Below are 72,089 nucleotides of genomic sequence, written 5' to 3'. Positions count from 1 at the left end.
CAATATTTTTTATCATTATTGATAGACTAAAGTAAAATTTGAAAAATTATAGAGGGATTAAATTGATATTTGAATTGTTGAAATAAAAAAAATAAAAATAAAAGTGTGTGTTGAAATTTAAAAAAATAAAAAAAATGTAATATTAATATCATATAAAGATAAAGTTGGAGAAAAAATTGGTGTTCTTCCTAGGTGGTTACTACCATGTCCTCACCCTTAATAAAATAGAATATATTAAATGTGAGATCCTTAAAATAACTACCACAGAGGACACTAAAATATTTAATTACATAATTACTCTTCTTAGCTTACTAAAAATCTCTTCAATTCATTTCATAGTTTACATAGAAAAAATCTAAACAAAACTTTCATTTTAAATCAAACAACTCGTCTCAATTGAAAATAATTTCGTGTTAATTGTTTAGTATTATTTGATCAAATTAAAAATAATAATAACACATACAACATGTGTGTATTTTTTACTGGTTAATAATAAATACAGAAATATATTTATCAAATAATATTTCAAATTTTTGGAGCGAAGAGTGCGATGTATATTCACACCACACCACCATAATTCTACATCTCGATAAAATTTAATTGAATATGAAAAGTATGGTGATATGATTGGTCTCTATGCTAAACCATATTAATAAGTATCAAACTCTAAAAAAATAATTATTTTATCTTATCATGTGATTGTGTCAAACCCCACATGGACGACTAAATCCAATAATGAATTAAATTATGAATTTATATGCAAAAGTTAGTTTGAAGTTTTTCAAGTATCAATGACGAAGGGAATCAAGACTAGCCTCTCATCAAGGTTTTAAGAATTTTAGGACAACATATGTTTATTATACAATTTTTATTTTAAAACTAAGATATGTTATTTAATTTTTAAAAGTATACGGAAGAGAAATATTTTAAAAGACCAAATTTTATGTTTTATCAGCCAGCTTGTGGCTTATTTAATAATTATGGTTCAGGTCAAATTTTTTTCCCTATCTAATTTTTCACATTGCAGATGCCTCTCTCCCTTTTTCCGCTAGGTTTTCAAAAATTTCACCCATAGATTAGGAAGATTTTGCATGTGGTTCGTTCGTTTGAAAGTTAGAATCACATTATCAGAATCTGAATTATTTCCTACTAACGATCGAAGACAAGTTTTATTCAATCATTTGAAAGAACTATCCAAACAATATTAAATATTTTGATATTGATGTGTGTATCTCCTCCTTATGTCTATCCTCATCATTTCTATGCAAAATCCTTCTATGAGGCATCTCTGTACACGCCGTCCAAACAACATAACCAACATGCATTTAATGTTTTACATGCAATATGCAACTAGCATTTATATCATGTATCATAAAAGTATTTAAAAAAAATTTAGCATATAAAATATAAAGCAATAAAAACTCATATACTTGATGCGTGACTTCTCGAGCTTCTCGGAGTGACAGTACACATGTAGAGGCCTCGGATATTCGTATGTGAAAATTTGCGGAATTATTTAAAATTTTTCTTTAAAAGTAAATAACTTGCCTCATTCATAAAATAAACTGATAAAAAGGTCTAAATGTTCAAAGTAGCAGCGGAAGTAAAATGTATTCAAAACAACAACTTAAAATGATTCAACAAAATAAAAACTGAGTTTAGAATAAAAATAATAAGTGCTGAAAATGAGGTCCTCGGGTTCCTACTACTGCCGACCCAAGATGGCTCACTGGTTCCCGCCCTCGGTCCCGACCTCATCAGTACCTACAACAATCAAGTCTAGTGAGTCTAAAGGCTCATCATGCATATATCATGGATAACAAGTAAAAATATCGTAAAATCTGGCGTAATGTAAAATATCATATCATAGAGCGTAACGTGAAAAGTCGTGCCATGAATAATTATAAATACGTGCATAACTGAAAATCGTAACTGAAATATTTGCTCCATAGAGCCCTGTCATGAAATAGCATATCATAATTTTTTGTTGAGAATATGTTCTACGCAAGTGGCCCATAACATGAACTGAATCGTCTGATCAGACTAAACCACAGTATACTGGGTGGTAGAGATCATCACAGCCCTTGGACTGGATATCTGTACCCATACATGAACATGAACCGGTCAGTAGCCACCGGATGAAGTAATAATCCCATAAGCTGCAATCTCATGAGTGTGAAGTGGCCACAAGACATATCGCATATATCTCAAAAATAAACTTTTATATTTATGCACGTAATATAATTGAATTCTTGAGTTATTTTACCAATTGGGTTGGATCGTTCCCAGGCTCGCTGCGACCTAATTCTAACGTGAAAGACATGCAAATAACTTAAGTTGACCACCGCTTCAAAATCGAACTAAAAACGAAACTATTAAGCCCAACAAACTTAATATTTAACCATGACTCCGTACCAACCCGAACCAACATCGAACCATCATTTAGTCATGATTAAAATACACCTAAAATACTGGAAAATAATTACCAAGGGCAGTAATACACGAAAATTGTGCATGGAGGCCAAAATCATGAAACGCTCTTTCGAGAGTCACTTTGGCACATCGCACCGTAAATTATCGTACGACCTCTAAACTTAACCAAATCACAAACGGCCAAAAACATGACCTTCCTAACTCAATAAGGCACTGTCCAGTCCAAGACCATAAGCTAAAAGCCAACCAAGAACTCAAACGAGCATCTGGACCGAAGCACAAAGTTGCTGTCAAGAAAATCACAGCAGCAGCGGTTGCGCTTCCTTGCGTCGTTTGCAAGGCTAATGGCCATTTGGGCATGAACCACCGACCACAGCCTCTTACCAACATCCTAAGGTACGGTTTGAACCATGGCTAAGAGCCCTAGGCCAACCACAAATCCAGCAAACACCTACGACAATACAAGCTTCACCCGAGAACACACACATGGCACGCGTGGAGGTGTTGCTTGTTTTGCTGTCAAATGAAGGATCCAATGGCTATAAGGTTAACCATGGTCCATGCTAGACATGCTAAGGTGTTGCATGAGTCATGGCTAAGGGCTAGAAGCCAATCACAACCCACTTGACACCATAAATTTGAAACTCAACACACACAACCAAAACCTGAAAATGAATACCGATGGGGCGTTGTTCTTGTTCTATTTTTTTAAAACCGATGGGAACGTGAACCAAGCCATGAAAGGGCATCTTGGTCACATCCTAGGCATGTCAAGGAAGGGTTCCAACCATGGTTACAGGCCCAAAAGCCAACCAAGATTCGAACCTCCCTGTACAAACCGAAAACCAGAATTTCGAGACACCAAAATGCACCATGGACGAGTTGCTGTCCATTCGTGTTGCTGGGGGGGGGGGGGGGTGGGAGGGCTTTAACCAATGTACAAATCCCTTCCTAACACACCCTATATCATGCCTATAAGCAGCCTTGAGCCCCTGGAAATCGAGCCAACCCTGAAACCACAAAAACATCAAAACCGTGAGAGCATAGGTGGAAACCGAAAAATTCTGCACCATATTTTCGAAAATTCCTTGACATGATTTCGGTTTTGCTTCAAAATTTAAGAACAAATATGGTTTAAAAATATGTATATGTCTTGATTGAAGAGCAAGGGATAATATAAACATGCCTTGGATTTGTTTGAAACGAAAACAAATCAATACGACGACGCGGCGCGGCGGAGACGGAGTCCTCTTTTCTTACTTGTTTTTCTCTCTTATTTTCTCTCAAGCACCTCACGATTTTCCTCTCTGAAAATGCTCTGGAATTTCAAGAATGGTGAGGGAGAAAATGTCTAGGAAATGAATGGGAAGGTTGCAAAATAGATGGGAGATTAAATGGCAAGATCAAATCTTTTCTATCCTAGAGTTTGAGAGATAAGAAAGTTGCTATGATATCAAAGGATTTGAGGGATAATTGAGGGGTGAATGGCCGATTATTAGTCTAGGTGCAAGGTAGAAATATTGCTTATTTATTAATTATTGAAGATTAAATGGTGAGGGAATTATCTCCAAGAAAAGATTAAGGAAAAAATCAAAATGGTGAGTTGCCAAATACATATAAAATCTTTTATGAGGTGGCCGAATTTTGCTTGGTCATGGAGGAAAAATATTGCTTAAATAATGTATTTTAAATCTTTAGAGTTTTATCTACCCATTAAATATTTTAGTGAATTAATAAATTAATTATTGAACCTAAAAGAATTTATTTACTACTTATCTCAAATTAATTAAATACATCCTTTAAACATCCTTTTACATTAAAATAACTTATTATTTATCTTAAATAAATTCTAGGAATGTTTTCTTAGTATTAAATTTTGCTTTCGTACTCCAACTCCAGTCCGGCCTCACCTATTTAACTGAAAAGATAAAACTGTACTCATGCGACTTAAAATAAATAATCAAAACTAAATAACTTTAAAATGCCTAAAAAATAAAGAAATCATTTTTAATTTAAATACTAGAAATTATGCATGGCTTATACGTAGTCTGGTTTAACGGGTTCTACAACTCTCCCCCCCCTTAAAAGAAATTTCGTCCTCGAAATTAAAACTTACCGAATAACTCGGGATATCGACTCCTCATCTCTGGTTCAGACTCCCACGAAGCTTCCTCCTCTGAATGATTAAGCCCTTTGACTTTCACTCGCTTAACCAGCTTGTTCCGAAGCTTCTTCTCCTGTCTGTCTAAGATCTGCACTGGTCTTTCTTCATAAGACAGGTTTGGAGTGAGCTGCAACGGCTCAAAGTTCAAGACATACGAAGGATTTGCCATATACTTCCTCAGCATAGAGACGTGGAACACATTGTGTACTCCGGCCAGATTCGGCGGAAGAGCAACACGATAAGCTAGCGTCCCAACCCTGTCGAGGATCTCAAAGGGTCCGATGAATCTCGGACTGAGCTTTCCTTTCTTCCCGAACCGCATGACACCTTTCATAGGTGCTACCTTCACAAAAACATGGTCGCCCACGGCAAACTCTAGATCTCTCCTCCTCTGATCCGCATAGCTCTTCTGTCGGCTCTGAGCAGTCCTCATCCTATCACGGATTTTGACTACTACATCGGCAGCCTGCTGAATAATCTCTGGACCCAACTCTGCTCTTTCCCCTACTTCATCCCTGTGAATAGGTGATCTGCACTTATGACCATACAGTGCTTCATACGGAGCCATACCTATAGACGACTAAAACTGTTGTTATATGTGAACTCTACCAATGACAAGTTCGACTCCCAACTCCCTGAGAAGTTGATGACACAAGCACGGAGAAGATCTTCCAAAATCTGGATAACTCTCTCTGACTGCCCATCTGTCTGAGGGTGGAAAGCTGTGCTAAACAACAACTTCGTACCCACTGCTGAATGCAGACTCTTCCAAAATGCGGAAGTGAATCTAGGATCTCTGTCCAACACTATAGAAACGGAAATACCGTGAAGTCTGACTATCTCTCGGATATACAACTCTGCATACTGAATCATGGTGAAAGTGGTCTTGATAGGCAAGAAGTGTGCTGATTTGGTAAGACGATCGACAATCACCCAGATAGCATTTGATCCTCTGACTGACTTCGGCAAACCGGTCACGAAGTCCATGGTTAGGGATGTAAATGAATCAAACCGTTTGCGAGCTATTCGAAGCTCGGCTCGATAAAAAGCTCATTTGAGTTTGTTTGTTAATCATATCAAACCAAGCCCAAGCTCGATTTTGAGCTCGAAAATTTAATCAAACCAAGCTCAAGCCTATGAGCTCGCAAACATGTTTGATAATAGGCTCGCGAGCTCGGCTCGTTTAGGTGGCTCGTACTCGAGCTCCAGCGCGGCTCGTTTTGGTGGCTCGCAAACAAGATTTTGGAATATTCAATAATATACTGACTTATGTTTTTTTTAGCTCTTATTGTGTCGTTTTGGTTATTTATGAATGAATTTATATTTTTATGTCTGATTTAAAATTAGTTTATAGATATATTTAATTTTTAACAAGCTCAATTCAAACTCAAACTCGAGCTCAATTCTATGCTTATCGAGCTCGAAAACGAGACGAGCTCAAGCCAGGCTTGTTAAACATGATAAACGAGCTATTAATGAATCAAGCTCGAGTCTGGCTTGATTAACATTCTAAACGAGCTTTTAACGAGCCGAGCTCGAGCTTTTCTCGAGCTCGGTAATTTCAATACAAACCGAGCTCGAGCCTGATAATAGAAGCTCGAATCGAGCTCGAGCTCGAACTCGAGCCTGATAATAGAAGCTCGAATCGAGCTCGAGCTCGAACTCGAGCCTCAAACAATCTTAAACAAACCAAGCTCAAGCCTGATACTGTTTGGTTTGGTTTGGATCGTTTACATCCCTATCCATGATAATATTCTCCCACTTCCACTCGGGAATAGGAAGAGGCTTGAGTGTATCTGTTGGTCTCTGATGCTCCGCTTTCACTAGCTGACACGTCAGACACTCGGATACAAAATATCTGATATCCTTCTTCATTCCGGGCCACCAATACAACAACTGCAGATCTTTGTACATCTTCGTACTCCCAGGATAAATAGAGTACGGCGACATGTGGGCCTCGGATAAAATATCTGCTCGAATAGAATCACTGCTAGGAACCCACATTTTGTCTCGATATCTCACAATGTCGTCGCTAACTGTATACAAGATACTGCCCTTGGCCTCATCTCTCTGCTTCCACTTTGTCAACTGCTCATCTGCTGACTGCCCACTGCGAATACGGTCTAGAAGGGAAGACTGAATCGTCAAAGTAGATAGACGGGGAACTCTACCTCGAGGATATGTCTCTAGATCAAACCTCTGCATCTCAGACTGAAGAGGCCTCGAAATCGCCAAATGAGCCATCACTGCGACTTTCCTGCTCAGTGTTGCCCGGTTGGTAGCTAATGTCACAGTCATAGTCCTTCACTAGCTCCAACCAACGCCTCTGACGCATATTCAGCTCTTTCTACGTAAAGAAGTACTTGAGGCTCTTATGGTCGGTAAAGATCTGGCACTTCTCTCCGTACAAATAATGCTTCCAGATCTTCAAGGCAAAAGCTACGGCTGCCAACTCTAGATCGTGGGTAGGGTAATTCTTCTCATGGGTCTTCAACTAACGAGAAGAATACGCTATCACCTCCCCTTGCTGCATCAACACTGCGCCTAGACCGAGCTTCGAAGCATCGGTATACAAAACAAAGTCTCCGGGCCCTGACGGCATGGCCAAAACTGGCGCTGGTATAAGAGCTTGCTTCAAAGTATCGAAGCTCTTCTGACAATCATCGCTCCACACAAATTTAACATTCTTCTTTGTCAACGACGTGAGTGGAACTGCGATAGAGGAGAATCCCTGAATAAACTTCCGATAATATCCTGCTAGCCCAAGGAAACTACGGATTTCTGATGCATTCTGCGGCACAACCCAATCTCTGACTACTGCGACTTTCGCTGGGTCTACCTCGATACCGCTGCTAGAAATGATGTGGCCTAAGAACGCCACCTTCTCTAACCAGAACTCGCACTTACTGAACTTTGCGAATAACTTATGCTTCTGTAGGGTCTGCAAAACTGCGGTCAGATGTCTGCTGTGATACTCTTGATTCTTTGAGTAGACGAGAATGTCGTCTATGAATACTATCACAAACTGATCAAGATACGGCTGAAATACGCGACTCATGAGATCCATGAAGATCGCTGGCGCATTCGTCAAACCGAACAACATCACAAAGAACTCGAAATGGCCATAACGAGTCCTAAAAGCAGTCTTGAGAACATCGGCGTCTTTCACCCTCAACTGGTGATAACCCGAACGCAGATCGATCTTAGAGAATACTGAAGCTCCCTGTAACTGATCAAATAGATCTTCAATCCTCGGAAATGGGTATTTGTTCTTCACTGTAACCCTGTTCAACTCCGTAATCAATGCAAAGCCTCATCGTACCATCCTTCTTCTTCACAAACAATACTGGCGCGCCCCATGGTGAAAAACTCGGGCGAATGAACTCCTCGTCAAGAAGTTCCTGAATCTGCATTTTAAGTTCTGCCATCTTTGTCGGTGCTAATCGGTACGATGCTTTTGAGATCGGAGCCGTACCTGGCATAAGCTCAATAGAAAACTCCACCTCTCGCTCGGGTGGCATACCAGAGACGTAATCAGGATATACGTCTAGAAAATCCCTAACAATTGGGACATCGGAGGCTGACTGACTGGGTGCCTCGGGAACGGATATAAAAGTTGCCAAAAATGCTCGACACCCTCTATGCATGAGCTTCCTAGCCTGGACACAAGATATCAAACCTATAAAAAATGCTCCATCCCAGGCGGTCGGACTAGAACAGATCTCCGCTGGAAGTCGATCAAAACTCTATTCCTTAATAGCCAGTCTATCCCCAGGATAATGTCAAACTCTGGCATCGACAAAACGATAAGATCCGCATAAACAAGATTGCCATGAAGCTCGAGGTCTATGTCTCGAATCAAATTAGTAGCTGCCATCTCCTCTCCCGAAGGCAGCACTACTGAATAGGCTATATCTAGCCCAATGGTCTTGACCTTGAGAAAATTAGCAAAGGCCTCCGAGATGAATGAATGAGTAGCCCCTAAATCTATCAATGATTTCGTAGCTGAACCCGCTATAAAAATTCTCCCTGAAAGATTGGAACGTCAAGCTGAACCCAATAGTCACAAGAACTAACCTATAGACATGCGAAGGTCAAAGTTCTTCTAACCTATATTCTCGAAAGTAACACTGATTAGAGCATGCAATCCTATCATCAATTCTATGTTCAAAATCTTGACCCAAATCCCCGAAACAATAACTTTCAAATATAAACTTAAAGCTTTAAAATACTTGTCATGAGCATGGTCTCCGGGTTCATCTCCGCTGCATGGAGAGCAAAGACTCTGCCTTGGGTAGGCAGACTGCCCTGCGGGCATTGCTGCAGCAAGTGGTCTGGACTACCACACTTGTAACACTTCCCTGAACCATACATACACTCTCCAGCATGGCGGCGTGTGCACCTAGGGCAGACTGGGTGCTCAAAAGTCCTCGGGACTACGCGTCCCCGCTGCTGCTGCTGTCCTCTGTTCCTGGGTGGGCCGTGGAAAGGCCTCTTATTATGTGGCTGCTGCTGAGGAGGAGGGCGGTGTGGCACTTGGACTGGTCGCTTGCCCTGGCGGTCTCTTTCTATATCCTGCTGATCCTGCTCTGCAGCTAGAGCTCTGGAGACAGCGACATCATACTTAGTAGGGCCAGCCACCCTAACATCATGGCGCAAGATCGGCCATAGACCATCCAGAAAGTGTCTCAGCTTTGCTCCGGCATCGTTGGCAATCAGGGGCACAAAATGACAACCCCTCTCAAACTTACGAATGAACTCCGTAACCGTCATATCTCCCTGTCTCAGGTCATGAACTCCCTGGTCAACCTGGCACGCACCTCTTCAGTAAAATATTTCGAGTAGAATACCTCGGTGAAGCGCGTCCAGCTCAGAGTAGCCAAGTTCAGGGCTACGGATGCTCCTTCCCACCATAAGCGGGCATCTCCTCCAAATAGATAGGTCGCACACTGACCCTATCCTCGTCTCTAAGCTCCATGAACTCGAAGATAACCTCGAGGAACTTAATCCAGCCCTCGGCAATCATAGGATCTGAAGTCCCTGAGAACTCCTTCGGTCTCATCTTTATGAACCGCTCATAGGTAGCCTCAGGCCCTGCCGGCCTGGTTGCCACAGCATTGTTCCCCGCAAACTGTGCGAAGAATTGAGTCATCCCAGCTAACATCTGGGCATTCATGTCCGGTGGAGGTGGAGGTGGTAAATCTCTCTCCTGCCTCTGATTCTCACCGTCCTCCTGGCGAGGCTCATCATCTCTCGTGCGCTCAAGAATGCGTCTGGTAGGCATACTGTTCCATACATAACCCATACGTAACTAACATGCATAATCTCTATTATTTCTTTAAATTTAAATAAATACTGCGTAATCAAAAGCTGAACGTAAAATATTTCATGAAAACATGCTGTTAAAATATTTCATGCTTTAAAAGAAATTCGTAAACGTAAAACTTACAGACCAAAGACGTGACTTTGTGAGCTTCTCGAGGTCAGTAGTAGTACAACCCTTTACAGAACACAGGCTCTGATACCAACTGTAGAGGCCTCGGATATTCGTATTTGAAAATTTGAGGAATTATTTAAAATTTTTCTTTAAAAGTAAATAACTTGCCTCATTCATAAATTAAACTGATAAAAAGGTCTAAATGTTCAAAGTAGCAGCGGAAGTAAAATGTATTCAAAACAACAACTTAAAATGATTCAACAAAATAAAAACTGAGTTTAGAATAAAAATAATAAGTGCTGAAAATGAGGTCCTCGGGTTCCTACTACTGCCGACCCAAGATGGCTCACTGGTTCCCGCCCTCGGTCCCGACCTCATCAGTATCTACAACAATCAAGTCTAGTGAGTCTAAAGGCTCAGCATGCATATATCATGGATAACAAGTAAAAATATCGTAAAATCTGGCGTAATGTAAAATATCATATCATAGAGCGTAACGTGAAAAGTCGTGCCATGAATAATTATAAATACGTGCATAACTGAAAATCGTAACTGAAATGTTTGCTCCATAGAGCCCTGTCATGAAATAACATATCATAATTTTCTGTTGAGAATATGTTCTACGCAAGTGGCCCATAACATGAACTGAATCGTCTGATCAGACTAAACCACAGTATACTGGGTGGTAGAGATCATCACAGCCCTTGGACTGGATATCTGTACCCATACATGAACATGAACCGGTCAGTAGCCACCGGATGAAGTAATAATCCCATAAGCTGCAATCTCATGAGTGTGAAGTGGCCACAAGACATATCGCATATATCTCAAAAATAAACTTTTATATTTATGCACGTAATATAATTGAATTCTTGAGTTATTTTACCAATTGGGTTGGATCGTTCCCAGGCTCGCTGCGACCTAATTCTAACGTGAAAGACATGCAAATAACTTAAGTTGACCACCGCTTCAAAATCGAACTAAAAACGAAACTATTAAGCCCAACAAACTTAATATTTAACCATGACTCCGTACCAACCCGAACCAACATCGAACCATCATTTAGTCATGATTAAAATACACCTAAAATACTGGAAAATAATTACCAAGGGCTGTAATACACGAAAATTGTGCATGGAGGCCAAAATCATGAAACGCTCTTTCGAGATTCACTTTGGCACATCGCACCGTAAATTATCGTACGACCTCTAAACTTAAGAAAATAACAAACAGCCAAAAACATGACCTTCCTAACTCAATAAGGCACTGTCCAGTCCAAGGCCATAGGCTAAAAGCCAACCAAGAACTCAAACGAGCCTCTGGACCGAAGCACAAAGTTGCTGTCAAGAAAATCACAGCAGCAGCGGTTGCGCTTCCTTGCGTCGGTTGCAAGGCTAATGGCCATTGGGGTTTGAACCACCGACCAGAGCCTCTTACCAACATCCTAAGGTATGGTTTGAACCATGGCTAAGGGCCCTAGGCCAAGTACAATTCCAGCCAACACCTACGACAATACAAGCTTCACCCGAGAACACACACATGGCATGCGTGGGGGTGCTGCTTTTTTTGCTGTCAAATGAAGGATCCAATGGCTATGAGGTTAACCATGGTCCATGCTAGACATGCTAAGGTGTTTCATGAGTCATGGCTAAGGGCTAGAAGCCAACCACAACCCACTTGACACCATAAATTCGAAACTCAACACACACAACCAAAACCTGAAAATGAATACCGATGGGGCGTTGTTCTTGTTTTATTTTTTTAAAACCGATGGGAACGTGAACCAAGCCATGAAAGGGCATCTTGGTCACGTCCTAGGCATGTCAAGGAAGGGTTCCAACCATGGTTACAGGCCCAAAAGCCAACCAAGATTCGAACCTCCCTGTACAAACCGAAAACCAGAATTTCGAGACACCAAAATGCACCATGGACGAGTTGCTGTCCATTCGTGTTGCTGGGGGGGGAGGGGGGTGGGAGGGCTTTAACCAATGGACAAATCCCTTCCTAACACACCCTATATCATGCCTATAAGCAGCCTTGAGCCCCTGGAAATCGAGCCAACCCTGAAACCACAAAAACATCAAAACCGTGAGAGCATAGGTGGAAACCGAAAAATTCTGCACCATATTTTCGAAAATTCCTTGACATGATTTCGGTTTTTCTTCAAAATTTAAGAACAAATATGGTTTAAAAATATGTATATGACTTGATTGAAGAGCAAGGGATGATATAAACATGCCTTGGATTTGTTTGAAACGAAAACAAATCAATACGACGACGCGGCGCGGCGGAGACGGAGTCCTCTTTTCTTACTTGTTTTTCTCTCTTATTTTCTCTCAAGCACCTCACGATTTTCCTCTCTGAAAATGCTCTGGAATTTCGAGAATGGTGAGGGAAAAAATGTCTAGGAAATGAATGGGAAGGTTGCAAAATAGATGGGAGATTAAATGGCAAGATCAAATCTTTTCTATCCTAGTGTTTGAGAGATAAGGAAGTTGCTATGATATCAAAGGATTTGAGGGATAATTGAGGGGTGAATGGCCGATTATTAGTCTAGGTGCAAGGTAGAAATATTGCTTATTTATTAATTATTGAAGATTAAATGGTGAGGGAATTATCTCCAAGAAAAGATTAAGGAAATAATCAAAATGGTGAGTTGCCAAATACATATAAAATCTTTTATGAGGTGGCCGAATTTTGCTTGGTCGTGGAGGGAAAATATTGCTTAAATAATGTATTTTAAATCTTTAGAGTTTTATCTACCCATTAAATATTTTAGTGAATTAATAAATTAATTATTGAACCTAAAAGAATTTATTTACTACCTATCTCAAATTAATTAAATACATCCTTTAAACATCCTTTTACATTTATTATTTAATTTAAATAAATTATAGGAATGTTTTCTCAGTATTAAATTTTGCTTTCGTACTCCAACTCCAGTCCGGCCTCACCTATTTAACTGAAAAGATAAAACTGTACTCATGCGACTTAAAATAAATAATCAAAACTAAATAAATTTAAAATGCCTAAAAAAAATAAAGAAATCATTTTTAATTTAAATACTAGAAATTATGCATGACTTATACGTAGTCTGGTTTAACGGGTTCTACAACACAACCCTTTGGGGATCCTTGGCTCTGATACCAACTGAAACGTTCTCTATTTTTTTTAAAATCATAAACTAGAAAATTACTAATTTAAAATAGCTTAACATTTCCATAAATCATAATAATTTATATTTGAAATCTCAAGTGCATAAAAATCCCTAAATCATCAACTAACCAAAAATTCTACATCGATCTTTAACAAGATAAACTAACAATAAAATAAAGCATAAAATGTCTCTAATAAAATCATTAACAATAATCTCTTAAATCTTTTATCTAACAATCTAATGCAAAAAATACATGTCTATCGGGTGTGTACTGCTACACTCAATCCACTCAAGCGTCAACGCGCCGCCTCCTCATATCATCAAATCCTGCAACATTCAAACCTAGTGAGTCTAATGACTCAACACGTTCTAAACATGAGTAGCAAATAATACATATACAATCACATGCATTAAAAATCATACTTTTATTTAAAATAGCCTTTATGCATAAATAAATCGTAAAATCATTTAATTGTAAAGCTTTCAATCCTTTATCATTTTGGGTGAAGTTTGATCCTTGAAAGTGACTAGCTTTTATCCTCTGGTAAACTGATCCGTCTTCAGCTCCACATGACCCATGGGGACGCGCACTAGGCACCGCCATGAAAATACGATCGTCGGGCTCCCTCTAAGGTCTTTTCCCGTAAACGGGCTCCCTCTTGGGCATTTTCCCTTACGACATTTCCATGAAGTTGTAAATTCACCTTTCCTTCTTAAAACGGATCCCCCATATATCATCTATCCTTTGTCACAGTCAATTCACATCCCTCAAAATATTTTTCATTTTTCCTTTTAAAGCATAAAATATCATGACTTTCAAAAATAACATTTTAACAATAAAAATTGCACAGCTTTACCATAAATCATAAAACATCATAATAAATCATTTAACATGCGTTATGACCCTTCGCGACGCTGTCAACCTTTTTCGTATTATCTAAGTGTAAAATGACTATTTTGCCCCTAGAAGTAATATTTCTCGATTTTGACTTTTTCTTACTTTTAATAACATGGGCTTATCCCAAATAATTATTTAGGCTTAAATCTAATTTTAGATATTTTTATTTTGCTTAAAATAGAAACTTTCGATTTAATTTCTTAATTACTAATTCGTGAGGCGTTTAATTCCTGAATTAATTCAAACTTGAATATTTTGATCCCAAAATTTAAACATGGAATTTTTATTACCCAAAATATCCTTGTGAGCTATGAGCCACCCTCGTGGAATCATGGTTCGAACCTTTTTCTATTAAACTCAATTTTTGACCCTCGCATGAACCCACCGAGCCATTTCTCAATTTTATCGAACCACGCCCGAGCCACCTCAAGCCAAACCATGACCAACCCACCTAAAGACCCTACTAACCAGCCCTGACCCAAGGAACCAGCTCCTAGCTCACGCACGAACTCTGCACATAAGTCCCGAGAGCTGCGCGAGTTGCTTCTTCACGCCTAGGACTCCTACCCGACTAGGACTCATGTAATCACTTACACCTCAACCCCACGACCAGTTGACCTTCCCTGGACCACACTCAGACCCAACCGAACCCAGCCCAAGCCCCTGAACCAACGCCGAAGCCGCGCGAGCCAGCCCCTACGCATATGTGCATGCGCATCATGCTATAGGGTTCGCGGCCCCTCTTCCTTCGAGCTAGGCTGCCCCTAACCTTCTTATGACTCACCTATAACTCTACTCGACCCACTTGGCCAGCCCCAACCCAACTGCGAGCCACCTTAGCCCCAGCCCTCCATCTGCGTGCTTTGGGAAGAGTCCTACCCCTTGTGGACTCTTCTCCAGCCGCTATCCACGAGTCCTAGCCTTGCTAAGTCTCTTCCTAACCCTGAACCATGTCCAGCACATGCCCTTACCCAAGCCTTGGCTGAGCCACGAGCAACCATGCACCTTAGCCAAGCCCTTACCATCAAGGTGCCTTAGGAAAACCTTAGGCTCCTTTTCGTCCCTAGCCCTCTCAATTCTAGCCTCGTTTCCACCTTAAATCATCCTCGTTTTATTCATAAATCATCCTATGTTGGCAGCCTAACCATTAGAAATCATAACGTTTCAAAACCAAGCATAAAATCGTCAAAACTTTGAAAATATTTGTCATCCCGTTAAACATTGAACGTAAATATTTTTCATGCAAAAACAAATATAGCATGCATATTATGGTTTGAATGATATATCAAAGGGTTTAGAAAAAAAGTTCCTTTGACGCTCGAATACGCGATCGTCGGCGAGGGGCACGAGAAGGGACGGACGAGCGACGAAGAACCCTAGCTTCTCCTCCTTGAAGATTTCAAATGTAGTGTGTGCAAAAGTGTGTGAAAATCGGCTGGTATGAGGTGCTCCAAAGCCTAGGTATCTTATTTATAGATTTTAATTTGCAAGTTAATGGGCTTTGGTTTTAGGCCTTCAAGCATATGAGCAATTGTGCATACTCAAAATTAGTTAAATTGAGCCCAATAACACTTATTTAATTGTAAAATAAAAGTTTATAAAAATTATTTTCCAAAAATAATATTTTTGAACTTTTAAAAACTCATCGTTTGCCCAAAACCGGCTTCCCCTGTAAAATCGAGCTCGTCTCGTAAAATAATTCGAACTCTATCATTTTTAGAAAAATTTAATCATTTTTAATCATATTAAGGAGCCTTGAAAATATTTATTATTGCCTTGGTCGTCCCCGATCTCCTTTCCCCAGCCTATTATCGAATATTCGGGTAAAATCCTTCAGTTCTTAAAATCATTTCATATAATCATTTAATCATGCAATCATGCCTTTAATAATTTAATATGTATCATGCGAGTATTTAAAATCAATTAAATAAAACAATTATGCAATTTAATTTATTTGCATGCATTTGGTTTACGTAAGTTGGTTTTTCGGACGTTACAGTTTAATAAATTAAACAGTTATATATTTTTATTATTTATTGACATTTTTCCCCAATAGGAAAACACACATTACATATTAGAGTTTTTGTCCTTTTTCGAGATATATTTTCTCCATTTTTATACTCTCTGTATGTTTTACCTAGCTTAGGCATTGAAGCGATCATGTCGGAGAGACCCCGATGCCCTCTAACCGATATATTGATTGTTTTCAAGTAATTTTTGAGTTAAGATTAAGAAAGGCTTACATAGGGAGGAAGCCGATATAGGGGGAAGGATCACAACTATTTAGCTTCATTGAGCCAAAGTTCAAATCAAAGCTAATATACTTGTAAATAAAATATTTAGAATCACAAAGAGTTGTAAATAAATTAATTCTCACTCAAAAATATATTCAAATTCAATCAAAAATATTTCATTATCACGATTCATTTGGAATCTTAGTTTTATTATTTTAGAAAATTCTCAAAATCATAAATTTTCACGAGACTATTTATTTTTATTAAATTGAGTAAATCTTGCTATCTAAATGGAAATATAATTTCTATATTAAATTGATTTCCCAAATATTTTTTTTCTTGTTGATTTGATTGAGTATAATATTTAATTATGGTTTTGTCTTTCTAGATAATTATGTTAAGATTTTATTGTGATATAATATTTCTCTTAAATTTAATTTCCTATTGATAGAATATGTGGAATATTGGGTTTTACCTTTCTAGATATTATATTTATGATAAAGATCTTTCTAGATATTATATTTATGATAATGATTTAATGAGATATGGTATCAATGTTTAAAAGGAGTTTATTTCTAATTAAACTCTCACTTTTCTTGTGAAATAGGTTTCCTTGAAGAATAAAAGTCTACATCTATAAATAAGAGATCAAGGACATTGTTGAAGCTCTCCCTCTCACTCTCTCTTCTCTCTCTCTCTTGTGCACAAGCCTTCTCGATTATTGATACACGCACTTTGGAGAGAGCTCTTGAATTGAGGATTCACGCATACTTTTAAGAGATAGCTTTTTCGATTTATATAGTTTTCACTCTTCGCTTGGAGGTTTTCATGAATGCATAACTGATGCACTTTTGCACGTCGAGATTTCAGAGACAAATAATTCTACAAAGGCGTTGCTGTTTTGAAGAGTTCTGGTTTACGTGTTGCCCTGAATGTTGCCAACATCTACAGACAACATTCGTAACGATGTTGGCTGAAGATCGTGTTTAGCTGCTCGTGTTTTTAGGGATCTCGTTTTTTGCTTTCTTATTCATGTTTTAATATTGTTGGTTGTTTTTAGAAAGCATTTGTTTTCTCAACTTGTTGAGGAAATTGATTTTAGTGACAATCACTAGTGATATGTTTTTGTAAACGATTGGTTTTTCTAGTGATTAATTTTGCCATAAGGCACCGGACAAGTATTTATACTTGTGCAAATTTAATCTCGTCCATCTGTTTAAGTTAAGTGAATTTGTGTTACAAAATATAATATTATGCTGCATGTAATCCCAGATGTTATAACATCTGGAACAACACCTAATTCTGAAAAAACACAGATTTACAATTTTACATCATAAACTATTATTTTTACTATTTTTGAGTATCTGTCAAACAAAATAATTCTTACAAGTGGTATCAGAACCTACTCTTGATATACTAAGTGCTGATTCTGGTTTTTGTTTTGTTTGACAGAAAATAAATCAAATGGACACCTCACTTGCAAGCGCAGCTCTTCGACCACCAGTCCTAGATGGTACCAATTACAGCCTATGGAAGGTCAAAATCAGATACTACATAAAATCCATAGATGAACGGGCATGGCAGCGTGTCATCAATGGATGGACTTCACCAAGCATGACAGACCGAGATGGTGACAGCTTGCCAAAACCTGAAACTGACTGGACTACTGATGAAGTGCAAAGTTCGAACTACAATTCAAAGGCCTTAAATGCTATCTTTACGTCTGTTGACGTGAATATGTTCAGTTTGATCACAAATTGTACTTCTGCTAAAAGTGCATGGGATATCCTCCAAAGACACTGTGAAGGTTCTGAAAGTGTGCGACGAACCAGATTAAGGATGCTCACTTCCAAATTTGAGATTATGAGGATGGAAGAATCTGAAAACATACTAGACTATGATCGTCGCCTACGGGAAATGGCTAATGAGGCGTTCAGCCTTGGAGACCCTATCTCCAATGAACGTTTGGTTAGCAAGGTTCTTCGCTTCCTGCCCGAAAGATTCAATATAAAAATCTGCGCAATAGATGAGGCTAAGGACACTTCTCAAATGCCTTTGGAAGATCTTATTAGTTCACTTCGTACCTTCGAAATGAACATGGACATGCAAAAGAAGGACAAGGGGAAGACAATTGCATTACAAGCCTCGAATGACTCATACAATGAACTCCTTCAAATTTCCCAAGAAGTCAATGATTCTGATCTTTACGAAGACTCTATCTCCTTTATCACAAAGAAATTCGGTGATTACTTGAAAAAAATCCGAGACAAGAAGAAGGATGCAAAACCATCGAAATTTCCAAGTCTTCCACCCCTTGAAAGGCCACAAAGGTTTCCTGCCAAGCAACAATTTCAACCAAGAAATGATGGCAAGGGACAATCTAATGCAAGGAAGTATGATTCGGTGCAGTGTAGAGAGTGCCAAGGTTTCGGTCACTATGCCAATGAATGTGCCAACAGATTACGCAAGAACAAAGGCTACGATGTTTCCTTAAGCGATGAAGAATCTGATGAGGAGGAGAAATCCAATGATGAAAATAACCACACCTCCTTGAATGCACTGTTGACAGAAAGACACTGCTTGCAGGTGAATCCTTTAGGTGTTGCCCTAGGTGTTGCCCCACCTGGCCGCAACATCTGCGAAAAATCAATTTGTCTGAAATCTACAGCTTCTGGAAATTCAAGTGGAGATGATGAATTAGAAGATGATGAAGAAATCACTCTCGAGTGTTCAAAAACTTTATGAAGAGCTATTTGAAGATTGGACCAAAAGAAACAAACTAAATTCAACTCTTACGAAGGAGAACGTCGATCTAAAAGCCGTGGTTGCCAAACTTGAAGTAATTTTGAGCAAAAAAGACTTAGAACTTGGCAAGACCAAAGAAGAGCTTCACAAGACAACAGAAACTTTGTCCAAATTCAATTCAAGCACATCCAAGCTTGAATCCATACTTTTGATGGGAAGAGATGACAAGAAAGGCTTAGGCTTCAAAGACAGTGTGTTTGAAATAGGTGAATCTTCCAAGTCAACTATTTTTGTAAAAGAAAAGGCCGATACATCCACACCATCACGATCCAAGTCACCTATCAAAAGCTCTCCTCCAAGAAGACAAAATACTGCATCCATTCCTAGGAAAAGAAAACGAAGGTACGTATGTCATTACTGTTTCAAGCCTGGTCATATCAGGTCCTACTGTTTTAAACTCAGGGATGATCGCATGAATCAAAAGTCAAGTCGGATGTTGCCCCGAATGTTCCCCAACACTTCCCGCAACACCTCTCACCATCGACCTACAGTAAGACAAATTTGAGTACCAAAGGTAAAAACTCACTGTAAAGTTGTTTATACTTCGTTGAAAACTAACACTGCAGGTCATTGGTACTTTGATAGTGGAAGCTCACGCCACATGACAGGTTCAAGAGAGCATCTCATCGATTATGTTGAACAAAATTGTGGTAGAGTGACCTATGGAGGGGGAGTGTAACGCCCCGAATATTTAAAGGTCCACGCGAACCACATGCATTTGAATTATTAAATTCTCCTGTATTTTAATTAAATGTTTTAATTGCATGAATTAATTATGTTGTGCATATTTACATGTTTAAAATATATTTTTTTACATTGTTGCATAAAAATGTATTTTTAAAGGTTATTCGAGTTACGATCGAGGAACGGAGAACGAAGGCTGAAAAATAGAAAATATTTTTATTGGTTAATTGTTTTTAATTATTTAAAATAAGGGTGATGCTTTTTATTATTTTTGAAAATAAGGTGATTTTATACGCCAAGACGTAATTTTATCGGTGTTTGATTTTTCATCAAAATATGAACTTTTTGGCAATCCGGCTAATAAATTCACAAACGCATTTAAACAAAATTATTTTATTAAGTTAATTAAGTACTAATGGGCCTAATTTACCTACTTAGTGGTCTTAAGCCTAATTAGTAAATAATTAACTATTTAATACTCAAACCCTGACACAATTCACGCCCACTTTTCAGAATTTTGTTCTCCCAAAACTCACTCAAACACACGACCACACAACACATCATATTTTGAAGAAAAATATCGAGAAAGCTCTAGGGAGTTTCAAGCCAAGGTTGTCGTCGCCGTTCTTCGTAGTCGTCAACGAGAAATCGTGCGTTTAAAACGCAAAGGCACGCCATATTTCTTCCTTTTCTCATATTTCACACCATAGTATTTATTTAATTATGTTTTGAATGAAAAACAAGTTGCACTTTGTTATATTTTCGTTTTTGCATCAATCATGAATTTTAAAGAATGATATGTGAACCAAAAACATGATTTTTATGATCTAAAGAGGCTGCCATGATTAGGATATGTTTGAGGGATGTTTTTACATGTTTTATAGAGTCCTAAAGCACACCAAAAACGTTCCAAGTAAATAAGAACAAAGCTGGAACCAATTGATCATTAACGTAGATGGTGGGGCTCGGATGGAGGGAATTTGATGCATGGGACTTAGAGGCTCGACCTGGTCTTGAGGAGAGTTCGGTTGGGACGTGGTTAGGTCCTAGGAAGGGCCCTTTCATGGCCAGGGCTTGCGCTAAGGGGCTGGAGAAGAGTCTCCACGTGAAAGGGCTCTTCCGAGGCATACTTGAGGGTGACCGAGAGATTTGTGAGGGTGGCTCGAGAGAGGGCTGGACTAGGACATCTAGGCTATGGCTCAAGGTGTTCCAGAGAGGGTCAGGAAGGTTGGGACTCGAGGGTGGCTCGAGCCATGGGCTGGGGAAGAGTCCACGTGATGAGGGACTCTCCCCCCCCAAAATTATGTGCGTGATCTGTGACAGCAGCCAGGGGGGGGGTTGCTGCTGGGGCTAGGTGGCTCAGGGTAGGTTCCTCAGGGTCCAAGGGTCATGGGCAGGGGTCGGGCTAGGGCCTGGTGTGGCTGGCTCGCTGCTGGCTCGACCAAAGTAAGGAAAACGCGAGGGAGTAGGGAAGAACGCGCAGGCTGCTCTTCTGATTTATGTGCTTCGCCTCTTGGGTTCAGGGCTTGGGCTGGTCTGGGTAGGGGCTGGCCGTGGTCCAAGGATGGTTAGGGTCGTGTGGGCTTGGTGGTGGCTCAGCTAGAAGTGCCCTAGTTGGGTTAGGAGTTCTACAGAAGCTAGGAGACTCACTCTCAAAACATGCAGAAATTGGGGTCAAGTTGAAAGTGGGTTTGAGCGAGCTAGGGGCTTGTTCTTTGGGCTGGGCTTGGTTAGTAGGGTGCCTAGGTGGGTTGGGTAGGTTTTGGCTTGAAGTGGCTCGGGCGTTGCTCAAGTAAATTAGGAGATGGCTCGGTGTGTTTGATAAGGTGTCAATTTCGAATTTAATTAGACTAAAATTGAATCCATGGGTCCACGGGGGTGGCTCATAACTTGAAAGGATAGAATAAATCTTAAAATGTTATGTTAAAAATTTGAGATCAAAATAACGAGTTTTGGATTTATTCGGGATTTAATCGCCGCACGAAACGCTAATTAACGAGTTAATTGAAACGCCTAGTTTTAAGCGTAATAAAATTAAGGAAAAATAGGTTTAAGCTTAAATAATTATTATAAGTCTAAGTTTTTAATTTGGCAATTTTATATTAAGGTTTGGTTTAATTCGTGATTAAAACGCGTTAATATGTCTCATTTAAAGATTAATTTCAAAGTCCTCAATTTATGCTAAATAAAAATATGAGAAAATTCATGTAGGCTTAAATAATTATTTGGGACATGTTAGAGTCAATGAATTCAAGAAAATGTCAAAAACGGGAAATTTTATGCCCAGGGGTAAAACGGTCTTTTTACAACTAAAAATTAGTAAACGTCATGGCAGTGCCCTAAGTGCTGTTTTTTATGATATTATGATTATTTCTAAATGTTTATGAAATGTTCATGATTAAAATATGATTTTTAAATGTCCATGGGATTTTTATGAATTAAGAAATACATTTAAAAGACATGTTGCATGCTTGGTTTCAAAAACAAAAATGTTATGTTATGCATGATTTTTATAAAGTGATGAGAATGTAAATGTTGAAGGAAGTGAAATAATTGTGACTAATTCGTTAATGTTGGGGATGTCGTGAGGGTGACGGTCCTAGTGGGAGCCCGACGATCGTATTTTCATCATTACGAATATGTGGTAACGGTTTTGTGGTAACGGTAAGAATGGGAATATCGTAAGGGGAAAATACCCCAGAGGGAACCCATTTATGGGAAAAGGCCCCCGAGGGAACCTCGACGATCGTATTTCTATTCGATCAGGATAGGCCAGGGCCCAGTTGACCGGTGAGAGTGTTGCTGGTGTCCCCCGCCGCCCAGTACTGCGGTTTCATGTAGATGGATCCATCGATTTTTCATGTTCATGTCATGTCAGGAAAGTCACAATTAACGATCTGAATTCAACAAAGGAAAAAGAAAAGGAAAAGAAAAATGTTCATGATCAAGTTAAAGGTTTATGTCATATTGAGGAAAAAAGAAAAAGGTTAAGGTTTATGTGATACATGTCATGAAAATGTTTATGCTTAAAGTTGATCCATCATTATGAAAATGTTTCTCTTTAAAGTTCATGCATCATAAAATATTTACGAAAATATTCATGTTTGAAGTTTATGCATCTTCATGAAAACGATATTTTAAGTACAAGTATTTTTCACTGTTATATGTTGACTGTACGTATTATTTGTTATTAAGATTATGGTGTGTTGAGTCTTTAGACTCACTATGTGTGATGGATGCATGTGAGGTTGAGGGAGGTCTTGACGGATGATTTGACTGGACTGATGGCGCACACAACCCGAGGACCAGCGCTTCTACTTTTTCCGCATTATGATTTATGACTCATTATTTATGTTAAAGATTTTAAGACCATTTATTTATGATTTTTGAGAGATTTTTGAGAGGTTTAGTATGGGCTATACTTTTCAAATTTATGGCTTTTTAGGTTTGGTAAAACATGCAACGATTTCATTTTTATGACTATTTCACTTGATTTTTAAAATACTAGTTTGTTGATGTTTTATTTTAAAGGGTAAAATATTTTATAAAAATATTTTCATGAGGTTTATGTGTATGGCCGAAAATTGAGTGTTTATGAAAAAAAATTTCTAATACTTTTTAAGCAATAAAAAGGGCAGACGTTTCAGGGACCTAAAGGAAAAATTGTGGGAAATAGCACATTGAATGTTGAAGAACAACCAAAGCTCCACAATGTGCTTCATGTTGAAGGATTAAATTCAAATTTGATAAGCATAAGTCAATTGTGTGATGATAATTTGCTTGTTAAGTTTGATAAACATACTTGTGAAGTTTTTGATGAAACTAATTTGTGCATTATGACAGGCACAAGGTCTTTGGATAACTGCTATCAAATAGGTGAAGAACTTTCATGCAAACATGCACAAATAAGTGAACTCAACTTTTGGCATCAAAAACTCGGTCATGTAAATTTCAAAACCTTGAAGAATTTGAGTAAGTACGTTGCTGTACGAGGTATGCCTAACCTATCATCTAGTACACCATATGTTTGTGGAGACTGTCAAAAGGGTAAGAAAACTCGCGTGTCACATCACATGTTGCCCTACTTTGGGACAACACGTTGCCTCGAATTGCTACACATGGATCTTATGGGTCCTGTGGAAGTGGAAAGTTTTGGAGGTAAGCAATATTCATTTGTTTGTGTTGATGATTTCTCACGATATTCATGGGTAAGTTTCATTAAGGAGAAATCGGACACTTTTGATGTGTTTAAACAATTAGTCACAAGGATCACAAACTTCCATAATTTGAAGGTGGGAAGCATAAGGACTGACCATGGTAAGGAATTTGAAAACTCCTCATTCTCATCTTTTTGTGACAAGAAAGGTATTTCACATGAATTTTCTGCTCCAAAGAAACCACAACAAAATGGGATAGCCGAACGTAAGAATAGAACATTTCAAGAAATGGAAAGGGTGATGTTGACTTCAAAGTGCATTTCAAAGCGTTTTTGGGCAGAAGCCCTTAACACCGCATGTCATATTTCAAATAGGCTGTATTTGAGAAGTGGTTCGACTATGACATCGTATGAGATAATTATGGGAAAGAAGCCTAACCTTAAATATTTTCATGTTTTTGGTTGTGTGTGCTATGTTTTGAATGACAAGGATCAACTTGCAAAATTTGATTCAAAGAGTGATAAGTGTTTGTTTTTGGGATATGCCACTAATAGTCGAGCCTATCGCATGTTTAATTTAAGAACTAGGACTATTATGGAATCCATTAATATTGTTTTTGATGACCTTGCAGATCTCAAAAAGAAAACAGCTGAAGATGATGTGGATGAGTTTCTGGAAATCCCAATATCACTGGAAAATGCAGATGTTGCCCCAGATGTTGCAACATCTGACACAACACTTGACACTGAAGTCACTGAAGCTGAGGACGTAACAAATAACGATGATGGACAGAATATTCCAAGTAAAATTCAGAAAAATCATCCATCATCTCAAATAATTGGAAATATGCATGAAGGTGTCCAAACTCGAAAGAAAGAAAAAGTGGATTACCGAAAGATGGCTGGACTTATTTGCATGAGCTCCTTATACTCACAGATTGAGTGAATATCTACTGGAAATTGGCTTCAAACGAGGTGAGGTAGACAAAACTTTTTTATTCAGAAATCTAAATGTGAGATTCTTATTTGTCAAGTCTATGTTGATGATATAATCTTTGGTTCATCATCTCAAAAACATGCTGATAATTTTGTTGAGTGCATGTCATCTACATTTGAAATGAGCATGGTTGGTGAATTAAGTTTCTTTCTTGGTTTACAAATAAAACAAATGCATGATGACATCTTTTTGTGTCACTTTCAACTGCTGAATCCGAATATGTGGCAGCAGGAAGTGGTTGCACTCATCTTTTGTGGATGAATCAAATGATTGAATACTATGGACTTACAAGTGAAACTTTAGTTGTGTACTGTGATAATTCTAGCGCAATAAACATTTCAAAAAATCCAGTGCAACACTCTCGAACCAAACACATTGACATTCGTCATCACTTTATTAGAGATCTAGTAGAGAAAAGATTGATTCGGATGGAATCTGTTGATACAAATAACCAACTGGCTGACATATTCACCAAAGCATTGGACCTTGAGAGGTTCTCCAATCTTAGGAAATCTCTCGGCATGTGTTCTGTCTGATCATACATAGATGTTGTCTCAGATGTTACAACATCTCGGACAACATCTAACATGCATGTGCATTTATAGGATTTAGACATACAGCATTTTTCATGCATTCTGTGATATGATGTGTTGGAATGATGTTGCTTAGTCTTCTGTTACACTTACAATTTCTTATTCTATCTTAATTGACACACTTGGATATGGTTAACAATCTGATTAAATCACAAAGTAGTGGAAAAATGATCATGTACTCCATGACATTGTCTCATACGAAAAGTGACTTGAAAAGATTGAGTAAAAAGCAAAATCAATCATGAATACGCTCGTATCAGAAGAAAAGATGAAAAAAGCTACCTAAAAGAGTCCAATGAAGACTGTACTTTTAGTGTGGGAGCTACCTCTTCTGAATTCAATACAGAAAGGAAAATAGAAGAAAATGAAAAAAGCTACCTAGAGGAGTCCAAAAGAAGACCGTTCTTCTAGTGTGGGAGCTACCACTTCTATGGTCAGAAAAATAAAAAAAAATCTCCAAGTGTGCAGAAAAATCAAAATTATTTTCTGGAATTGGACGTGTTGTCAGAAGATGCTGCCAACATTTGTGACAACACCTCATCTGTAAACATATCTCATATTTTTTTCATGTTTTTATTTCTGTTACATTATGTTATTAGGCATAAATAGGTCATGCATAAGCATAACATTGTGAATATTGTTGGTCAAAAGGGTATGCGTATTTCAACAGAGAAAATTCGATGAAAATCCGGTTTTTGCTAGAAATCCAATATTTGTGATTTTTGATGGTTCAGTGGTGTTAAGTCGATGTGGGTTTCAATTCTGAAAATTTTTTTGAAATGATTTTTGACGCAATTATCTCTGTAATTTTGGATAGTGATTACGAGCTAAAGCTGATCTTGTCTCTTATGAGAACTTAGTTTCTGACTATCGTCTGGCTATGGAGGTAGATGTCCATTCTGGACAAAAAGAGGGAGAAGATGCGACTCAAACTCAAGGGACTGTTAAAGGTTCTGCTTCTCTGATGTGTTTCTATTTTAATGAACTGTTAATGATTTTTGCAGGTCTTGTCTCAGGTGTTACCAACACAACGAACAACACTCGTACTAACTTGATTTTATTCAGGGGGAGAAAAATTTTCATATTAAGGGGGAGTTAACTGGAGTTCAACTGAGAAATTGAGTTTGATTTGATTTTGTCCAGAAAGTCAAAAGGGGGGAGATTGAAGGGAAATATAATTTCTATATTAAATTGATTTCCCAAATATTATCTTTTCCTTATTGATTTGATTGAGTATAATATTTAATTATGGTTTCGCCTTTCTAGATAATTATGTTAAGATTTTATTGTGATATAATATCTTCCTTAAATTTAATTTACTATTGATAGATTATGTGGAATATTGGGTTTTAACTTTCTAGATATTATATTTATGATAAAGATCTTTCTAGATATTATATTTATGATAATGATTTAATGAGATATGGTATCAATGTTTAAAAGGAGTTTATTTCTAATTAAACTCTCACTTTCCTTGTGAAATAGGTTTCCTTGAAGAATAAAAGTCTACATCTATAAATAAGATATCAAAAACATTGTTGAAGCTCTCTCTCTCTCTCACTCTCTCTTCTCTCTCTCTTGTGCACAAGCCTTATCGATTATTGATACACGCACTTTGGAGAGAGCTCTTGGATTGAGGATTCACGCATACTTTTAAGAGATAGCTTTTTCGATTTATATGGTTTTCACTCTTCGCTTGGAGGTTTTCATGAATGCATAACTGATGCACTTTTGCACGTCGAGATTTCAGAGACAAATAATTCTACAAAGGCGTTGCTGTTTTGAAGAGTTCTGGTTTACGTGTTGCCCTGAATGTTGCCAACATCTACAGACAACATCCGTAACGATGTTGGCTGAAGATCGTGTTTAGCTGCTCGTGTTTTTTTAGGGATCTCGTTTTTTGCTTTCTTATTCATGTTTTAATATTGTTGATTGTTTTTAGAAAGCATTTGTTTTCTCAACTTTTTGAGGAAATTGATTTTAGTGACAATCATTAGTGATATGTTTTTGTAAACGATTGGTTTTTCTAGTGATTAATTTTTGCCATAAGGTACCGCACAAGTATTTGTGTTACAAAATATAATATTCCGCTGCATGTTGTCCCAGATGTTGTAACATCTGGAACAACACCTAGTTCTGATAAAACACAGATTTACAATTTTACATCATAAACTGTTATTTTTATTATTTTGAGTACCTATCAAATAAAATAAGTTCTAACCTTTCCAGAATCATCGATTCTATTATAAACTCTTCTCTTTTGTTGTCATCACACTGAAATTCTCGTCATGCCCACACGCATTAATTCGTTAAACAAAAAGTTACAGATTCATTACATAAAAAACTAAATTCCTAAAATGCTACCATTGAAATTTCAAATCCCTTCTGGAACGAATCATTTGTTATACTCGAAGCTACAAATTGTACTATATCATGCTAAAAAATTTCCGTACAAAAGTTAAACGCACAAAATGTTATATATAAACAAAATACAATATATCACTGACATTTGATTCATCTTTTTTCTTTGAAAAAATATATCAAACCGATAAACGATTAAAACAAATTGTTGATTTTTCAAGAAAAATTCAATCAAATGCTTTATTTGTTATTTATTATATTTTGTTTATATATAAAATTTGGTGCGTTTAATAATTTAAATTCGTGATAATAAGATTTGTCTGAGTAAAATATAACCTGAAACATAAAAACACAAAAATAGTAGACGATTTCGTCCCATCATATCTTATCTTACAGAAAGGGTATTTTTTTTCCAAGGAAAGAAAAAAGGAATTTTTCAAGGGGAAAAAAGGAAGACGAAACAAGAAGATCATCCATAATGTTATACGTCTTTGGCTTCTATGACATCATGATTTACTTCGGCACTAAAACCAACTTCAATTTTCCGTTCTCAGCTAGACATAATAGTCCGTATAAATGGCTGTGAGTTGGAAGTAACTCATCTGTTCAAAAACTACATGGCGCCACCTCCTGTAAACCATATTTACAGATCACGTAATGGGATGCAGCCCCGGTGTGAATAATATTTTCAGTCAGAGACATTATTCATTGTTCAGCGGTCCATTAAGATTTTCTTGCCGCGGAGAATCAGCATAAACTTGGCCTTGATCTCTCAAGTCTCTAAATATAGACAGAAAAGAGTTGAGGCTTTCTGAAGAAGCCCCCCCCAGAATCCACAATAACAGGGAACTAAACGAGTTCAGAGGATTGCCCCCAGCCTCAGGTTGCCGCATAACAGGTTGCCCTCCAATATTCAGAGGATTATCATTAATCTGCCCTCCTGCAGGACCAGGTGCTACATTCCTTGGCGCTCCCGTATCAACTCCAGTTTGAGGTACAGGTCCAGGTGCCAAATCTGGGTTTACAGGACCTGAGTTCCTTGTGTTTAATCTTGTGATGCGTAATGTTGATGCTAGAATAGTAGAGGATGTAATATGAAAGTCTGGATGCTGCTGAAAACTTGAACGTCGATTTTGCATAAACCTTTGCAGAGCAGGAACCTGACACGGTAGCAAGGTTATTAGAAACACCCAAATATCCTCCTACATGTATTATAGACTTTTACACACGGTGCAGTATCAGAATCATCCTCATTGATTTTGCAATTCTAAGTTTACAAATGTGAACAAAACATAAAACTGTATCGCTATGATAAATTTGATTTTACTAACAGTGGCCGCAATCTCAACACTTGAAGCTTGAGACAAAAAGTTGCTCAGCAGGCAGGGTAAATCCACTTCCTACAATCCGGCCCGAACCTTCCCAGAGGCAGACTAAGAAATGTAATGAGGCCACACTTTCGGGAAGAACTTAGAATAGTAGAGGATCCAGCATGCAGAACACGGCGATCATTAGAACCGAAGGAATATGAGCAAAGGAACTCTTCTTAAATATGAAACAAGATCCGAAGATGTTATCATGCCCTTTTGATCTTTTACTCTTATTAACAGACATCTAAACTTTATTAACATTTTCATTGGTCGCATCGATGTAATGAAAGTGATGGACCTACGACAATGACGGAACGCCCTGAATAAACAACCCAAGTGTGAATCTCTCATCCCATCATAGTGGAAACCTTACCAACGAGATGGAGATATACTGGTGTCACAATAAAATAAACTGAAAACAGGGATATCCGATGAAAGAACATGCCCTATGTTATTCCCGGCCATGTTAGAAGAACATAAAGCAAGATTTGGTATGATGTGCCTAGTCACTACTTTCCTTGTCTCTGCATGTGAGAAAGTGTTTAAGCCATATGAGCACGTATTTATACCAACTCATACAATACTCCAAAACCAAATTGGAAAATTACACTTTTCAAGTATCACACAACTTTCAGTGACTAGATGGTCCAATACAGTTGTATGATAAAAACACACTTGTATGATAAAAATAATTAAATCATTTTGACCCTATCATGTGCAAGAATGCATCAAAAACTCCTCACAAAGGGACAAGAAATGTATCAGACACTAATGATCAGCGAAAGCTTCATCTCCTACACGTTAGTCCAACAATTCTTCGAAAGCGTCCATAATTAACACATAATCATCAAATTCACACAAATTTCAGATGGGTCACTTAAATCGAGCGTCAGATGTGTTCTTTTGCATGATTAGAAAAATGCAATGAGCAAGTTTTTCAAAGTTATTTAACATACACAATTATTATTTTTATTCAATTTATTGTTTCCCGTGCAACATGAAACCTTTGAGAACATGGGATATCAGTATCACACCGGTGCTAAACCTGGTTAACACTATAAAGTTTGGAGCGACATCACATATCAACTAAGAATTACTTCGGATCATTTACCCCATTTTGTTGGACACTACGAAGTTGAGATGGGATCCTACCCCGTTCAGATTCGAGAACGCTTGGTTGTTGCACCACAAGTTTAAAGAGGCGGGCGCGGCATGGTGGAACACAGGTAACACTCGGGGGTGGGAGGGTTATAAGTTTATGAGTAAACTCAAAGAAATAAAAAAAAAAGGTCAAAAAATGGAACATTGAAGTCTTTGGTGATGTGAATGTCAGAATTTCGGACCTGCAAAATAAGATTACATAGTTGGACGTGAGAGAGGCGGGGGGAAATTGGTCTGACAATTTAAAAGAGGAGCGAAGAGAGGCAAGATGTGAGCTGGAAACTTTGTACATCCGAAAATTTCAGATGGAGAGCCAAAAAGCGAAAGTGAAATGGCTCAAAGACGGGGACCAAAACTCTAAGTTTTTCCACTCCCTGTCGAATAACCTAAGGAATAGAGCAATGATTGACAAGATAGAGTTGGAGGATGGGTCGGTGATCTCATAGGAAGTAGAGATTGAGAACACTATCATTGGTTTTTACAAACATCTCTATAGAAAATCGGAAGGAGACGGAATTGGTCTCGAAGGGTTGGAGTGGAGGCCATTAGATTCGATACAGGCCGAACAGTTGGAGGTGAATTTTTCGGAGGAGGAGATCAGAGGAGCGGTGCTCGAATGCGATGGATCCAAAGCTCCGGGCCGGATGGTTTTACCTTGGCTTTCTATCAAAAGAATTGGGATACAATTAAAACGGATCTTATGAAAGTGTTCGCTGAATTTTTTGAGGGAGGAATTGTCAATGGAATTACGAATGAAACTTACATTTGCCTTATACCGAAGAAACAAGAAGCGATGAAGATTAAAGATTTTAGACCAATCAGTCTGATAACGAGTTTGTATAAAATTTTAGCAAAAGTTCTGACAAACAAATTGAAAAGAGTGATGAGCAATACAATAGCGGAAAATCAATGCGCATTCATTAAAGGAAGACAGATAACAGACTGTTGCCTCATCGCCAACGAAGTTGTAGAGGAGTATAGAAGGAAAAAGAAAAAAGGTTGGATACTGAAAGTTGATTTGGAAAAAGCATATGACAATGTCGACTAGAGATTTCTAGATTTTGTGCTTAAAAAGAAAGGGTTCGGCGAGAAGTAGAGGAAGTGGACTAAGGGATTTGTTTCTAATGTCTCGTTCTCGATATTTATCAGTGGAAGACCACGGGGAAAGTTTAAAGGGGAAAGAGGGCTCAGACAAGGAGACCCTTTATCTCCTTTCCTTTTTAATCTAGTGATTGATGGCTTGGGGCGGTTGGTAGATAAGGCCAAGGCGGCAAATGTTGTGAGAGGACTTGTGGTTGGGAGGAATAAAATCGAAATTTCACACATTCAATTTGCGGACGATACCCTCTTCCTGGTACAATCTGACAGTCATATGATGGAGGTGGTGGAACTGTTAAAATTGTTCTGTACTAACTCTGGACTGAAAATTAAGTTTGAAAAATGTGTTGTTTTAGGATTGAATTATTCGGACGAAGAGGTTGACGAGATGGCGTTAGCAATTGGGTGTAAGAAATAGCAGTGGCCGATTAAGTGTCTTGGGGCACAGCTGGGAGGGAATCCGAGGAAAATGGAATTTTGGGAACCCGTGGTTTCAAAAATGTCAAAAAAATTGGCGAGTTGGAAGAAGTCATTTCTATCAAGAGGAGGTCGTTTGACAATGATAAAATCGGTGTTAAGCGCGATGCCAACTTACTTAATGTCTCTTTTTAAGGTACCGATTGGCAAAGCATATGGAAAAATTTATGAGGGATTTTCTGTGGGATGGAGCCGATGGGGAGACGCATTGTCATGTTGTTAGTTGGGAACAAGTGTGCAAGCCGAAAGAGAGAGGAGGTCTCGGTTTGGGTAACATACGTTTCAGAAATATGGCACTTTTAGGTAAATGGTGGTGGAGATGCGCAGTGGAAAAAGAATCTCTGTGGAAAAAAGTTTTGGGAAGCATTTACGGGATTCAAGAAAATGGGTGGGATGTAAGGTTGGCAAGGAACTCAACCTTGAGAAGTCCATGGATGTTTATCTCTCGTTCTTACACGACATGTCATCAGTTGACTGGCACGGTGCTAAAGGGGGGGAACCTCTTTCGATTCTGGGAGGATAGGTGGGTGGGAGAGTTGTCTTTCAAAGAGCGTTTTCCTCATCTCTTCTTTCTTCCATCGTCTATTAATAAACCAATTAACCATTTCTTTTCGGTCAACGATACTGAAGGTGTTTCTAACTTCCATTAGGTTGTGAGGTTTAGAAGAGGGTTAAAAAACATCGAGTTGGGAGAGTTCAGTAGTCTTTTAGGTGTTTTAGACATAGTTAGGTTGAGTGTGGGCACATTGGACGTTCGGGTTTGGCTAGGGGATCCTTCTGGTGCTTTTTCCATTACATCTCTTTATGATTCATTCTTTCCGGTTAACACGTTCCCTGTTTTCCCATACTACTCTAACATCTGGCAAGTACCAATACCACTTAAGGTAAAGGTGTTTTCTTGGATTGTGGTGTTGGGTAAATTGCAGACTTGTGATGATTTTCAGAAACGAAGGCCGGGCATTGTATTATCTCCCCAGTGGTGCAGCTTATGCAAGAAAAGTGAGGAAAATCAAGATCATATATTGTTGCATTGTTCTTTTACGACTCGCATTTGGATCAAAGTTATGCAACAACTGGGCTTCGAGTAGATTTTTCCAAGCAGATCGAAAGACATGTTGCTCATGGAGCCGGGATTCCTCAAGGGGAAGGGCCTTACGAATTTTTGGTACATAGTTGTCCATTGTATTTTTTGGTCTATTTGGATGGAGCGCAACATTAGAATTTTCAGGGACAAAAAGGACTCGTGGGATGAACTATGGGACAAGATCAAACTCAGAGTAGCAAGTTGGACGATCAACATACCGCAGTTTCAACATTTCACCGTATCGGACCTAGTTAGGGATTGGAGTTTTATTTGTTGCTAGTGATATTGTGATTAAGCTGATCGCTGTGATGTTTTGTGGATCGCTCATCTACTAACTTTGTAATCTTGATTACTATTATAATAAATATTAGTTTTCGATCAAAAAAAAAATCACCCCATACGTGTTCATACTCTTTTAAATCTTAAGATACAAATGAAAAAAAACTTAAGTTTAGCGCAACAACAGTACCTCAAATCTGTTCCAAAAATAAAGGAGAAGATGTTGCATAAATGCTGCAGTAGTTGAAAGAGCTAAATAAGAAAATCCTGTCGAAAAGTAATGGGCATGTCAGGAGATCATGAATTGGAAAAAGCAATTGAAATAAAGAATTTGACTGGTCATTACCATGTGTATAGGAGAAAAAGTAGATGTGAAAAACTAAGAAGTAGAGAAGAAAGAAACGAGGAAAGAACTTCATCGAAATTGGAGTGCGAACACTGCAGGCAAATACAAGCACAATGGTATGAGAAAAATAAATTAAAGAAGGGCTATCTGGAGAAACTTATCACGTCTTCCCAGCATCATTGCAGTCACCTCTCCCTCTCCCTCTCTAAAAATCATTTATGTTTTCTTTTTTCAAAGGACCAAATAATATTTTGCAAGATCTGAACATGAGCAATATATATATAAAAACACCGTAACAAGATTTAACTTTCACGTGTTCAAGTGCTTTAAACTTGATTTGAAATATAGAGAGCTTCGATTACTATACTGGGGGGCGGGGGTAATGAGTCAAAAGAAGGGCCACAACCTGATGAGTGTGAACAGTTCGCAAATCCAGACAAGAATTAAAACCATAAAAGCCAATAATTGATCATCATAGAACTCGAACAGGAAAAATAGGATTCCAATCATTATCTGGAGATAAGGTAAGCAATTGCATCCGTCAAGTCCACAAAAAAATATTATATTAAAGGGTAAACAGAGGAGAAGGCATGATCATAAATAGCGGAAAACTAACCGGTACAAAAACAAGGGATTCAATTACATGCACAAAAATCAACTGAAATGTTGGAAGTCGATGTCGAGCATGATGTTGAAGCTGCACTGAAAAACATAAGGAGAATGGTGTGACAACTACAACAGACAGCATAAACCCAAAATCCAGGGGATAAAACAAAGTTTGAAGATCCACATGTATTTTGAGAAATTTTTAACAGGACAACAATGAGAAGTGCAGAGATCAATTTCTCCAATGTGTGGTTAAAGCTACTGTGAGATTCAAGTTGATTGATCTCACAGTACCTGTTTCATAGTTGCACATGGTGCAAGATTGCTAATTAATAAAATTTCATTCATGGGTAATTGTCAACATTTATCGAGGGCTGAGCATCTCACAGACGTAGTTAGGAGTTGCCATTCAACGTGAAAAAGTTATCAAACACACCTGTAAACTTCAGCATGCGAGTTTGTGTCTCTCTCAATGTGAATGAAACTGACATTGTGGTAGTAAAGAAAACAAAGAGCGACATCATCAATACACCACATTTTGTTACAATGTAATCTGCAAGAAAAAAAGGCATTATGTTTAACTCGTTCCACTCTCATTTTCACGACAGAGCTCTGAAATGTATGAAATTCAAGGCAAAAAATAACAAATTTGAAATGCCAACACATATAAATATATCAATAGCCAGTATAGCTCATAGTAAAGCTTCTTAAATTTATTGATGTACCTCGCTAAACTATGGTTTGTTAGACAAAGAAAATACAATTATTTTCTACATCCAATAATTAACAAGGGGAAGCAAACAGCTGAACCAATTACACAGTAAGTAACTGCCAGTGTGGGCAAGAATAAACCAAAACCAACTTATCTACCAAAGCATCAAAATCTTAAAAAAAGAAGAAAAAGGGAAAAAAATAGAGCCAATGAAAGAAGTCAAATTGTAAGAACTGGTCATTATATCGTTCCTCACAAGGGTTGAACCACTTATTTTTTACGATAACTTTTACAACTGTATCTAGAAGCTTTATTCTGAAGCTAACTTCTGCGTATAGAATTCTGTTTCGACCAGGCTACATGGAGCAAAACATGGCACAGAGTGTCCACTATATTTAAAAATAGTAGGCTATAAGAGATAACATGATAGTGATAGTATGATTATTTGACAACAATGATCTGACATGGCATCATAAATCTCCGTATTAACAAATAAATCATAGTAACATCACCCTGACCACGACAGCGATGACAAAACTTGCAATTTGGACCAAGTGCACGAGATTACAATCAAGTATTCACACTTCATTAACTATCTCAATCTATTTATATTACAAGTTAAGGGTGAACCAAAAATAATTTCCTTGACTTGGTACTACCACTCAAATGTAAAATAATTGCCTCGACTGGACACTACTTTTTTTATATAGGAAACCATTATATATTATAAATAAAAATTACAAAAAGCCGACAAGAGGTCCACACTAAACAACGAAAGCTCGGATCATATTAATAACATATAAAACTCCAATCCCCAGCTAAATCTGAAACCGAGAATGACTTAAAGTCCTTGTACTTCCTTATCCAACTAGAAGTCTAAATCTCAATCTTGTCCCAACACTTTTCAACAATCTCTTCTATATTGTCAAAAATCATTTTATTCCTTCCCAACCAAATTGACCACCAAATTCAATGAACGATCACCGTCCAAAAAATTTTACTCCTCATATGCCCAAATTGCTTCCAAGATCTGCCGCAAATAACTCATTCGTAGACCTAGGAACTACCCAGACCATACCCAACTCCTGCAAAGCTCTGAACCAAAGACGTCTCGTGAAAAGGCAATGTGAAAAATTATGGTCATGAGTCTCCACCTCCTGCCAACGCAGCACGCACCAATTCAGGCAAAGAGAACAAGTAGGCCACCTCTGTTGCATCACCTCATAAGTTGATAATTTTCTCAGGACAACGATCCACAAGAAAAAACCATAAATGGGACCGCATTTTCCAAATTACATGAAAAAAGAGAAAGAAAGAAAATCACTTACTTGAAAGAAAGACTCGTAGAAACACTTGACTGAAAAATCCCTGAATCTCCTACCCAAATTCTAGTATCTGTAAGCCCCTCAACCAATCAGATAATCTCTACCAAAAGTGTTTCCTTCACTTCCTCATCCCTCAAATCTCGTCGAAAATGCAAATCCCAAGACATAGAAGACGAAAAGGAAGATTGATCCGACTGAAAGAAATGTTAAATAAGCTTGTTATGAACCGATGATATATGAAACAACGAAGGATGAAGATCCTTTAAAGAAGAATCATCCCCACCATTTGTCCTCTCAAAACTCAATAACATTAGCGCATTTAACCACTGCCCTCACTGACTATGAAAAGCCAAATATGTTCTAGAGATAAACTTTCATGGGCTTCTGAATGTAACATTTCTTGCTAAGCCCTCATGCCAACCATTATCTTGTACACCGTATTTGCTCGCAATAACTTTCTTCCATGTCGTCTCTCTCCCTCTCTTAAGAAAATATCCACCACCATTTCTCCATAAGTGCTTTATTTCTCAGACAAATGTTCTCATTACCCAAGCCCACTCTATCCTTCAGTTTACAAACATGTTCCCACGCAACCAAGTGACGATGTAAACTATAAATCCCCATCAGCTTTATCTCAAAAAAATCCCTTATAATCTTCTTCATGACCTCTGCGATACTCCGTGGAATCCTAAAAAGAGACATGAATTACATTGTCAAAGCATTCAGCACTGCTAATATCAGAGTCAATCTTCCCCCTCTACACAAAAACGTTTTCTTCCAACTCGCTAACTTATTCGACATCTTAGACAAAACATGTTCACAAAACAAGAGTTTCAACGGATTTCCGCCTAGCGGAACCCCCAAACATCTAATGGATCAATTTTCCCTCCCAAATCCAATCTCACTAGCTAACCCTTCTACTTCTTCCTCTTCGCAATTAAGGCCCAACAAAGCATTTTTTTTCCAAGTTGTTCTTAAGCCCTGACATATGACAATGAATTCAACGTCTCCACCAAATATCGCAAATAGTTAGCATTCTTTACAAAGGACAAAGTATCATCCGCAAACTGAATATGAGAAATCTCTACCCTTTCTCTTCCTACTTGCAAATCCCGAATAAGGTTCATTGACTTAGCCTTATTGATCAATCTTCCCAACATGTCAACTACTAAGTTAAATAAAAATTGGGAAAGCGGGTCACCTTGCCGAAGAACTTTCTCACCCTTAAATTTACTAGTAAGTATTGAGAAAAACGCATTCAAGACACGACCCTCAATCCAATTTCTCCATATCTTACTGAACCCTATTTTGAGTAAGACATATTCCAAAAACCTCCGATCTACATTTTCATAAGCCTTCTCGAAATCGACTTTAAAGACCCACCACTTCTTTTTATTATTCTCCACTCCTCCACCAACTCATTAGCTATCAGACAACAATCTAGAATCTTTCTACCTTCGATAAAAGCACCAAATTTCGGCTATTGTGATGAGTATAACTTTTCTCAATCTTAAAGACAATACTTTAGCAATAACCTTATACAGGCTTGTTGTCAAATAAAACGCCAAAAATCTCTTAGCTTAACAAAATCTTGTTTCTCAGAAATCAAAGATATATACATTTCATTTGTGATACCATTGATATCACCCCCTCGAAAAACTCATTAAAACCTTCAATATATCCCTTTTTAAAATATCCCTCTTTCTTCGTAAAACATCTCTCCAATTCTGTTCCAAACTGACAATCAATATTGCACCACTCCTCTACGGCCCAACCCCCTCCATCAGACTTAATAAATAATTTTCGGAAAAAATCTACTAGGAGAGACTCAATCCGCTCACAATATGATGTTACCGACCCATCACCTTGCTCCAATTTATTGATAGTTGACCTGCTTCTACGCTGATTTAGTAGCCAATGAAATTTTTTTGTGTTGTGATCTCCTTCCCTTAACCATTTCACTTTTACCTTTTGATTATCCAACTTGCTCTTCTTTCTGGCTACCCTTCTCTCATATGCTACTCATCTAACCCCCGGCCCTGACTCTCCTCATGAAACAGTCGAATCTTATTTTCTAGCTTGGCACATCTCACTCCTAAATTCACTAAGACCTCTTCTTTCAATTTTTTAAGGTCAATTTTTATTACTTAAGTTTCCCCATTAATTTTTACATTTCCCAACCGTGAAGATCTGTGTTATTCCACCATGATGAAAATGTTGATTTAAAATTCTTATGATCTAGCCACACATTCTCGAATCTGAAGGAGTCAGACCCACGTGGCCTTCGAAGTGTCAAGAATTAACGGAAAATGATTTAAAGTAATTTTGGGTAACATTGTTTGTTTGAAAAAGGGAAAAAAATATCCAACCATCCCCCTAAAAACAAGAATCTATCAAGTCAACAACAAATAAGGAAAGCCTTCATATTCGACCAAAGAAACTTCGCATTCAACATAGGTGGATCACACAACTCCAGCTCCGTAACCAACTATGTTGCATGGATACGGGTATCGTATTGAATACGATACAAATACGGCGATGCGGAAAATTTTGAAAATATAAGACATGATACGGCTAGAAAACGATAATTATTAAACTTATATAAAAATTATTTATATATATAAATTTAATATTAAAAATTGTATAGATATACGTATTTATATAAATATATATACATATTTATGTAAATATATATAATGTACAATGTCAATTTTTTTCGAAACGTATCCAAAAACGTGTCCTCGTCGTGTCCATGATGTATCCGACTGGTCAAACATGCAAAAAGTCAACAACACCAATTTTGCCGGATCCGACACGCGTATCCGAGTGTCGTATCCGTATCCGTGTCCGATGCTTAAAAAAAAATTTAGGAGTGTCCGTCTTACACGGGTAACCAACGAATCAAAGCATCTCATGCTAATTGTCAAGGATTACTAGTCAGCTTTTTACTTAATGATCAGATGACATTAAAATCCCCCCAAACACCAATGCTTGCCACAGATTGCCAATTCATACCAAAAAACTTGTGTATTCTCGGATTATATGGCCTGTAAACTGCTGAAAACCACCACCTGGTATCACTATCCTCTCGATTTCTATTGAAACTGAAAACTCTCGCATCAGATTATCCCTAACCGAAACCAGTCTTGAGTACAAGATTACCAAAATACCCCTTGATCTGCCAATAGCTGGTAATATTAACCACTCAATTAAGCTAGACTTCCAAATGCTTGCAATGAAAAACCACAATGTTCGGCCTCTCCCTTTGCAGTATTGCGTTAATTAAATCCATGAGTCTACCCGAACCTCCTCCCCCTTTATTCCAAGAGAAAATCTTCATTTAACCACTGCAGATCCCTTGTGAGTCGATCATTTCTCGTAGTTGATCCCAAAATTCAACCGTTTTAACTCCTTGACTGAACATACTACTCAAATATTTTCTTATTAAATCAATTTTCTTTCGATAAATATATTATTGATCAAATTCAGTTTTTCATTGTTTAATTTCTCATTTCATTTAACTTGCCTTCGAGTTGTTTGCAAAAAGACTACAAAGGATACAAGGTGTCTTGGCTGAATTTATGCCAAATCATGGCATTATGTCCCAAGTACTTCCAAACTACAAACATATAATAATTGTTTTAGTCCTAGTTATCTTATAGCTTTGCTCCTCTAACGTTCGTCCCAGAAGTTCAACTTATTCCATGCCAAAATGTGCAAACTATTTTAGTTCCAATAATGGCTGAATTTATGCCAAATCATGGCATTATGTCCCAAGTGCTTCCAAACTACAAACATATAATAATTGTTTTAGTCCTAGTTATAGTGCATCTTCAAATTATTAACTCATATGAATTTTATACAATAAACTTGTCAAACATAGGTATATATACTCAATACCTCTTGCTCAATATTTCATAGCGTGACTTGTAAGTTACTAAAATTTTCTTTCTCCACATCTCATGAATAAAGTCTCATTGTAAGCATCTTATCGAATGGTTTAGCAATCCAATCTATCACGAGATCTACAAAGAACTTTCTTACTTCTATTGGAGTTGTTTATAATGATTCAAAATTAAAAGTGTATGTTGGGTTCAATTTGGGTTAGCTCTCAAGGGTCAAATTACCAGTTTTGCATAGCTCGGCCCATTTTCGGACCCAAATTCACGTGAAGGCACATTACTATATTATGTTGGTCAAATAAACAATTACATGTAATTGTACATGAAGCACTAAATAAAAGGCCAACATATGAGATAATTGCTTAACCTCCAATCTTTGCAGAACTTTCAGGTTGCTCGTGAGCATAAGTGAGATTATAGAACTCCTTTGTTTGGTAATTATAAAGATAACCTGCATGAATTCCACAATATCCATTAACATTAACGAGCAAAATACTTGTGATCCTATCCTCAAAGGAATCCTCATCATGAGTCATATAAAATTACTCAAGAGTTTCAATGCTTATTATTTGGAGAAAGCAAAGTCATCACAGATCAATTCGTAACAAAGTTAAGCAAACTCATAAGTTCAAAGATTATGGTTTAAAGTTTAAGTTATTAAATTTATTGGCTTATTAAATTATGCATTTTAATTGAAGGCCTATTTTATTAGTTTGTGAACCTCAATCCTGTATGTTATATGTTATTTTGTGAATTCTTTTGCCTATTTTAGGTTTTCCATGTCTTGTTTCTTAAAAAAATAAATATTTTCCTTGGTTTATTCCATGTCTTACTTGATTTTTAAGTCATTGGCAAAATAATCTTTTAGTTCGTTTGATGAAGTCTACACAAAAACTTCAAAGGATGTCGAACGTTGGTCGTATTGATTGAGGTTGTAGAATAATTGTGTGCAAAGTAAATACAGAAGCATTTAGCATCATGGTGCAATAGCTGAACATATAAGCTGATTCTCACAGTTATTAAAAGAAATCCAAGACATCAAATAATAGAATGTCACCAGGGCTCAGTTTACCATGGAAAGAGAAGGGTATAGACATTCCTCAGGATTGATTGTCGATGAAAAGCAATGCGTGTGCAATTGTCAACACAGGTTTGAAAAGAAAAAACTTTTAACCCAATATTTTTTATACACGCAATTGAATCTAGAGAAGTTCTAATCTAGGGAAGTTTAGATACCTTCGCCGGGAGAATTCAACAAGCTATTAATTAGAATAGTGTCGTATCCTACAAGTCTGTTTATTAGTAGCTGCTGCCATCTGGACAAAAAAGATTATTAAAAACATGTTACAGCTAATATAAATATAAAAGGTAAATGTCATCATATTAGTCCTTTTATGGAACTTGTCAAACTCAGCGGGGGGAAGGATATGGAAGTGAAACAAATTAATTTGAGGATGAGATTAACTGGAAAAATATGACAAAAGCAGTATGCAAATATAAATGCATGTAACTACCAAATCAAGGATAGCGCATTAATTGTGTAATGCATAATTATGTTTCTAGGTGGGTATGTGACATGGTAAAGGAATGAAAATAATGAAAGGATACATACTCATTGATTTGTGACCAATAAAAAACCTTTAATCACACATAAAATTGAGTTTCTTCGTTACGGTTACTTTTCATTATGTAATTCAACAAGATCCTGTAATAAAATCCACATAACTGAGCTAGGAAGGGAGGCGATAATATTACCGGTTTCCAAAACAACTGTGATGAGCTGAAATGCTGATGTTGATGGTACGGATGTTATGCTTTGATCTAGCTTCCTCAGGCAAGAAGAAATAACCCTAAACCAAAAACCTACCACATCAACGATAGCCGAATAATAGACACCAGCATTTTTAGTTCAATGCAAAAAAACATTTCTGTAAGAAACTTGAAATATCTAAATGCTAAAAAGGGAGGCAACAAAAGGCCAAAGTAACAAAAAAGTATACCTTACCTTTTCCATGGTATATAAATAAGCAGGTTCGAATGCTTTGCTTCTCATTTCAAGCCACTGTACTGAGATATTGGCATCAAGCACAATCTAAGATTATATGTAAGAGATACATGTATACTATAAAAAATTCCATTCAGAATATTTTGACAAAGCTGCAGCCAAATTTGGGTCTACCCTTCGGTTTCGGAAACTGGGGGAACATATAATAAAATGGAAGAACTATTCCAAGTTGTCTTATAAAGGTTATCATCTCTATAAGCATTTCATCCGGTGATTTTCCTTGAAGCGAATATCTTACACCTAAATCCTGATTGAGATGAGGATTTCTTTAAACATGAAGATTAAGAGACAAGTGCTGAAATCAACAATATTATTGTACGCTCATCAGATTTTATTTGATGGAAAGTTTACGAGGTAACATTTTCTGAAGCAATGTTCAATCTAGAACCACGAAAAAAAATTCTCCGCTACAAGTCACAAATCAAAATTATGTCTTTTTTCTTACAAGGAAAAATACCCATTTGCTGAAAATAAAGAGCATTAATGCATACTCTTGCTACAGTTGTAGATGTTTCATTTACACTTCATCTTTCGTTTTGAGATATGGCAATGGCATAAATTTTTTATTTAAACATCAAAGTTTAAGATCGTTCACATCTCCTTGTGCTTTTTATTAAAATTTGACTATTCATTCTCTCCTTATCATCGGAGTGGTTGCTAATAACAATTTTTTTCTTCATTTATCTGCCTTTCAAACGTACAGACAATTGAAAGAGCCTCTGTTTGCTCCTCCTCCCTACGTGTGACCTCTCCCCTAAAATGAAGAGTCCACAAATGACCCAATAATCTTCAACCTTGAAGAAATTTGAGATTAAAACATTGGTTTAAAAAGACAATTGAAAGCCATTGGGAATCTCACAAAGGAATCGTTGCGTCAACCTCAATATTCCCACAGTATCTTAATCTACAACCATCACCCAATTTGCACCTAATCCGGGATAAACAGAAATTTCCTAACTAATAGCCTGACATATTAAAGACACGCCAACAGAAAAACTCAGCTTGTTACTTTAGCAAACAAACGCAATGAAAGTAGCAGCTTTCAGCAACTATTTATGTATTCATCCAACCAAATTAAAAAAGTGATATCTATGGATGACACGCCAAAACTGTTAACATTTGTATATCCATCAACATAAACCATGTCAACGAATAGTTCATAACTGAATCAGAAGATATGATACCTACCTGCATAGGAGTTGAGACCGTCCAAATGCAAAAATTTTAGGCACTTGGGAGTATCAAAACTCAAATTTATACCAGCAATGTCCTGCATGGAAATAAAGCTTTAAATAATAAGAAATTTTATGTATTCCGAAATACAAGACACCGACGGTAAATAGTTCATAACTACAAATCTTATTCAATTCAGCTTTCTTTCTATTCTCCGATAAGGAAAAGAGGTGGGAAAAAAGATTTCTCAACCCCTAGCAGCATTTTCTTCATTTTCAATAACTACAAAATGAGTAGTTTTCAACGATCAGCGTTTGAACAAAATCTATCAAATATTGCTTGAAAACATTAGGGGATAGTATGTATCATCAAACAGTAATTACAAAAGAAAGATTCACGTTGTCAATACATTATAATGTACAACTTGTAATCTTTTAATATGCAAAGAAATCATGATAATAAAAATTAAAACACACAAGATAACCCAAGAGCAAACAAAAAAAGACTTCCAAAAACAAAACCACAAATCCTCAAAGGCAGCGGAGACATGCAGAGATTTTAGTTTGGTAATCCGACTCGTGATAACATCACTCTCAAGATTTATTTTCATGCCTAAATTGATTAGAGGTTCCAATCTCTGGAAACACTTAGCCAAGGCCATATACTGCAAAATCTTGAGTTCCGTAGTTTATTTTTTTTATAGGAAACTATAATATATTATATAATAAAAACAATAATTACAAATGGCGGACAAGAGGTCCGCACACTAAAAAAAAAGCTCGGATCATGTTAACAATATATATAATTTCAATCCCTGATTAAACTGAAACCGAGAATGTAACGTCCCAAAAATTTGAGGTTCTACGTGAACCACATGCATGCAAGTTATCAAATTTATTAGGTATTTTAATAAATTATTTTTAATAGATTTAATGCATGATTGTGACATGAATATGTGTTTTAATTCTTGGCTCAGTAAGATTTCATTTACTAGGGCTTTTAGCAGTATTTCGCGCTCGAATGAGGAACGGAGACCTGGGACAATTAAGGAAAAGTATTTTTATTAAATAATTATTTTTTAATTAATTAATTTATGGTGTAAATATGTATGATTTCTGAAAATGGGCTTTGTTAAGGTATTATTACTCAACGAGCCATATTTTAAACCGGTACACAAAATTTAGCAAGTCTGTGGACTTTTTAAGGGTTCGGGCAATATTTTCAAAAAACATACATAAACAATAAATTTTTCGGGAGTGTTTTTGGGCTTAATGGGCCTAAAATCCTTTTAATCTCTTTATTTTTAGTCAAGGAGCTCATTAGCAATTAGCACTAATTATTTTATTAAAACCCTACACCCTAACCCTAACCTAATCTCCCTACACTTCGGCCGCCCCACCCCTTGCAGCAACAGCAGCAATTTTCGAAAAACTCTGCAGCCTCCTTCGAAGATTCTCCCAAGTTTGCAATGAAATCCTTCCTCGCCTCTCCGATGCAAGTTCTACGCGAACGTCTCTAAGGTTTCGAGCGTATAAAAGCAAAAGCACGCCCAAAATCTCATTTTTATCATCATTCACATCATTATATGCTAATTTGTGTGTTTATGCATGAGAAACTATTAGATCTGTTATGTTGCATCGTTTTTACATAATTTTGTTACGAAATATACATATGTTTGACATGTACTCACGTTTTTCCATGGCTTCCTTGCAAGGGCTGCTAGATCTAGGTTTTCAAGGGACTAAACACGTAGTGATCTATGGTGGATAAGGTGGAGAGGGCGGAGCCACCCTGGTTTAGAAGGAAGGGGCCGACCGTATGCTTCTAGATCTAGGGTTTCCGTGGGTAGATCGGGAGAAATGGAATGTGCAGCCGTGCATGGCTTGGTTCCAGACTTCCAGCCGTGGACAGACCCTAGTGGGTCCGTTACAGGGCTGGGAAGGGGCCGTGAGCAGCTGGACATGAGGGTAGAGGTGACGGGAAGGAAAAAGGGCTAGTCGGGTCACTCCTTGGCAAGATCGAGCAATGCGCGTGCATGGAGATGTAGGCATGGTTAGGGTTGTTCCAGTAGGGTGTCCACGGCTTGCTCTTGGTCCTAAGTAACGTTGGTTCAAGGCTGGTTCGAGTTGGTTAGGTCTAGGATCGAAAATTTGAGGGTTTAGTGCATTAGGGTTTGTAGGGTGCATGTGTGCAGAAATTTCCAACAAGTGACAGCGGGTTTTAAGGGGTTCAAAAGGGCTTGATTTGTGTTGTTTAGAGGTTGGTAGGGTGTGATTAAGGTCTAAAAATTTGGGAATGTTTGGTTAAGTTCCGGGTTGATTCAGGCTAAAACCGGGACCCTGGTCCAAGTTTTAAAACGAATCGTAAAAGTTACGGAACGGGCTCGATGTTACGTCTAGGAAATTATTATAATTATGTTTTGAGGTGTTTTGAGGTGTTTGATTGGCTTCGGGTCGACATTTCGATGTCCAGGGGTGAAATGGTCAATTAAGGTTTCAGGGACAAAATGGTCATTTTGCATTAGGGTCGAGTTAGCGGTCCTAGCAGCGCCCTGGACGCAAAAATTGCATGTTTTAAATGTATATGTTATCACGAACATGACTTTTTATAGAAATACGAAAAATACGTTGCATGCTTGGTTTTAAGAAAATGTACGTATATGCATGATTTTTATAAGTAATGAATACGATGACATTTTTGAAGGAAAGAAGTTGGTTGTGACTAATACGAACACGAACACGAACATGTAAGGCCAAGGCTTAGTGGATGGGTAAAACTGTCGCTGATGTCCGCGCCGCTGGGTACCGCGGTTATACGTAGATGGATCCATCGAATAAAGCTGATACGAAAGTCACAACTAGTTATCTGAATTCATTAAAGAAAATGAACATGTATATGTTGATATGATGAGATATGTTATGGACATGTTATGCTTTGACATGCTATGTTTAAGTTCATGCTTTTAAGATAATCAAATGTATGTTAATTACAGTACTTTTCATTATTGCATGTTATGTATATGTACTTGTTATAACGATTCAGGTGTGTTGAGTCTTTAGACTCACTAGGTGTGAATGATGCAGGTGAGCACGATGAGTTTAAGACTGGAGACGCCGAAGACTGAGTAGGCGGAGCTGGGAGTGCACACGATGACCCGAGGACCTTGCATATTTCCGCATTATATGTTTATCGGTCATGGATGAACATTGTTTTTTATATATTTTATATCTTTTTATACGTTGATGATACGACAGGCTTTGATTGTTGCTTTTGAGTTTTTTCAAACAGTAGTCTAGGAATTTGATGATATTTAGGATTTATTTAACTACAATTATTTTTATTTAGTGATTGAATAATTTTTTAATATGCATGGTGGAATGTTTTCATTCACATGCATGTGTATGAGCATTTTCAAAATTAGTTTGAAAAAAAAAATTATAGCAGTATTTTAGCAGTAGATGTTTCAGAGAATGTCTTAAAGTCCTCGTGCTTCCTAATTCAGCTAAAAGCCGGAATCTTAATCTCGTGTCACCACTCTTCAAACAACAATTCTATATTGTCAAAAACTTTTCTATTAATCTCCAACCAAACTGACCAAAAAATAAAATGAACGACCACCGTCGCACCGACCAAAATAATCTACCCCTCCTGCCTAGGTTACGTCCAAGATCTGCCGCAAATAACTCCTTCGTTGACATTGCCGTCGGAACTACCCAGACCAAACCCAACTCCTGCAATGCTCTAAAACAAAGACGTCTCGTGAAAGGGCAATGAATAAAAGTATTGTCCTAGGGTCTCCACCTCTTGCCGACGCAACATGCACCAACTCGGGCAAAGAGAACAAGTAGGGCACCTCTTTAACATCATCTCACAAGTAGATAACTTTTCCAGCACCGCAATCCACGAAAAAACTTGAAACTTAGATACGATCGACACTTTCCAAATTACATGAAAAAGAAAGAAGGAAGAAAATTAACTGAGTGGAAAGAAAGATTCGTTGAAAGCCTTGACTGAAAAAATCCCTGAAGGATCCCCAATCCAAATTCTAGTATCTGCAACCCCTCAACCAACCTGACCCTCTCTAAGGTTCTTAACAAAAAGCTAAACTCGTTCACTTCCTATCCCTCAAGTCTCGCCGAAAATACAAATCCCAAGATATAAAGGATGAGGAGGATGAATGATCCAACTGAAAAAATGAGAAATAGGCTTGTTATGAACTGATGATATCTAAAACAATGAAGGGTAAAGATCCTTAAAAGAAGAATCCCCCACCACCTGTCCTCCCAAAACCTGATAATATTACCCCCTTTAATCACTACCCTCACTGACTGATGAAAAGTCAGGTAGATTCTAGAGATAAACTTACACGGGCTTCTGAATATAAAATTTCTTGCTAAGCCCGCATCCCAGCCATTATCCTTTAAACCTTATTTGCTCCATATAACCTTATTCCATACCGAATCTCTTTCAAAAAGAAATCTCGAACACCATTTCCCCAAAAGTACCCTATTTCTTAGATAAATGTTCCCAATACCCAGGCTCCCTCTATCCTTTGGTTTACAAACCTGCTCCAACGCAACAAAGTGACAATGTAAATCCCCATTAGCTCCATCCCATAAAAAATCCCTTATAATCTCCTCCATGACCTCTGCAATATCCCGTGGAATCCTAAAAAAAGACGTGAAGTACATTGGCAAAGCATTAAGCACTGCTGAGATCAAGGTCGATATACCCCCTCTAGACAAAAACGTTTTCTTCCAACTCACTACCTTCTTCGACATCTTAGACAAAACAAGTTCCAAAACAAGATTTTCAATGGATTTCTGCCTAATGAAACCCCCGAAAATCAATGGGCCAATTTCCCATCGATATTTCCACTTCTTCTTCACAATTAAGGCCCAACATAGCACTTTTTTCCAAGTTGATCTTAAGCCCTGACATATGACAAAATCAGGAAGTTTTACGTCGACTACCATTTGGAAGTTTTGTGTGCAAGTCACCCATGCAAGCCCTATTCCGGGAATTCTACAGATGTTTATCAACAACAAAATAATGAAAACATTATGAACTAAAGAACAAATAAATAAACAAACGCACTGCAGCAAACTCATTTATCATTGTGTTCTCACCCATAAACCTCCAAGAATTTTCTTTGCCAATCTCAAAAGGAAAGATAAGCGCCCATGCCACTTTTTGCCTTGGCGAATTATTGCTGCTTTAAGTGATTCTTTAGGATAACTAAAGAACCTAATAGGTGCCGCATCTTTACTAATAGTCATTGGCCCATCATCATCTGCGGGTTTAAAGCTCTCACTGCTGACAGCAAATTCTCTTTCAGATTCCATACCGTCATCAGTCTTCCAATAATTTAATGCCGATTTCCCACTCATATCAGAACTTATCCAACTCAACCAAGATTGTCCATTTCCATCAACTTCGGTAGGATTTTGCATTTTAGAATTCAATTCGGCTACACGAATGTTCACCGCTTCATACATGGACTCATCATGTGACCACAGTCCTGCACTAGCTATCTGCATCAGAGAACAGAAGCCGCGTCAACATCGGCCTCATATAGAAATTTGATCAGAATAATGCAAAAAAGTACACAAAATCCACTACCCATATTGGCTATAAATCGTTCCACCTAGCAGCGCATACATGATCACAATCGAGTTATCCAGGAAAAAATATCAATATGTATGCACAAAACAGCATTGTGTCGCATCAAACACAAAATTTAGCAAATAAATAAATCGAGAAGAAAAGAAAATAGAAAGTAACCGCGAGAGAAATTGACTCCATACCCTAATTTGAATAAGCTGGGCCTCGGACAATTCGATATTGGAAAGCTCACTTGAACAACCAGGCTTCAACATGATAATAACAATAATCACATCAGAATCACAAAAATGAAATCCGATTCCAAATAGATCGACGAAGAAAGCAAGTACCTGTTGAACATAATTGGCGTGCATGACAACGAGAATACAGAAGAGGGTAATGGCCAAGAACAAGAAGAAATACTCGAGCGTGACTCGTATTTTGGGGGTCAGCATCTCTGAAAATCTCTCCTGCACCCTTATAAACGTCTGTTCAGGATCCATTACCCTTCTGTTGAATCACTCAACTCTTTTAATTGAAGTGGGTGGGGTGGAGGGGATTGGATTAAAGTAGAGATCGTCGCCCCCAGAACTAGCTCTACTGGTCAAGCGCCGGAATCATTTCGATGGGTTAGATCAAGTTTTGATTTAATTTTAACCTAGCGGATCACGCACTTAAAAAATCAAAAATCAAAGTCCACGCATATTTCAAATTTGGTTACAAAGTGTCGGTATTTTTATTAATTTTTTACAAAATGTTGATTTTGGTTTTTTTATTATTTTATTTACTTAGGTGGAATTAAAAAAAAAAACCACACAAGATACTTTCCCACCAAAATCCCCTATTTTATTTTCTAACTTAGTATATTCGGTCTTTAGCTAGCTAATTTTCGGTAGTCAATTTCAATTTTGAAGAAAAAAGATCGAAATTTGAGTGGAAAAATACAAGTTACTGCACTAAGACAGCAAATTGATTAATAACATAATTAAAATTGAAAAAAATACAATTTATGGATAAAAAAATGCAGTTTTTCCTATTCAAAGTTGCGTTTACGTGGAATGATTAACAAGATATAGGGTTATTTATTCCACCTCATCTAGTGTTTCCAAAGGATGTTCATTAAATGATTTAAATCGAAAAAAATGATCGGACGGTAAACTTTGACTTATATGGATTGGTTTTTTTTGGTAGGTTACGGTTCAATGTTTTGGTAATTTTGGTTTTCAGTTTTTAAAATTAAAAAATCATAAAATTTTAATCGATCGTTTTACATATAATATATTTTAAAGTAATAACTTTTTTTACTGATGACTTGTAGCTCATCTGGTATCAAGGTCATAAATTTGGGACAGCATCTCAATTTCATTACTCAATTATAACAATCTACTCTCTCAACTCGAACAAAATTAATTTTTTATATGAAATGTTAAAATAATTAAATGGGTCATTCTCTCTAAAAATATTCAAATTTCAGTAGTGTTATGTTTTTCAATATCATGTATTTTGCTTCCAATAGCTTTCTTTCCAAACTTTTAATAATTAAATACATTCCTTTCATTTTGTTTCGTTCAATTCCAGTTGTATATAAGTTTAATATTGTTCGAAATAGTATGATTGAATTTTATATTGATGTGAAGCTCAGTTACTCTGAATAATGTTAATTATCAATCAATAATTAATTTAATTTGAATTTACAGTTGAAAATACTTTTAAAAACAATTTAAAATGGATCTAGTGGAAAATACTTTTAAAAACATTTAAAATGGATCTTGAGCTTATAAAAAATTTCGACATCACCTCCTCGTAAATAGAGAGTGCATAAATATTTTATCAATCAGCCTTAGGAAAAAGGAGAAATGTATGTCTACTTGTGAGGAAGAATGTTGGCTTGAATATCACAATCGGGATGAAAATATTCATAATTTTAATTGTGGTACATACTCAAATTTGAAAAGGGCTGAAAGGGTAAGGATCTTGGCCAACAAAATTCCAGTTCTTGTTGACAACTTAGTAGTTAAACTAATGCAAAGAACATAGGCAAAGCTTTTTGGTTTTGAGAGACAAATCACAAAAATTGTCAAATTTGATAATAATGGTGATACAATTTGAGTTGTGTGTGTTGGGGCACGCCTTTTGGGCTGCTGGGGCACTCCTAGTGTGCTATATCATGTTGTTGCTGCACAATGGGGCTCAGATGGATGCTTTCTTCTTGGTCCTTTAACATTTGAATGATATTATAATGATCTCGAACTTGATTTCCATGCTCCCTGAACCCTTTGAGTTTTGATAATATATTAATAGGCATTTTTATAGCTCACCAAGAGTCCTTGAAGAGTTTCCTTAAATTTCTTGCTTCGTCCTCTGGTTATTAGTCATTCCGGTAACTCTAATGGATCTCATGCGTTCTTAGACACATAATCATCCACAATCGCATCATAAAGGCATAGGAACAACCATGCATTACAAATACTCACACCTCAGATAGATGAACACACAACCCAACAATCAATAAAAAAAGTACAAGCTTCTAGGAGATCTGAAAGGGTATCAAGGCCACCTACGAGGATGATCATGCTTCTTGAAGAGGGCCGTGATGAGCTCATTCTTGATGTGATCCAAAAAATTTCAAAGAAGAAATATCAGATGTCAATTCATCAAAATGGTTTGAAGTCATGCAACCCGAGATGGACTCCATGTATTCGAACCAAATATGGTCTTTAATATATCCACTTGAGATAATAGTTCTCATATAAAGCAAATGGATTTACAAAAAGGCCTTCGAGCCTATATTGGTATCAAAAGGATACACTCAAAAGCAAATAATTGACTATGAGGAAACCTTTTCTACAATAAAAATGTTCAAGTCTATCAGAATTCTGCTCGCCATAGCATGATGATATTACTATGAAATATGACAAATAAATGTGAAGACATCGTTCCTTAGTAGTGATATTAAAGAAGATATTTATATGTTTTAGCCTGACGGATTCACATCAGTAGGAATTGAGCATAACATATGCAAACTTCAATTTACTTAAGAATTCTGAGGAATCTTTTTGTGTACAAGAAGGTTAGTAGGAGTGTAATGATATTCCTAGTACTCTATGTCGATGACATCCTAGTCATTGAGAATGAACGATGTAGGATGTTGCAATCAACTAAAGTATTGTTAGCAAGTAAATTCTCCATGAATGATGTGTGAAGCATCATATGTATTAGGAATAAAGATATATAGAGATATATCAAAGAGGATATCAGGGCTCACTCAATCCACTTATGTCGTTATCATACTAACAAGATTTTCTATCGAGTAGTCCAAGAGAGGATATCTACCAATGTGTGATTGTGTGATTTTATCCAAGTTTATGTTTCCTAAGACTGATGACAAAATAGAAACCATGACTCGCATTATATATGTGTTTGCAATTGGTATCATTATGTATCATATGATATATATTGGATCTGATTTTTTTTGCACTGAGCGTTGCAAGTAGATATCAGTCGAACCTCGGTAGACATGTCAAATTGGGTTAGGCCCGTCGGTCCGGCCCGCCCCGCCCCGCTATACAAATTGAGTGGGTTGGGTTGATAAAATAGCAGCCCATTTGGAGGCGGGCCAAACGGGCTGAGCCAATTTGGGTTGCGGGTCAAGACGGGGCGGGCCTAAACGGGGCGGGTTGGCCCGCCAAATTAGGGTAGAAAGTAGAAACTAGAATCTGAATCGCTACATCACTCTCTCAATCTCTTGCGCGGCTGCGGCTCATCACTCTCCTGCGCCTCCATCAGTCCATCACTCTCGTCTCTCTTATGTAATTTCCTCCTCACTCTCGGCTCATCACTCTCGTCTCTCTTGTGCAGTTGTGCTCCTTTTTTATTTGAATATATGTGGTTCTCCTTTCTCTTTAGAACTTGTAATTTCGTAGTTGAGATGATATATGGATATAATTAATTCCTAATATTTGTTTCAAAGAAACCGATTTTTCCCAAATATATGCTGGGTCCGTTCTTTTCGGACTCTGTGTTTCAATCCTGTATCGGTTTGGCGGTATCAGATTGTGCATTGGTGTTGGGTTAACTCACGCATGCAAGGTTGATGTAGAAGTTGGGTGATAAGTCATTATTCTTGAATCTGGGATTCAATTTCTTGCTTTTACTTTCATCCTTTTACATCCCCTTGTTAAATTCCTTTACTTTATCCTGCAAACTAAAAGGGCGTTGATTGCTTTATTTATTTTGTCCTAATCATATTTTTTGTTCAATAAAAATCTTGAACACCGGTAGTTTTCATGGCTGTCATAAAGTTAAAAATGGTACTGACTCATAAATCACTGTTCGTTTGTTCTTGATGACTCATATTTTTTTGATCTAAAAAGTGTGAATGAAGATTGCTTGGAAAATGTTGTGATTGAAATGACTGAAGTTACTAATATTTTTCACTAATGTATTTGTAGATTATGGATTCTACCATAAACCAAAGTATTAACATAGATGAATATGAGGAAATTGGAAACAACAAGCATGGTCAGGAGGAAGCTACATCAAAAAAGCCTAAAGAATATTCTGGAATTATTTTACGAAAAAAGAGATTGGTCAAGATGGTATACAAAGAGCCGAATGTAAGGCATGCAAGAAAGAGTATAAATCTGGGGGAAAACAATACGGGACTTCAACATTAAGGTGTCATCTTCAAAATTGCAAAATTGTAAAATTTCATGATGTTTGACAAATGATTATTGATCATGATGGGAACATGAGGTCAAAAAAAATAGATCAAAAAATTTCACGTGAGTTATTAGCTGCTGCCGTTATTAAGCATGATTTGCCATATTCTTTTATCGAGTATGATGATATTAGAGCTTGGGTTAAATATATAAATCCTGACGTGCTTTGTATTTCCAGAAATACTCTTGTTTCCGACATTTCAAGAATATACATGAGAGAGAAAGAGAAACTTAGGCAATCTTTGGCTAACATAAAAAATAAAATTTGTTTAACTTCAGATGTATGGACTGCATGCACTAGTGAGGGCTACATTTGCTTGAGTGCCCACTTTGTTGATGATGATTGGAAATTGAATAGTAAAATACATAGCTTTGCTCATATGCCTCCTCCACACTCAGGAGTCGAATTTGCATCAAAATTGTTTGGATTTTTGAAGGAATGGCGGATTGAGAAAAAAGTTTTTTCTTTGACATTGGATAATGCATCAAGTAATGATAATATGCAAGTCATTTTGAAAGAACGACTCTCGTTGCATGATAGCTTGTTGTGTGATGGAGAATTTTTTCATGTTCGTTGTTCTGCTCATATATTGAATCTCATTGTCCAAGAAGGTCTCAAAATAGCTAGTGTAGCTTTGAATAAAATTAGAGAATCTGTCAAGTATGTGAAAGGCTCGGAGGGTAGGATGATAAAATTTGAAGAATGTGTGAGAGCAGTTGGTAACATTGACAGTGGTATTGGCTTGAGATTGGATGTGCCTACTCATTGGAATTCAACATATTTGATGTTAGATAGTGCCATCAAACATAAAAAGGCATTTTCTTCTTTTCAATTGAATGATAATAATTATAAATATTGTCCTTCGATTGAAGAGTGGAAAAGAGGAGAAAAAATATGTGAATTTCTTGAGCCATTTTATGATACTACTAATTTGATCTCGGGTTCTTCTTATCCTACATCAAATTTGTATTTCATGCAAGTTTGGAAGATCGAGGTTTTGTTAAATGAGAACTTGTCAAATGAAGATTTGGTGATAAGTGATATGTGTAAAAGGATGAAAGAGAAGTTTGATAAGTATTGGAATCAATATAGCGTGGTGCTTGCATTTGGGGCTATTCTTGACCCACGAATGAAGCTTTCTATGTTAGAACTTTTTTATTCAAAGCTTGATGATGATCCTATAAAATGCCAAGAGAAGATATTGATTGTGAAGACAAAGTTATATAAGCTTTTTGAGCAGTATTATAACAACAATCAGACAAGTTTTTCACAACCAAGATCATATCTGTTACAATTTCACATACTCAAAGTGGAGGAGAAAATAAAAATAAAGGCAAAAGAATCTATGATGTAAGTAATTATTTCTTTTCTATTTCTTATATTCACTCTTTGGTTTGTTTTTAAATATATATTGCTTTACCATAAGTTAATTGATGTAGGAAATCATGGCATATGAGAATCAAACCATTAGAAGTGCAGGAAAATCTGAATTAGATCTTTATTTGGAGGAGTCAAAGCTTGAATTTGTATATTATCAAAATTTAGATGTTTTGGAGCATTGGAAGAATCATAAGCATCGATACCCTTCACTTTCATTGATGGCATGCGATATTTTGTCTATCCCCATTATTACGGTTGCATCAGAGTCAACTTTTTCCATTGGTGCTCATGTGCTCACCAAGTATAGAAGTCGCATCCTTCCTGAAAAAGTGCGAGCTCTTATTTGTACGCGTAACTGGTTGTGTGGTTATGTTCATGGTAATTTCACTAATACATATAGATATATAGATATATATATATATATATATATATATATATATATATATATATATAACTTTTCTTAAATTGATATATTGGCTTACTCTGTGTCTTTTAGATGCAGACGATGATGAATGTGCAAATTTCAAAACAACTTCATCTCGAGAAGGATCCAATGTTGAAATTTTTGATGAAGAAACAGTGGAGGGAGCTATTGTAGAAGATGAAGATTGAATTGAGTTTAATGAGAATAGACTTTATAGTATTTGTTTAGTTTTTTCATGTTTGGTTTGAGCACTTTACTTTTATAGATTATGTTGTATGCTTTCTTAATTTCTTATTTTGATATTTGTAAGTATTTTATGAAACTATTTTACCGAAGTATTTTTTTCTTATATGTTTACTATAATAATGTTTAGCAATTTTTTCTTAAAAAAACAAGCGGGTCGGCCCGCGTAACCCGCGACCCAAGGTGGGTTGGGCTGGGTTGGCCATTTAAAGGCCCGCCAAAATGGCGGGCTGGCCCGCCCCACCCCGCTTAATGGCGGGTTACGGCAGGTGGCGGACTGGCCCGCCCCGCCAGCCCGTTTTGACAAGTCTAAACCTCGGTCCATTGTATTATAAAACTGTGAAATATTTTCTCAAGTACTTGAGAAAGGCTAAGAATATGTTCATGGTATATGGGGGTGGTGAATTAAAATTGGAATTTTATACTGATTTTATCTTCCAATCAGATGTAGATGATTTGAAATCAATATCTAAATTTTAATTCAAGCTCAATGGCGGTTCTGTCCCTTAGAAGAGTTCCAAGAAAGAAATCACAACAGATTCAACCAATGAGGCCGAATTCATAACTGCATCAGTTGCAACAAAGCAGGCAATTTGAATGAAGAATTTCGTCCAATAGTTGGGCGTAATTCGTAATGGAGTTGATCTAGTCTCGGTATACTGCGATAACATCGGTGTCGTTGTGCAACCAAAGGAGTCGATGTCTCATTAATGATCCAAACATATATTTATGAAGTTTCATAGAAATCGGGAGATTGTGGGAAAAATATATATATCAATAGAGAGTCGCGTCTGTAGTAACGTTGTTGATCTATTGATGAAGCTCCAGCTAGAACCGTTGTTTGAGAAGCATCGTGAGTCAATGAGTCCAAGATCTATGAGTAGTTTGTTATAGGTCTAATGACATATTGTTATAATATATACCCAGCAAGCCAACTTGTGTTGAATTTTATTATTTTTAATGTAATAAATCCTTTATTTTAATAATATTTTATGATTTATCCAATTATGACATTTCTTTATTTGTATATTCATGCAAGTTGTATAGAAAAATACCTTGCATATACTTTAGTAGCACGAGGTCAATTTCACAAGGTTGATCATGAAATTCATCACTTCGTGAACTGAAAATTCTAAATATGTTCCCACTCGATTCAGCTCCCTAAAACAAGGGTAAAGACTCGAGCTCGAGACTAGCATATGTGATGTAAACACCATGTTTCATTGGTGAGGACATGAAGATGTCCATTCATACAGATGAGTGATCAAGAGATGTATCACTGAACAACATTCACTCCGACTCTCCAAGTGGTTATCACTTATCAAGTGAAATAGTCTGCGGTTATGATTGTAACCATTTGTCCTTAGACACGAAACACCATGGAGACTCTACGTACTAGAGCTGCATGTTTTCTTATTTACCAAATCCATGAGGGTCATAAGGTGGAGAGGTTGGGTGTATTCCCGAAATACATAAGAACCAATACTTCGTAGCCGAGGATTCACCACTCACACATGGGTGTGAATATCCTATATGATATGATAAGTTAATAGGGCAAGGAATCTCCGGTTACAGTAAGATATATTCTTTAGGGAATGTGGTTTTCTAGTTGCAAACATACGATGCAACTATTATTACTCAAAGATACATCGCATTGTTGTTGAATTCATTTGCAACTCTCGATATACCAATGATTGCAAATTCGATCGAGATATATGAGTAAAAAGACAATATATTATACGAAGTTCTTGTAGGCACTATCAGTGATACCTAAGAGATCATGAGACGATGTTATTAGACACTCTTATCATGATCTGATGTATGCAATCAGAGTTTAATTATGATGTTCTTATGATCAAGGGTTGCATCACACAATGAGGCTAGCTAGGGTAAGCCCGTATAAGAAACCAATGTTGTTTCGAATCACTTGAGTTGAATGAACACACGGCTAGCTATATTCATTGAATGTCACATGTATTAAATTCTATATGTTCTGTGGATCTTCGAATTTTCACTTTTCCTTATAATAAGGAGAGTTATACCTTCGTCAAATCGACATTGTCTAATCATCGATCGTGATTATAATAAAATCACAATGATTTAATTAGTAAATTTAGAATATGATATTAAATGTTAATCAAATACTTTGGCTATTATGTAAAATTTTTCATAAAATACTATAGAAGGGTCTATAACAAATTAATTAAATAATGACAATTTAATTATATATATATTGTTGAAAATATTAAATGAGATCATGTCTCATTATAGATTATTTGATTAATTGGATTGGAGAGTCTTAATACAACTCTACCCAGCGGTCCTAATTAGATGATAAAATATAGCAGAGCTTTTCACAAAGAAAATCTCCAAGTTAGAATATTAATATGATTCTAACTTTAGAGTCCTAATATGATTCTAGTTTAATGTATGAAATTATAAATATGATAATGCATATCATATTAAGATACTAGACTTTCTGTAAGGCCCGAGATGTTATCAATTTTATGAGACCCCGAAAAGAAAATATTATTGATGGCAATTTTGTAATTAAGTGGAAAAATACTTGATTTCAATTTGATGGCAATTTCGTAATTATTGAGGGATGAATTGCAAATAGTGAAGAATTCAGGGGCTAAAATGCAATATTGGATTGAGTGGGACACTTGTCTCCACCATTCACTTTGATATATATAAATGTCCAATTTCCTTCTTTTCTTCAGCCAAGAAACCGAGAGTTGTCCCTGGAAATCCTTGAAGTTTTCTTACACGTTAGGAAATTGATTTTGCCACATTCGGTTATCAGAATTTGAATCCGGACATAGTTCTGTACTCCTCTCGCTACGAGCTACAACTGGACGTAAGTTTTATTGAGTTCTGCTATCATTTGAAAATATGATGTTGCAGGAATTTGATATGATTCATATATGGTGTTTTGGATATGTTAAAGATCGTAGAATCGAAGTCAGATCGAAGAACATATTGATTATGGAATTGTTATGAATTTCTGATTATATGGAGTGAAAATCGGACAGATTTAGATTATTGATTGATTACAGATTGTATCGGATATGGGTTATGATTTGTAATTGATATTTGTTGATATGGTATTTACGGGGATATTGAGATTGTGCCGTTATGCCGATGATTTGAATTAAATTCAGATTAATCAGATTCAGTATTGAATTGAGAATGGAAGGTTGATATTATTATTCTTGATATGTCATTTCAGATTTACAGAGACAGTCTTGAGTTCAGAACTTCCGTTTCTTCAGACCGAGATTACGAACGAAAGGTATAAGTCAATGTGGCATTGGGAGATCGACTCAAGTAGGATATACTTGGGTTTCCCGAAATCACATACTTATTGTTATTATATGTATTGATTTGATTATTATATGCTGTTCTATTGATTTATAGGAAGCATGTAATAGATGATTATTAGACGAGTGATCTTGTGACAGAAGTGCCTGATAGTGGTGGGATCGCCACGGGCACATTGCACGATGTCACAAGATAGTGTGTTGGCGATTGTGCCACAGTCTGTGACGGATAGGTCAAGACACTGGATGTTTGGTTATATCGACGTGGATAGAATCGGAGTTCTTCTATTACTGTTGGTCGATATAGGAATGCCAACGTCTGGAAACCGGGATCCCTAGACTAGGATTGAGTCTAGTCTGGGTCGTGGAGTCACGAGCATTGTCAACAGTTTTATATTGATTATGTTTCAGATTTTGATACATATTGCTGTTATCTGTCCATGCTTTTATGTTTATCATATGATTGCATGTTCGTTGATTTATACTGAGATTATATTCTCACCGGAATTATCCGGCTGTTGTCGTGTTTGTATGTGTGCATGACAACAGGTGGGACATGATCAGGGTCGAGGAGATGACGAGAGATCATGAATAGAGTGTAGACCACGGACTTTGACGTTGCTGTAGATAGGGTTTGAACACGTGATAGCTAGTTGTTGAACTTGAGTTTTGAATGATTGTATATAGTACCAAACTTGTGCTTGAATACTGATATGTATATTAGAATGATTTCCATTACGTTCCGCGTTTAAAAAAAAAATTAGACCCTGTTTATTATAATTGATTAAATTGTCCCAATGACGATTATGAACTTGATTAGCGTCCGGGTCCCCACAACAGGTGGTATCAGAGTCATAGATCCTTTAGACTGAGATAGGAGCTAGTGAGCGGGGTAGAATGAGTTTTCTTTCCTTGCTTTTGATTGCTAGCATTACTTACTGCTTTATAATGCATGTTTATCTGATTTGATTTGAAAACATGTGCTATTGATAATAAATCAGGGCCGATTCTGGATCAGCAGTAAGATGATCGGAGGAGGAGTGAAGCAGAGTTATTGTATTTGGGTTACTAATCCATTTGATTATCAGATATGCCTCCGAGAAGAGTACCAGAACAGGGTAGTACTTCGAACCCTCCAATGGACGTTACAGCCACTCCAATGGAGACATTGTTGAAAAGATTTCAGTCATTTTATCCACCAACTCTGAAAGGTACCGAGACTTCAGTGGACTGCGAGAGTTGGTTGGACGATATTGAGATGCTGTTTGAGTCCTTGGACTACACCGATGAGCGGAGGGTGAAATTAATTGGACACCAGTTGCACGATATTGCAAAGAACTGGTGGATCACCACTAAGCGGGCATTATAACATCGAGGTACGACTATTACCTGGAATGTGTTTAGAACTGAATTTTATCAGAGGTTCTTTCCAGTGTCGTACAGGAAGGACAAGGGAGCCGAATTTGCTAATTTGAGACAGGGCCAGCTAAACATTGAGGAATATGTGGCCAAGTTCTCGACCTTGTTGCGGTTTGCTCCACATGTGGCTGAAAATGATGAGGCCGTTGCGGATCAGTTCATAAATGGCCTAAATCCTGAAATCTTTACCTTGGTGAATACCGGGAGGCCAAACAATTTTACGGATGCCTTGAATCGAGCCAAGGGAGCAGAAGCTGGTCTGATGAGACAGAGAGGAGCTTCGTTTGTGCCACCAGCACCCAGATCAGAACAACCACCTCCTCGATTCGAGAGTGGCGGTGGTAGTGGAAAGAAGGACTTATTGAAGACTAGAGGGAAGCAGTTCAAGAAGTCAGGAAGCAGTTCTTCTAGCTCTGGGAGTCCTCGACAGAGCCAGAGCTATAATGGACCTTATTGCAGCACCTGTGGAGGAAAGCATTCCACAAAGCAGTGCCGAGGAGTGTTTGGCAGCTGTCGTATTTGTCGACAGTAGGGACATTTTGCCCGAGTATGTCCCCAGAGAGGTGCACAGGGATCCCAGGCAGCAGAGTCATTTGGATCAGTGGCTCAGACCGGGAGGCGACCATCTGCTGTCCATTCTTTCCAGCCAGGACCATCTACCCAGTCACAGCAGAGGTTAGGAGGAAGCCAGACAGTGAGACAGCCTCCAAAAAAGCAGGCCATAGTTTTTTCTTTGACTGAGGAGCAGGCACAGGATGCACCTGATGATGTCGTTGCAGGTAACTGTTCTATTTCTGTTTACCCTGCTTATGTATTGATTGATACTGGTGCATCACATACATTTATTTCTGAGAGATTTGCATTGATGCATGCATTACCTGTTGAGTCCCTATCTACTGTAGTATCTGTTTCTTCTCCTTTGGGAAAAGGTCTTGTATCAGTGACTTCTGTTAGATCTTGTGTACTACGATATGACGGGCATGAGATTGAGTTAGACTGTATTGTGCTTGGGTTGTCTGATTTTGACTGTATTATTGAAATTGATATGTTGACCAAGTACAGAGCTACAGTTGATTGTTTCCACAAGATTGTGAGATTCAGACCTGAGATGACTGAGGAGTGGAAATTTTACGGTAAGGGTTCTCGAGCCAGAATTCCTTTGATATCCGTATTATCTATGACTCGATTATTTCAGAAAGGAGCGGAAGGATTCCTTGTATATTCAGTTGATTTACTGAAGTCGAGTCCATCATTGGCGGACTTGCCAGTGGTGTGTGAGTTTGCTGATGTCTTCCCAGACGAGATTCCTGGATTGCCTCCAATTCGAGAGATAGACTTCAGCATTGAATTGATGCAAGGTACAGTTCCGATTTCTAGAGCTCCGTACAGAATGGCACCGATTGAACTGAAAGAGTTGAAGGATCAGTTGGAGGGTTTATTGGCCAAGGGATACATCCGACCGAGTGTATCTCCTTGGGGTGCTCCCGTGTTGTTTGTGAGGAAGAAAGACGGTTCAATGAGACTCTACATTGATTACCGGCAACTGAACAAAGCAACGGTAAAGAATAAATATCCATTGCCCCGTATAGATGATTTGTTTGACCAGTTGCAGGGTTCTTCTATTTATTCCAAGATCGATCTGAGATCTGGATATCATCAGCTGAGAGTCAGGGATTTCTGATATCTCGAAGACAGCGTTCAGGACCAGGTATGGACACTATGAGTTTATTGTCATGCCGTTTGATTTGACCAACGCTCCAGCTGTGTTTATGGGTCTGATGAACAGTGTATTTCAGAAGTATCTCGATGATTTCGTGATCATTTTTATTGATGATATATTGATTTATTCGAATAATATGATTGAACATGCAGAGCATTTAAGAACTGTGTTGCGAATTTTGAGGGCTGAGAAGTTATATGCTAAACTGTCGAAATGCGAGTTCTGGTTGAGACAGGTTGTATTTCTGGGGCATATTATATCCGGAGACGGTATATCAGTGGATCCCAGTAAGGTTGAAGCCGTGATTTCTTGGCCGAGACCGACATCAGTGCCTGAGATACGCAGCTTTATGGGTTTAGCAGGATATTATCGACGATTCATTAAAGATTTCTCAAGTATTGCTAAACCTATTACACAGTTGACTCAGAAGAATGCTCCATTTGTTTGGTCTGAGAAGTGTGAGTCCAGCTTTGTAGAGCTGAAGAAAAGACTGACCAGTGCTCCGGTGTTGACTATCTCGTCAGGTACTGGTGATTTTGTTGTTTATTGTGATGCATCTCACCGAGGATTGGGTTGTGTTTTGATGCAGCGAGGGCATGTGATTGCTTATGCCTCGAGACAGCTGAAACCCCATGAATCACGTTATCCAATTCATGATCTTGAATTGGCAGCCATCGTCTTTGCGTTAAAGATATGGCGACACTACCTGTACGGTGAGAAATTCGAAATCTATTCTGATCACAAAAGCCTGAAGTATCTGTTTTCACAATCAGAACTGAATATGAGACAGCGAAGATGGATGGATTTACTGAAAGACTTTGATTGTGAAATCAAATACTATCCGGGGAAGTCCAATGCATCAGCTGATGCATTGAGTCGAAAGGTATGTGCTTTATCCTTATCGACAATAGGTGTTTCAAATTTGATTGAAGACTGCTGTTTGTCTGGATTGGTATTTGAGACAGATTGTAGACCGTTGAGATTATATGTTATTCAAGCTGAACCAGAGCTGATTTTGAAGATTAAAGCGGCTCAGAAAGTTGATCAGAAAGTTCAGAAATCGATTGAGATAGTCAGATCAGGTCATCAATCAGAGTTTCAGGTACGTGAGGATGTACTCTATGTGAATAATCGTCTTGTTGTGCCGAATGTTTCAGAGTTGAAACAACAGATATTGACAGAAGCGCACAATAGTCGATTTAGTATTCATCATGGTGGCAGAAAGATGTATAATGATTTGAAAGGTCAGTTTTGGTGGAAACAAATGAAGACTGACATTGCAGAATTTGTTTCCAGATGTCTGAATTGCCAACAGGTGAAGGCTAAAAGAAAGAAACCAGGAGGATTGTTACAGAGTTTGTCGATTCCTGAATGGAATGGGATCACATTTCCATGGATTTTGTGACACAGTTACCGAGGTCCTCCCGAGGTTGTGATGCGATTTGGGTTGTGATTGATCGATTGACCAAATCTGCATGTTTTATTCCATACAAAATGACGTACCGATATGACCAAATGGCTGATATTTACGTCAAAGAAGTTGTTAGATTGCACGGAGTGCCGAAGTCGATTGTTTCAGACCGTGATCCTCGGTTTACTTCGCACTTCTGGCAGAGTTTGCAGCAGGCTCTCGGTACAAAGTTACATCTGAGTACCGCATATCATCTCCAGACTGACGGACAGTCAGAACGGACGATTCAGACATTGGAAGATATGCTGAGAGCTGTAGTGCTTGACTTTAGCACTAATTGGCAAGATGCATTGCCTTTTTGCGAGTTTTCGTACAACAATAGCTACCAAACGAGTATTGAGATGGCACCATTTGAGGCGTTGTACGGAAAGAAATGTTGATCCCCTCTGTATTGGGATGATATCTCTGAAGTTCCTGAGACTGGACCTGATATGATCAGAGATATGACTGAAAAAGTGAAACTGATTCAGAAGAAAATGAAGGCAGCTCAGGACCGACAGGCCAAATATGCCAACATCAGACGACGACCGTTGGTATTTGAGACTGGAGATCGAGTATTTTTGAAGATTTCACCTTTCCGAGGAGTTGTCAGATTTGGCAAGAAAGGAAAGTTGTCTCCACGATACGTTGGTTCGTATGAGATTCTCGAGAAGATAGGAGATCGTGCCTATCGACTCGCTTTACCACCTTCATTATCCGGAATACATGATGTCTTTCATGTATCTATGCTGCGATAATATCTCCCTGATGATTCTCACATTATTCAGCCAGACGAGGCCGAACTTGATGAAAGTCTGAGTTATATCGAGAAACCGATTCAAATTATTGATTGTAAAGAAAAGAAACTCAGAACAAAGACCATCCCACTTGTGAAAGTCCAGTGGACTCGTCATGGCATTGAAGAAGCTACTTGGGAGACTGAATCAGATATGAGACAGGAGTTCCCAGAGTTATTCCACTGACGTGAGTTTCATATCTCAGTTTCTGTTATTTCTGATTTGATTGCCTGTCATATGATTCCTTGAAATTTCGAGGACGAAATCGTGTCTCAGAGGGGGAGAATTGTAAGGCCCGAGATGTTATCAATTTTATGAGACCTCGAAAACAAAATATTATTGATGGCAATTTTGTAATTAAGTGGAAAAATATTTGATTTAAATTTGATGGCAATTTCGTAATTATTGAGGGCTGAATTGCAAATAGTGAAGAATTCAGGGGCTAAAGTGCAATATTGGATTGAGTGGGACACTTGTCACCACCATTCACTTTGATATATATAAATGTCCAATTTCCTTCATTTCTTCAGCCAAGAGACCGAGAGTTGTCCCTGAAAATCCTTGAAGTTTTCTTACACGTTAGAAAATTGATTTTGCCACATTCGGTTATCAGAATTTGAATCCGGATATAGTTCTGTACTCCTCTCGCTACGAGCTACAACTGGACGTAAGTTTTATTGAGTTCTGCTATCATTTGAAAATATGATGTTGTAGGAATTTGATATGATTCATATATGGTGTTTTGGATATGTTAAACATCGTAGAATCGAAGTCAGATTGAAGAACATATTGATTATGGAATTGTTATGAATTTCTGATTATATGGAGTGAAAATCGGACAGATTTAGATTATTGATTGATTACAGATTGTATCGGATATGGGTTATGATTTGTAATTGATATTTGTTGATATGGTATTTACGGGGATATTGAGATTGTGCCGTTATGCCGATGATTTGAATTAAATTCAGATTAATCAGATTCAGTATTGAATTGAGAATGGAAGGTTGATATTATTATTCTTGATATGTCATTTCAGATTTACAGAGACAGTCTTGAGTTCAGAACTTCCGTTTCTTCAGACCGAGATTACGAACGAAAGGTATAAGTCAATGTGGCATTGGGAGATCGACTCAAGTAGGATATACTTGGGTTTTCCGAAATCACATACTTATTGTTATTATATGCATTGATTTGATTATTATATGCTGTTCTATTGATTTATATGAAGCATGTAATAGATGATTATTAGACAAGTGATCTTGTGACAGAAGTGCCTGATAGTGGTGGGATCGCCACGGGCACATTGCACGATGTCACAAGATAGTGTGTTGGCGATTGTGCCACAGTCTGTGACGGATAGGTCAAGACACTGGATGTTTGGTTATATCGACGTGGATAGAATCGGAGTTCTTCTATTACTGTTGGTCGATATAGGAATGCCAACGTCTGGAAACCGGGATCCCTAGACTAGAATTGAGTCTAGTCTGAGTCGTGGAGTCACGAGCATTGTCAACAGTTTTATATTGATTATGTTTCAGATTTTGATACATATTGCTGTTATCTGTCCATGCTTTTATGTTTATCATATGATTGCATGTTCGTTGATTTATACTGAGATTATATTCTCACCGGAATTATCCGGCTGTTGTCGTGTTTGTATGTGTGCATGACAACAGGTGGGACATGATCAGGGTCGAGGAGATGACGAGAAATCATGAATAGAGTGGAGACCACGGACTTTGACGTTGCTATAGATAGGGTTTGGACACGTGATAACTAGTTGTTGAACCTGAGTTTTGAATGATTGTATATAGTACCAAACTTGTGCTTGAATACTTATATGTATATTAGAATGATTTCCATTACGTTCCGCGTTTTAAAAAAAAATTTAGACCTTGTTTAATTATAATTGATTAAATTGTCCCAATGACGATTATGAACTTGATTAGCGTCAGGGTCCCCACACTTTCTCTCTCTCCTCACAATTCTCAATATTCGGCCACCACCACTTTGAGTATTTTCTCGACCAATCACTGCCACGACAACTACCGTGCGCCACTGCCAAGCCACCGCATCGTCCTCTTCAGCTATCTTGTCTGAACTCAAATTTTTCTACATCATATAGTGTGAATTAGAAGATGAATCTAATTTTCAATCATGAACCTAATTTGGATTTTGAAGAACAATGATTAATTCAGTAGATCGTTCATAGAAATTTACAAGAAAGACTATCTATTCTTAAAATTTGGAATAATTTGGTGTTCAACGTTTAGAATGCAAAAATAAATAACTCTAGACATGATATGTATGTTTAATTGAATCATACGACACCCAAGAGAGTTTTGATTGTCAAAACACAAAAATTTTAAATTTTCATTGCTATTTGGGTGCGAGGAAATGATACTCCAACATAAACATCCCATTTTCTTCACTGAACAAGCCACCTTTTGATTTGGTGTCTGATAATCCTCTTTTGCATCCAGAAACAACAATCTTCAGTGACAATGAGCGGATTATGTCAATGGAAGGAATCAAGGAAACAATTGCTTTTGATCAAGATATTTGGATCCAGGAATACCAAGCCTCAAATCCGTGTCTCTTAGATTTAAGTTTTTGTCATCTTCCTAAGGCATAGAGGATACTGCAGAGTTGTCAACCAAGGAAAATTCATAAAGCCCAAAGTAATTGTGCTCTTTCAACAGAGAGTCATTCCCATTTTGGGAAATATAGTCTACAAAAGCTGAGGAATCCATTGAGGAAGTTTTACACTGGCTTTGCCCTTCAACACCAAGCTTGAAATTTTAGCGTTGTATAAGTCTGCAGGATAACATGGTATTCAATATCTCATCCGCCTTTCATTATAAATACACTAGATCCTCAATTATTTTTGTGCCAAAAAAAAAAAATTGATCCAACATTACTGAAATCTTCCATTTCAACAAAATCCAATTTTTTGAATGACATGAATTTCGCCTACCTTCATATATATTATAGTGGCCATGGATAATTAACATGAAATATATAAACTTCGAAAATTAAATAATTTTCATGTTCAGTGTTGCAAATCTGTATCTAATCAGCCTTAGACCTCAATACTGCAATCTGTTTATGCAAGGATCAATTTCAACTTCCGAGCTTTACAATATATCCATTAAAAATAATAGGCGACCCCGGTCTCAAAAACTAGATCAATTGGGAATACGTAAAGTTGATGACGTTACAATCACAACAAAAAATAAAAATCATAATGACAATCTAAATTTATATTATACATTGAATAGCATCTAAAATTTTCATAAAAATTATAATTTCAAATGAATTGATTAAGAATATTTCTTTTTTAAAAATTCTATTTTTTTATGATCCTTCGTGGAGTGCAATAATGCTATCTGTTTGGAGAGAGATCTGAAACGTCATCCACTTTTTTACTTTAAAATCCTACTAATTTTTTTATAAACATTATTTCGAAAATTAATAATTAAAATCACTTACAATTTTCATAAATCAAAATAGTTTAACATTTAATCTCAAGTACATAAAAATTCATAAATCGTCAATTACCAAAATCCTACGTCGACCTTTAACAAGATCGACTAACATCAAAATAAAACATAAAAATCTCTAATAAAATTATTAACAAAAATCCTTTAAACTTTGCCTATCAATCTAATGCGGAAAAATAAAGGCTCTTGAGAGTGTACTGCCGGACTCGATTCACTCAAGCGTCAGCGCCTCCCTCCATATCATCATCACCTGCATCATTCAAACCTAGTGAGTTTAATGACTCGGCACGTTCTAAACATGAGTAGCAAATAATACATATACAAGCACATGTATTAAAATCATATTTTTATTTAAAATAACTTGTAAGCATAAATAAATCGTCAAAGCGTAAAGCTTTAAATCATTTACCATTTTGAGTGAAGTTTGATCCTTGAAAGTGACTAACATTTTATCATCTGATCGACTGATCAGTCTTAGCTCAGCATTGCGCATGGGAACTGATACTAGGCACCGACGTAAAATGGAAATACGATCGTTGGGCTCCTTCTGGGGCCTTGTCCCATAAACAGGCTCTCTCTGGGGCCTTCTCCTTCACGATATTTTCAAAAATCATATATTATATCCTCTTTTCCACAATCAATTCACATCCTTCAAATATTTTTCCTTTTCCTTTTCCTTTTTAAATCATAAAATATCATTACTTTCCAAAAATAGCATTTTTACAGTAAAAGTTGTATGGCTTTACCATAAATCATAAAAATCATATTTACATCAAAATCATCATAATATATCATTTAACATACGTTATGATCCTTCGGAATGCTGCCAACCCTTTGCGTACTACCCAAGTGTAAAATGACCATTTTGCCTTGGACGTAAAATTTCTAGATTTTGACTTTTTCTTACTTTTATTGAATTTAGACAATCCCAAATAAATATTTTACCTTAAATTTAATTTTTATATTTTTATTTAACGTAACTCCGAGGATTTTTCACTTTAATTTCTTAATTACTAATTCGTGAAACGTTTAATTCTCAAATTAATTCAAACTTTAATATTTTCTTCCAAAATTTTAAACACAGACTTTTATTATCTAAAACACCCTCGTGAACCATGAATTAACCCCATGGACCATGTCTCGATCCTTTTCCATTTTCCTAGCCTTAACTCGAACCTTGCCATCTCCCTCAAGCCCTCTCACGTTTTAATCGAGTCACACTCGAGCCATCCCATGACAAGACAACCTACGGACCCTACCGAACCCTCTTGACCCATCTAACTAGCCCCTAGCCCACGCCACAACCTCCTGCATGAGCCGCGGCTGTTCTTTGAGCGCCTAGGAGTCTACCGAAACTAGGAATCTTCTACTCGAGCCACCACCGAGCCCAAACTCTCCTGACCCTCAGTGGACCACCCTCAGACCTAGCTTAGACCACCCTAGCCAAGCCCCGACCCTCCACGCTACAGTAGCCCTTGGCTGAACCCAAGGCGCATAGGAAGAGTCCATGTGATCATGGACTCTTCCATACCGGCTAACCACAGGTCCTAGACCTACTAAGACCCTTCCAGACCCTGAATAGTGACCCACACCGAGCCCCGGCCCAACCCTGGCCGAGCCGCATGGTGCCAAGCCACCTAGCCGAGTTATCTTCCCATCGGTTATACTAGGAAACCCTAAGATTCTACCTTCCCACATGCACAACTCCTTCCAGCTCGTGTCCAGCCTTCGTTTCATTCCTAAAACGTTCATGTTCTGTCCATAAATCGTCCGAAGTTGGCAGCCTATCCCTCGGAAATCATAGCGTTTAATAAATAAGCGTAAAATCATCAAAACTTTTGAAATATTCGTTCTATCTTTAAACTAATCAAACATAAATAATTTTTCATGCAAAAATAATCAAAACATGCATAATATTGTTTGAATAATGGGTCAAAGGGATTTAGAAACTTTACGTTTTAGAACGCTCGAATATGCGATCGTCAGCATGGGGTGCGAAAAAAAACGAACGGGTGGCGAAAACTCCTAGTTTTCTCCTCTCCAAGATTTCGAAAATTTTAGTGTGCGTTGTGTGTGAGGATCGACTGATATGAAAATTTTGGGCTTTCAAGTTTAGGAGCAATTGAGACTACTCATCCTAGGTAAATTAGACCCAATAACACAATATTTAATTGAAAAATAAAAGTTTATAAAAATTAGTTTTCAAAAATAATGTATTTGATATTTTAAAAATCCCTCGTTTGCCCAAAATCGGATTCCCAGATAAAATTGTGCTCGTCTCGTAAAATAATTTGAACTTTATCATTTTTAGAAAAATATAATCATTTTTAATCATATTAAAAAGCCTTGAAAATATTTATTGAGAAATATTTATTTTGTCTTGGTCATCTCCGTTCTCCTTTTCTCAGCATATTATCGAATATTCAGACAAAATCTTCAATTCTCATGAAGTCATGTCATTTAATCATGCAATCATATATTTAATCATATGATACATCATGCAAACATTTAAATCAATTAAATAACAATTATGCAATTTAATTCATTTGCATGCATGTGGTTTACATATGTTGACTTTTTGGACGTTACATGATCGAACCGTGTTGTTTGGGGTGTAATATAGTTTAAAAGATTTGAATTTCACAATGAACATCGGTTATATCTTTTGGTAGGTACAAGTGTTCAATCCTACAATTGGATAAGAGATCATGTCAAAAGTTTGATTCACATTGATTGTAATGAGTGCAATCATTGTGAAGAAAATTGTTCTGTTGCAAAATTTGTCTTTGCTTTGAGAGCGATCGAACAATGTTGCTTGAACTGCTATACATTTTAAAAAGTGGTTTTCTGATTGTTATACTGTTTTAAATATTTGAGTTGCACAATTACCACCAACTATAACTTTTGGTAAAACGACAAAAACTCAGCTTGAAAATCAATTTTTTTTTATGATCCTCCGTGAACCAAAATAAAAACAAATAATCTTATTACCAAAAATACATATCATGTTTAAATAAAAATAAAACCAATCCCACATATGACTATTTTTAAATTCAATTCGACAATTAAAAAGAGGAATACATACTTAAATTATTATTATTATTATTATTATTATTATTGTGACACCCGTAGGCCATGTTACAGGTGATCAAGCACAAATAAATATTTTTATAATTTGTGTTGTGTCCGACTTTGCCCTAATTAGCCCACAATTATTATCATTATCATTATCGTACCGCCTTTCTTTCTCCTTTTCCCTCCATTTCCCACCTCCTGCAAACTTGTACTATGATCTCTAAAGGCTTGTACATTCCTCCCCATATTATTTTTCTTTATCTATACTATTTTATTAAGTTTGAGACACTTAAAATAATTAACTTTGCTGTCATGGTCTATTTTAATAATTATATATATTAATAAAATTTTAAAACTTTATTGTAAGTCATATGTAGTTCAACGGATAGAGTGATTATTGAAGTCATTTTTTTTATTTTTTTATAAGTCTTATTGAAGTCATTTTTTTTTATTTTTTTATTTTTCTATTTATTTTTTAATTATATATCAAAATTTCAATGTAGTCTCTCACTATTTTTTATAATTATATTTTGATTCTTATTTAAATATAAACCACATGAATTATAAAAAATTATATTTTGATCTTCATTTAAATATAAGTCAAATAAATTATAAAAAATATTATACAATCATGTAACACGTATATCGATGCACTAGCAGAAATAATAATGAGAGAATATATATATATATACACGCACTGATTGGTGTGTGCTCCGTTCTATACAAAGCAATCGTTCATTCAGATACGCACCTCTACTGTGTGTGCTTGTGTGTGAAAGAGAGTGGAAGAGCGTCACTCCCACCCCCTAATTCAATCATCATCAACCAAAATAAAAAGAAGAAAACCCTAGGCGATAACCGCCGTGACTCAATACGATGGACGCCGATACGACTCAGCTCCAGCAAGCA

General features: G+C 37.1%; 2 protein-coding genes across 2 annotated transcripts in view; one reads left to right on the top strand and one right to left on the bottom strand.

Moving 5' to 3' along the window:
* Positions 1–28,377: 28,377 nt before the first annotated feature.
* LOC142529773 (membralin-like protein At1g60995) lies at positions 28,378–49,791 on the bottom strand. The gene is made up of 14 exons (XM_075635406.1): positions 49,472–49,791; positions 49,325–49,387; positions 48,647–49,051; positions 43,533–43,614; positions 42,285–42,346; positions 42,035–42,129; positions 41,516–41,595; positions 40,647–40,730; positions 34,777–34,893; positions 34,351–34,436; positions 34,141–34,247; positions 33,735–33,826; positions 33,579–33,655; positions 28,378–29,079 (listed from the first exon to the last, which is right to left on the bottom strand). The coding sequence occupies exons 1-14, from the start codon at positions 49,622–49,624 to the stop codon at positions 28,621–28,623; spliced, it is 1,962 nt and encodes a 653-aa protein (XP_075491521.1). The 5' UTR covers positions 49,625–49,791; the 3' UTR covers positions 28,378–28,620.
* A 22,102-nt stretch (positions 49,792–71,893) lies between these two features.
* Positions 71,894–72,089, top strand: part of LOC142528228 (uncharacterized) — a 10,886-nt gene continuing 10,690 nt past the window's right edge. Inside the window, exon 1 of the mRNA XM_075633257.1 lies at positions 71,894–72,089. This exon is cut by the window's right edge and continues 1,197 nt beyond it. Coding sequence (XP_075489372.1) covers positions 72,057–72,089 — 33 coding nt within the window. The 5' untranslated portion in view covers positions 71,894–72,056.

This window comes from Primulina tabacum, chromosome 16, assembly GCF_025594145.1.
Source record: "Primulina tabacum isolate GXHZ01 chromosome 16, ASM2559414v2, whole genome shotgun sequence".
NCBI classification, from domain to species: Eukaryota; Viridiplantae; Streptophyta; class Magnoliopsida; order Lamiales; family Gesneriaceae; genus Primulina; species Primulina tabacum.
This window is presented reverse-complemented; position numbering and strand designations above follow the sequence as displayed.

Bases quoted from the DNA above. Each gene is read 5' to 3' on its own strand.
- LOC142529773 (XM_075635406.1), bottom strand. From the start codon at position 49,624: ATGGATCCTGAACAGACGTTTATAAGGGTGCAGGAGAGATTTTCAGAG. The intron at 43,615-48,646 runs GTGAGAACACAA...ATTTCCATGCAG, and splicing joins AAATTCTTGGAGGTTTATGG to GACATTGCTGGTATAAATTT. The intron at 41,596-42,034 runs GTAATATTATCG...TTTTTTGTCCAG, and splicing joins CACAGTTGTTTTGGAAACCG to ATGGCAGCAGCTACTAATAA.